Raw genomic sequence first — 72,089 nt, forward strand, 5'->3', positions numbered from 1 at the left:
AATTTTTCGGATTTTTATTGTTCATAATTTACAATAATGACATTTAAATGTGATTTTATGAGTTAAAATGTCATTTTTGGTCGAAAATTAGCTATACTTCGAATTTTAAGTTGGTTTTTGGATATGTTGTTACATATATTATTTTGAGATAACCTGTAAATTTTCATAATTTTTGCACTTGTTATGCTCGAAAAATGAATTTTTCATTATTAAATTCGGATTTAAGAGAAAAATAGGTTAATATGAGTTAAATTTCGAATCTGGTCATAGAAAATTTATATGTTGTCACATGCAATTTTACAAGATGTGTGTAAAATAATTGGCTATAAAGAAGTCTTTTAGCATGATTTATGAATTTTTGAAGAAAAATGACATAAATAGTGACATTATTAATGAAAATTAATAAAACATAATCTATGACTTAGGAAAAACGTCTAATGTTGCATTTTATTATATTTTTCAGATCTAAAATTGAAAAGTTAATGAAAATAATTTTTCCATGTTTTTATGATTATTTTATTAAATATCGATAAACCGCAACATTGTTTTTCCGGAAAATTTTCGAAATTTTTAACCTAAGATTTTGAACATTATGAGTGTCATGGATTTTTCCAGAATGTTCATGAATTTAAATTTCAAATTTTGAATTTATTTGAAATTTTTCGATTTATTTGAAGTTTAATGGCTTATTTTTGTAATTTTGGTCCATTTATGAACAATTTTGTAAATAAAAGTTAATTATGGTCAAATTATTAGTGAAGACTATATTTTGAGTCCTAAGAGGTTAGGGTAATTAACTTATGCATAAATATGAGTTTATGTATTTTTGTGATTATAAAATGTTGAAATCACGCAAATCCGTAAAAACCGAGTAATATATGATATTGGCTATTTAAAGGCGATTTAGCATAAAAATTGAGCATGTTCATACATATTATAATGCTGCATTTTCCTTATGATTGTCATATTTTTAATTTATGTAATTTTGAATTATGTAATTTTACTTAGTATGGCCTTAGATTTTAAATTGGTATTTCCCGAAATGTATGGGAATATCGATTCGGTTGTAATTTTTTATTGTGATCTCGTATCACCATTTTGTAATATTTAATAGATTTATTTTATTTTAGTTACAAATGTATAATAGGAAATTATGTAATTTATTATGTAATTTTATTCATTCCGGAGTTCCTAAAGACGGATTTCTTCAAGAATGACGATACATAAAGACGGTGTTACCTCGAGATGCGTGCCACAACCGAAGTTCAAGGGACCTATGGAGTTGGTTTCCGAATTTGTAATAGTTAAAGAGTTTTTCTATTTTAGGAAAGGCCATACTAGGATTTTATCTTTATGCTTGCATTTTATTTTATGTCACATGCATCGCTAAATCGCCATAACTAAAACATGCATCTTCTTTTATCGAGTTTATCGACCGTGTCAATTAGAATTATCGTAGTTCACCGCTTTAGTTCACTTAAAACGTGATAGATAATAAATTGACATGACCTCTCGCTAAAACAATCAATTGAGATATAGCCTTACCAAATAGTAGAAACCATGAAAACCTATTTCGCGAGGGAGTGCACTCGGCCCTACCGGGGTACAAACCTTGTTACGTAGGGGAAGTGGGTGATGAATGTTAATCCACCGAATTCATGTTGATAAGGGATGTATCGGCCCTACCGTGCCCGAGTTGATGTGGATTTGGATCATGGACACATTTATTCGAAATTTGGATTGAACTCAACAAAAGTTTTTCGATAAGGGATGAATCGGCCCTACCGTGCCCTTGTCGGATGTGTTTTGGGCTATAGATAATTATTAGAGTAATTTTATCGACCAAGAGTTCTAAAAGTAGAATCGATTAAAGTGTTAATCCACCGAGTTATATTGATAAGGGATGAATCGGCCCTACCGTGCCCAAGTTAATATGAATTTGGATCTTGGAATCATTTATCATAGTTGGGTAGAGGTCACTATGTAAATGCTATACTTGTTTACAAGTATTAATAAAACGATAAATGTTTTGTTTTCCACTATTCCGTTATCATATTGTTCTATTTCTTTACCACAATTCATATACGATATCATTTCGTTTTTGATTCAAATCTCCATTAAAATATCGTAACTAAAGACAAATATGAGTTTGCTTCTAAAACCTCAAATGAACCATTGCTAAGGATCTCTTGTAAAGAGTATAGATTAAAGTTATTCATTATCAAACAGGTTTTTGATTCTTGACTAACACATCTACTTGCAATGGATTGTTATTCATGTACTTAAATGCATTAAGTACATCGAAGCGATAAAGTTGTTTTGGTAATTAGTTTTGTCAAGAATTCGTAATTGACCAAAATAACGCAACCACTTCAATGAAAGTTTTTAAGACTAAAACGAACAAATGAAGAGTAATCTTCATGAATTCAATTTTGCTTCTCAAGCAAAGACTCATTGAAATGAGTGGGAGCATTCTCTTAAACCGTTAAGATGAGGACGAGGTTCAAGAAGTAAAGACTATAATGGAATTGATACTAGGTAATGTTAAAGGTAAAGTTGTTGAGAATGACGATACTAAACCTATCAATTCCGACCGATAAAGTTTCCATTGTCTTAAAATGTTGGACACGAGAAAGGAAACTACCCCAAATTATTGAAGAATCAACAAAGTTAGTTGTGGGACATCTAATGGGACCTTCTTCTTTAAAAATGTTTATTTGATTAAACATAAATTTTGCTAGTATTACTTCGTCAATATTAGAAACCGGTGGTGGTTTTCATCATTATGTTTGATACATAGGATGATTAGAATATGACGACTAGCAACAATGAAGTCGAGAGATAGAGTAATTGTGTACTCAATCTAGTTTTTGGATTTAAAGTGGTACTTAACTGTGACTATTAAGTGCATAAACTCTAAATAAGAATATAAACTTGTTAAGAGACAAAAGAGGTTTCACTTTTGTGACCCTTTACACCACGATTTGATATATGGCTAGCCCATTATCAAGGTAATAATATTCTAAACCAAACTAGAACGATATATCATGAAGATGATACAAGACTCAAATTGGTAACCCAAGATTAAACCTTAAAATTTTGGAATAATGAACGCAAAGAGTTATCGAGTACTCTTGAAACCATTAGATTGTTAATGGTATACGCGTATCTTGTATTCAAAGCAAGATGTCTCGTGCCTTTTTGGTTGAAAAGGAAATCGAGGTTGTATATCATCGATCCAAAATAGGTTGATCATTTTCTTTTACCAACGATTTAAGTTGACGCAAGAATGTTCACTTAATAAGGTAAAAGGAGAAATCTTTGAAGAATTTCAAAGAGTGCAAGGAATCACGATTTAGTCGTGATGGGATTATCAAAGTGAAGACTTTGATATAAGCCAAAGGAAATGTGATATAGTATCACAAGTTAATCTCTCTTAGCACGCATTATGGAATAATGTGTGATTAGATAAGAAATCAAACGCTATTCGATATGGTTTTGATTTCAATCAAGTTACTTTGAGTTACTTGATCCTTTTGGGGATTTTATCATTTTGTCTAAATTATTTTTCCACTAAATCAAAACATATGAGATATGAAATGGTAAGGGTACCATGCTTGTAAGTTCTCACAAGAAACAAATGCTCATTTTTTCCCTTTCAATTTTCACGAGTACGACGGGTTTGCGGCTCATGAAGCTGTCTTTCTAAAATACAAGTTTATTTTAGAAGACAGAGTGGGAGAAATTATTCAAAGAGCCACAAAGATGTTATGTCGCAAGAAACTGGTCTTTCTTGGCTACGTGAGATGTTTTGTGTAAAACGTTGTCGCAAGAAACTGGTCTTTCTTGGCTACATGAGACGTTTTGTGTAAGACATTGTTTCTTCAAAACCTAGGAGGTTAAAATTCGTCACTTGTTAAAAATGATGAATTCATGCTACTTTTAAGAAAGTAAAGAGCTTATAACTTACAAAAGAAATTGTTTGATTCAAGTTGATTACTTCTAGAAAGTAATAAACATATGACTTACATAAGAGTGTTTTAACGTCACAACTCATTACAAGGCTTAGAGCCATGAAAATCCGAAACGAAAGGGCTTGATTAGTTGCAAAGGGTTTTGCACTAATAAAGAGAGATTTCAAGGTTTGATTGGTTGCAAAGGGTTTTGCACAAATTGAAATGCTTAAGCCTATTTGGATCTTCTTAGGGATTGTGTTTCATTATTATGAAATACATAGCGAGTGAATCTAAAACCCACTTCTTCAATTAGAAGGAATGTATTCAATACATGTCTTGAGTTTTGAAGATTCTTGCTAACCTAAGATGATGTGAAACTTAAGAGAGGGTCTTAAGTAGGACATCAATGAGTTGGAATCAACATTTTTGGATCATGTGATAAAACATTTCTCGATAAGTCGAGAAGTTGTGTTTATACATGAAGTTTAGTGGGAGTTACGGAAATTTTAATTAGTCCGATATATGGATGACATATTGATCATTGAGAATGATTTAAGACTTTTGGAGTAATATAATACATCTTGAATGTCCGGATTTATGAAGATAAATCCACATGATATTAGCGTCAGTAAGAAGTCTTATGTTGATAAGATTCATGACTAGTTCAATTCAATTGAACATATTTGATTGATTCCATTTGCTTCCGCTGCCGGATCAATTAAATGAGTAATGATGTATAACACTTCATATACTTTGAGTATGATGAATTGTTTTCAAAATCGAATTTAAGTAATCTTTGCCAAGTACGCCATAAAGATTACCCTTAAGTGCATGCAGAAGCATTTAAGGAAGTAAAGCAAAGTGTTTATGATGCAATTTTGTGTAAGTGTGTTACACAAGTGACAATTGACAATTGAGGTTGCACATGGTTTCCGACAAAACCATAATCAAAACACATTAGGATGGTTAAGATACCATTGTGGCTATGATAATTAAGAAGTAGATTTTCTAGAATCGTTCTAGGCAATAAAGAACAATGAGAAATATTTATAACGGAAATTGAGTACACTTGTAATCATGAGATGTACAAGAGGATGAGTCCCGCACACTGTGAAAACAGTGGGAGCTATTCTTAAGCTAGAGGACCTATGTCTTGATTGGATCTCGACACGTACTCAGAAAGTTTTGTGATGCAAATGTATACATTACAGAGGAAAACGAGTATGTAGTAAGGTTGAGTAAGGTACAAGAGATTGATAAAACCTACTAACCAAAGCCTTCTCAAAGGCTAAACATGATGAGTCATATCATTTCAATTGAATTGAAATGAACAACTACGTACAAGATCAAATTAGATTATAGAACATGAAATAGTAATCAGGCATTGACTATTCATGTGTGATAATCGCATTTGTCGTTCGAGTTTTATTTTTAAAACTCTTTTATTATACTTTGTTACATCCAAACGGGTTGTAGTGACAATTGAACCCCGTTAAAGTGAACACGGATTAGCATTGTATTCGCCCATAGTCACTTGTATGAGGTGACGTCTCGAAGTGACTAGAGTGTGATGCGATTGATGGCAAGTTCAAGTGCCATAAGAGTCATGTGAGATGACTAGTCGATCACATAGGCAGGATGTTAGGAACACCTTGTCGGGCCTTATGACCGCTTATAGAGTTCTGGCAAATTTATATAGCCTGGTCGTGGCGAGAGCTGCTATAGTATTCAAATGAGTCGATTCTTTTGACTAAAGACTATTCGCCTAAGATGGCATCGTTTCAGATTAACTTTGATTTGTGTTACTACGACCTTCGTAAATGGGGTCAAATGGGCATATTTTGGGTTATGATGGCTGTGGCTAGTCGAAGGGAATGAGTGCGATAGGAATTGTCCATCCCCTTGTCAGGGTTATAACAATATCTCGGGGCCACTCGAGGAGTAATGAATCGGAAATGCGTGGCCACGCTCGGAAGGTATCCGAGTGGATAAATCCGGTCAATCGATTATTCTCCGGATCGAGGAAACCACTCTCGATATGATCACTTGCAAATACGACCTGAAAGACACCTTGCATTGAGTGGGAGATTGTAATAGGACAAGAGAATTGGTAACGCACACTTGTCGAGGACAAGTGGGAGATTGTTGGGAAATGTGTCCTCAACAATAGTGCGATTACATGATTTAAATATCATTATTAAATCTCATTTTAAAGAATACAATTGGGAAGTAATATTGTTACTGTCAACTGGTCAACATATATCGGTAATGATTGGCTGACTAGAGTTTGACATTACTGTCGTGTGACGGTGGTGATCAGTTGACCCCCTAGGTCATACCTAAAGGGCAATACTCTTAATTGATTATTTAATTAATCGTAAAATGTTGCGAGTTAATTAAATTACTTGAAAATTGACGGACGATTTTGGAAGTAAAATTTACGTATCAAATTGAAATGTGATTAAATGAGATACGGTCTGAGTAATTAAATTGTATAATTACTCGGATAAAATAAATTGTTTAATGTAACAATTAAAATGAATGAATTATTATAAATTCAATCAGTTGAAATTTATAAATGGTAAAATATTTTGGCACAAGTAATTATGAAATTACTAAGTCGATTTTTGTATATGACGTATTTTTGATAATACGTTGATTTTTAATATGTTAAAAATACATAACAAATATATGTGACATGTGACATGTAACATATAGACAATTGACAAAAATAATATGGAATCCATATTATTTAAAAGGGCCGAAATATTAGAGGAGTCTTAGGGAAAATTGTGTTTATATTTTAAATAGAAAACACAATGATGAAAAAGCTAAACTAGCCATGCATGCCTACTCACCTTGTGAAGACAACTATGGGCATGCATTGGCTCCCCTAAAAGGCCCCTCCCCACCGGTTTTTGCTAGGAGCTTTTAGAGAGTTTTTCCTCTCTAAAAATTATTTATTCATTCACATTTTTATTTTCTAGTGTTAGAAAGATAATTACCTCTCTACATTTTATGATAAATTAGAGAGATTATTTACTCAAAATCTCCCTTCTCCTACCCGGTTTTAGGAGTGATAACCAAACAATTTTTGGTTCAATTTTTCTACAAAATTAATATTATACTAGATCTTGTAATATTGATTTAATTAAGAGAAGCCTTGGGTATAAAGCTTAGGGAGAGATCTTATACTTAGATCTTTGTTCTTCCATAAGGATAAGCTCAAGAACAAGAGAGAAAGGTGATCTCTCTTGTGCCCAATATAACCGAAATCTATCAATGTAAGGATGTGATTTCTCTTCTATTTATATTTTGTTTGCATGCATAAAATCCGTATTTAATTTTATGACAAATTAATTTTGACATATATGAGTATGTTAGTATGTATATGAATCTACATTTCCTTCAGCTACAACTTCCTGTTTGGAACTATTCCAGCTGACCGCAGCCCCATTAAGAGTAAGAACGAATCTAGACTGAGATTTCTAATCATATTGATCCGTTTGGAAGCTAGCATCTGTGTAACCGATTGCGCATAGCTTAGTATCGCCTCCATAAGTCAATACCATATCCTTAGTCCTCCGTAGGTACTTAAGGATGTTTTTAACAGCTATCCAGTGTGTTTCACCTGGATTCTTTTGGTAACGACTCGTCATACTCAATGCATATGCCACGTCTGGACGTGTGCATATCATGGCATACATGATAGATCCTATTGCAAATGCATAAGGAACACGACTCATGCGCTCAATCCCTTCAGGCATCGTGGGTGACTGAGACTTGCTCAATTGCATCCCAGACGTCATTGGAAGGTTCCCCTTCTTGGAGTTGGTCATGCTGAACCTTTCAAGAATCTTATCCAAATAAGACTCTTGACTAAGTGATAACGTCCGTCGTGATCTATCTCGGTAGATACGGATTCCCAATATACGTTGTGCCTCACCCAGATCTTTCATCTGGAAATGGTTCTTCAACCATCCTTTAACCGAAGATAAGAGAGGAATTTCATTCCCAATCAAGAGTATGTCATCAACATACAATATCAGGAAAACAATCTTGCTCCCACTCGACTTGATATATAAGCATGGTTCCTCGACCGATCGAGTGAAACCATACTTTTTTATCACATGGTCGAAACGATGATTCCAACTCCGAGAAGCTTGCTTAAGTACATAAATGGAACGCTTAAGCTTGCATACTTTCTTAGGATGTTCAGGATCTATGAAACCTTCGGGTTGCACCATGTACAACTCTTCCTCCAAATAACCGTTTAAGAAGGTGGTTTTCACATCCATTTGCCAAATTTCATAGTCATTAAATGCGGCAATCGCTAAGATTATCCGAATGGAACGTAACATGACTACAGGTGCAAAAATCTCATCATAATGCAATCCGTGCACTTGAGTGAAACCTTTTGCCACTAGTCGTGCCTTATAGGTATCTGGTTGCGCGTCTACAGAATGTTTTATTTTGTAAAGCCATTTGCCACTAGTCGTCCATCTCGGATTGCATGGCTTCAAGCCATAGCTTTGAGTCGGAACAGGTCATTGCACCTTTATAGGTAGCGGGTTCATTACTCTCCAGGAGCAAAACGTCTCTCTCCTCGACTATGCCAATGTATCTGTCCGGAGTATTAGAGACTCTACCCGACCTCCTAGGTTCCTCAGGAATATTAACCGTATCATCAGTTGGAGGAACTACTTCCTCCATCTGTTCCTCGGTTGTTGGTTTTGGAATCTCCGACAACTAAAGGTTCTATTACTTGTCTTGTTCTCGAGGAATTCTTTCTCTAAGAACGTCGCACTAGCCGCAACAAAAACACGATGTTCGGTAGGCGAATAGAAGTAATGACCAAACGTTCCTTTTGGATAACCAATAGAGTATATCTTGACCGATCGCGGGCCGAGCTTATCCTCCTGTCTCCACTTGACATAAGCCTCGCAGCCCTAAACCCGAATAAAGGACAAGTTAGGGACCGTTCCCTTCCACATTTCATATGGAGTCTTATCGACAGCTTTAGTCGGACTTCGGTTAAGTATAAGAGCAGCTGACAAAAGAGCAAAACCCCATAATGAATCAGGTACTACCGTGTGACTCATCATGGACTGAACCATATCAAGTAAGGTTCGATTTCTCCGTTCGGACACAACATTTAATTGAGGTGTTCCAGATGGAGTTAACTGCAAAACGATTCCACAGTCTTTAAGGTGTTGATCAAACTCATTTGAAAGATATTCGCCACCCCGATCTGAATGGAGTGCTTTAACCTTTCTACCCAGTTGGTTCTCAACCCTGTTCTGGTATTCCTTGAATTTCTCAAAGGACTCACTTTTATGCTTCATTAAGTAGACATATCCGTATCTACTCAAATCGTCCGTGAAAGTGATAAAATATCTATAGCCATCTCTAGCGGTAATTGACATAGGTCCACAAACATCAGTATGTATGAGTCCTAATAGGTCACTAGCGCGCATTCCAACACCTTTGAAGGAAATTCGAGTCATTTTGCCAATGAGACATGATTCACACGTGCCATATGTAGAAAATCGAATGCGGGAATAGTCCCATTATCGACGAGTTTCTTTACACGTTTCTCATTTATGTGTCCCATTCGACAATGCCAGAGATAGGTTTGATCTTTGTCAACAACCTTTAATTTCTTATTATTCACGTGTAATACTTCCGTGGTTTGATCTAAAATGTAAATTCCATTCATGGAAACTGCTTTGCCATAAATCATTTCATTTAAATAGAAAATACAGCTATTATCCTTTATTAAACATGAAAACCGTCCTTATCAAGTACGGAAACTGAAATAATGTTCTTAGACAAACTGGGTACATAGTAACAGTTATTTAAAAATAACTCAAAACCACTAGGGAGTTGGATTACATATGTTCCCTTCGAGACAGCAGCAACTCTAGCTCCATTCCCGACTCGCAGGTCCACATCACCTTTTCCGAGAGGTGTGATGTTTCTTAGGCCCTGCAAATGATTACACGGATGAGAACCACAACCAGTAACAAGTACCCAAGTTCCGAAACTTGCATGGTTAATCTCAATCATATGAATATAAGATGACATACCAACAGGAACGACGCGGCCTCCTTTTATGTCCACACGGTACACTGGACAGTTCCTCCTCTATTGTCCAGTCTTGTGACAATAGTGGCACTCAATGTCACTGCCCTTTCTCTTTGCCTTACCCTGTGAGCCACTAGTCTCACCAAGCCCACTCTTACCGTTTCATGGCTTCTTGAATTTTGGCTTACCTACAGTTAGGTCGCCTGGAGCTTTGCCCTTACCTTTACCCTTGTTGGAAATCGTGAGAACATCCTGCTTCATGCTCCCACTCAATTTCATATCCTTCTCGGTCTGTATGAGAAGTGAGTGTAGCTCATGAGGACTTTTCTTTAAGTCATTCATGTAGTAGTTTGCCCTGAAAAGGGCAAAACCATCATGAAGAGAATGAAGCATTCGGTCAATGACAATGCTCTCACTAATTTTGCAATCAAGTGCCTCCAATTTCTCGGCATTCTCAATCATGTTAAGAATGTGTGGGCTAACCGGTTGGCCCTTTTGGAGTCTCGCATCAAAGAAGCGACAGGTATGCTCATAAGTAACGATTCTCGGTGCTTTTGAGAATTCGTTAGTGAGCGTGGTGAAAATCTTGTTTGCACCCTGGGCAATGAAGCGTCTCTGCAAATTGGTTTCCATTGCAAAGATGAGTACGTTCTTTATCGCACCCGCTTCCATGACGAAATCACTATAAGCAAGTGACTCGTTAACTCCCGCATTGGGGCATGGGTTTACCGGTATTGGCTCGATTAAGTACTTGAGCTTACCGTCGAAATGGCGACATTCCGTAGTCTTTGCCTCCCCAGATCCGCAAAGTTGGACCCATCATTCTTGATCGTGTGAACGATTCATGTTGTCCATAAAAATCTTCACCAGACTCGCGTCCAAGTGTGGCACTCGGCATTGGGATTTCGTTATTTCCAGCCATTTGTTGTAACAGTATTATCAAAATAAACGTATTCTACATTGCGAAAAGAAGAATAAAAATAATAAGCATATGCATCGTTTTGATTTTAAGTCTTAATGCAAAACTGTTATAAGCGAAGACTCAAGCATTTATACAATTGACCTCCCTCAAGAATTATATAAATGATCCCAAGACTCAATTTTCTTTAAATTGATAAGCCAACCTTTTGGCTAATTCTCTTTGTTAGAATTCTTGGTCGATAAATTTACAGAAATTCTATCTTTAGTCCATCATAATCACGAGAAACTCTTCGGACTATAATGTTGAGATAAACTAAGTAAACACAAACTACTTACCCAACGTAGAAGGGGTCATATTATGCCCACCGACGAAGAAGGGATTCATAGTTGTTTGCCCTTATCAAGACTAATCTCAATTTCCGTTTTAGAGGAAGATCCCATCAACTTTATTTTAATTCATTTTAAGTGAACTAATATCTAGCATGCGTGAATGAATAAACTAAAGTGATGGCTTAAACTGAGTGACATATGTATGTCTGTGAAAACTAACATACAATCTATATGAGTCAATTTTCATGCATTTTAGTAGTAGGTGGTTTGGTTTAGGCAGAATATGATGCATAAACTATCATGTGAATGAAAAGCAATAGGAATGAAAACGTAAAAACAATAATAAAGTCCTAGTGTGGCTTATCTATCAAAATGAACATAAATACAACTTTGGAATCCATCCTAGGACCCGAGAATCTTGTCTTGATGTTCCATCTTGATCCATGTAGCGGGAGTGAGCTCCAATCTCAATCTTTAGTTTTCTCAAAAATTACAATTTAAAATTACATAGTAAACCTATTTACATTCTAATTTCAAAACCGTAATAAATAAAGAAAACCAAACGGAGATACGAGATCTCAAATTACATTAAAAATTATGTTTCCATCATTACGAAAACATAATTTGACTAAGGCCACACTAGGTATTACAAATTAAAACCGTTTGTAAAAAAATACGTAAATAAAACCATTCAACGATTCATTCAACTAAAATAAAATGCATCAACTAAAAAGTTAAACATACAAGACATAATTCCTTAATTATGTAAATTAATTTCCCAAACCACCTATTTAAAAGATCAAATTATGTGATAATTCCTCAATTACTCACATTAATTTCAATCTTAATTCACATTAAACTTGTAATATGAATTTAATCCAACATTATTTTAAACTTCTTTAAAATAATTAGGTACCTTAAAATTTTGAATTGTTTCAAAACATACAATCATACATTATAAAAGTAATGTATAATTATAATTATTGGCCAAAGACAACAATAAAAGAAAAAAAATAGAAATTTTTTTTTCTTTAAAATGCAAACGGCATAACAGCAAAAAAAAAAAAAAAAAAACGAAAACGGGTTTTATATTTTTCTTTTGCTGCTCACGGCTAAACAGCCCAAAACCGGAAAAAAACTTCTCTTCTCGGCTTTTCAGCAAAAACCGAAAGGAAAAAAAACACGAATTTTTGTTTTTTTATTAATGCTGCCCACGGTGAACAGTAACAGAAACAGGAAAAAAAAAATTTTCTTTCTTTTCTCGGCTGAAAAAAACGAAAACAGCCCTAAATGTTTCTTTTCAATTCGGCATTATGCCCTAAAACAAAAACTTAAGATGAACAAAATCGTTTATAGTTGCTATTAGAACAAGATTAGTATATGAATTAATGAAACATGATTAACCGTATATGCCAAAAACTATATAGCAAAAACGAATTTTATATCATCAACATGACAATTCCTTTTACATTTTAACTTAATCTTCATTAAATCAAACATCTACCAATTCTTCATATAATTATTTTAACTGATTAAAACAACAATATGAAAAATCAAAATGGAAATAAATCAACAAAAAAAACAAGAACATCACTCAGCTGAAAAAAAACTTTCTCGGCAAAAAAAAAAAATTTCAGCCGTTTTTTTTTTGCTTTCTTTTCGATTCAACAATTTTGTTTAAATTCATTTATGAAAATCATCAAAATAAAATCGTGGCCTTGGCTCTGATACCACTTGTGGGAATTATCTGTATGCTTCCCTTATAATTAAGGATTATAACGAATTTATTATGATGAATACGAGTCATAAAATAAATTGCATAAACAAAATAGTAGAAAATTAAGAAATAACCTTCGGTCCTAGCTAATAAGGCCTATGAACAATATCGCAATGATATTCTCCTATCAGTTGCACCCAAGATGATATGAGATATGCCTTTGTTCTTTGCTAGAATAGATCCACCAAATTAACTGATTAATTTTAGGTTTTGTGTTTTTCTTTGATGAGCGGAGGCTAGGTCAAAAATTAGGTTAGAAAAATGCTCCCCTTAATCACCCTTTAAACCGTGTATGTCAAGTGATTAGGGTAGATTTTTCTTTTTAATTTTTCGGCCCATATATCCGAAAATAAGAGGATATTTCTTCTTATTTTCGGTTTTAGCAACAACCACAAAACAGGATAAAATCCTCTTATTTTTGGTTATTCTAAAATTATATATAATGTGTACATTTTATTAATTGTCATATATGTTGTCCCATTTTAATAAGTCCATACATAACTGATTGTAGTCGATTTATTAAATCCGGCCTGACAACATATATTATAACAATCTCGTGTAAAATATACTTTAACTATAAATATCGCATATTTATAATTAGCTAATTAAATATAACCGATTACATTTAATTACGAATTAACATATTAATTCGTCCAAGCTAACATTATATACATTAATTAAATATAACATATTATATTCAATTTACGAATTGACAGTTAATTCGTCTCAGCTAATATTATTTAACCGGCATTAAATAATCGTCTCATCAACACATTGACTAACTATTTAGTCATATAAGGCATCAATGTGATTACATTTCCATAACCACATCTCTCAAACACATCCTTTAGGTGTGACCTTTAGGGACCAGTTGATCACCGCCATCAGTATGATAATAACGTCAAACTTTCTAGCAAGTCAACCCTTATTAGGTAATCGTTAATCAACTGATAAAATACGAAGTATACCCTTGTGAACCTTTAAGAGATTTACAAATGTTATCACACTAATTTGTGGAGGACACAAGCTCCAACAAGGACATCTTGCCTCCCTTGAAACAGGCTAAGGTCCCCAACATCCCCTTTGGGCTGGGATATGAACCTACCGATGAAGATATCCAGGAGATGAACCTCCTAGTCCGAAAACGCAAGAAGCACGGAGTTATCCTCCGTCCCTTTCATCTGACCCTCAATGGATACTTTGTCCCCAAGGGAGAGTCCGAGCTCTGCCATGGCTTTCCGGAGCCAATCTATGACTCTGTGGCCAGGGCTAGGTACCCGGGTGTGGAAGTCTTCCAGGACTGCTACTTTATCCTCGACAACACCGAAGCTGCATCAACCGAGTCTAAGTCGTCGTCATGCCTCGATGGACAAGCTGTCACTCTCCTCTTTGGGGAAGATAACATCAAACACCTCGACTATGAGGACATTATCAACATCGCCCTGAAGGATAATCAATTTGACCCAACCGCCTTGATATCCGCACTGACACGGAGAAAGCTACACAGGGCTGGAGGAAAACCGTCAAGTGGACCGATCGCCAAGGCCGCATTCTCAAAATCACAACTGGGGAAGGCCCTATGTTCAAGGAGGGAAGCGAAGAAGAACCAGAATCTGAGTCTGAGTCGGAGTCAGAGTCTGTCATAGCTACTAACACTCCCGATGTCCCAGTCAAGGTCCCCTTCCTGCTGTTCTATCACAAAGTCGTGGCTGATTCAGAGGCTGATTCTACTAGTGTTACCCCCACTCCCATGAAAGGTGACAACCTGGAGCCTGTTCCAGGGGCCACCTCCTCTGCTGTGTCGCCTCTGACCGACCACGAGATGTCTGTTCTCTCCGAGCTTTTCTCTCGTGTCAACTTAATGAACGCTAAGTTTGCTTATGACTCGTGTCAATTTAACTGCAATGCAATTCCGAATTGTTGGAAATCTATATCTCTATACTCAACATATTCATATATGTTATAATTTTAATTTAGTCATAAAATTAAAGGGTGATCTTATGCATGCAAACAAAATATAATTAATGAAGAAATCATCATCTTACATTGATATTTTCGGATCTTAAGGGCACAAGAGAGTTCTCCTACTCTCTTGTTCTTGAGCTCTCCTTATATGGATGAACAAAGGACTCAAGTATAGAATCCCTCCCAAGGAATAATACCCAAGATATACTCTTAATAAAATTAATATTATTAATACTAGAATAACATTAATTTAAATAAAATGACCCAAAAATATTTTTGTCCTCTTTGGATTTCGGTCAAGAGGAGGAAGAAGAAGGAAGAAATATTTTTATCTCTCTAAAAATATTTTTGTGATGTTAGAATGAATAATAATTCACACACTTTGCATGTAGTGAATATTAGACTAAAAGAGCAAAAGACCCTTGGCTCTTCTTCAAGGAAAACCGGGTAGGAGGGTGGGAAGAAGGCCAATGCATGAGCTTGGTGCTCTTGACAAGAGGCACTAGGTTTGCATGCCTAGTTATAGGAAAAATAATCATGTTTTCCACTAACTTAATTAACATAATATATATTGTTAATACCACCCAATATTTCGGTCCATTAGAAGATAAAATGGATTCCATTTTATCTTTGTCAATTTTTCAATTGGTCACATGTCACATGTAAAATTGTTATGTATTTTTAACATATTAAAAATCAACGCATTAATAAAAATACGTCATATACAAAATCGACTTAGTAATTCACAATTACTTGTACCAAAATAATTTACCAATTATAAATCACAACATCTTGTATTTATAATAATTTATTCATTCAATTTCAATTGTTTCCATAAACAATAATTTCATCCAAGTAATAAAACAATTCGATCACTTAGACCGTATCTTATTTAATCAGATTATAATGAGATACGTAAATTTTACTTCCAAAATCGTCCGTCAATATTTTAAGTAATTTAATTAACTCGTAACGTTATACGATTAATTAAATGATCAATTAAGAGTATTATCCTATAGGTATGACCTAGGGGATCAACTGATCACCACCGTCGCACGACAGTAATGTCAAACTCTAGTAAGCCAATCATTACCGATATGTGTGGACCAGTTGACAGTAAAAATACTTCCCAATTGTATTCTTTAAAATGAGACTTAAACATGTGATCATCATGATCAACAGTTGTGATCGCATTATTGTCAGAGGACACATATTCCAACACGAATGACGACGAGGAATTTGACTTGAGTGACTACCCACCTCACCTAGCCAAAGAACTTGACAAACGGGAAACCAGAACCCCCATCATTGAGGAGACCGAACCTATTAACGTAGGGACCGACAATACACCTCAAGAACATAGGATAGGGACAACCCTGGACCCCTCGTAAAGACAACAGTTCATTGACCTCCTCCACGAATACAAGGACGTATTCGTCTGGTCGTACAGAGATATGCCTGGGATTGACAGGGAAATTGTAGAGCACCGGATACCCATTAAACCCGGAGCAAAACCCGTGAAGCAGAAGCTACGCCGGATGCGTCCTGAATGGGCTCTAAAAATCAAGGAAGAAGTGGATAAACAGTTCAAGGCTGGTTTCATCAAAGTGTCTGAATACTCTGATTGAGTGGCCAACATTGTGCCTGTACCATAGAAAGACGGAAGAATTCGGGTTTGCGTCGACTTCAGGGATCTGAACAAGGCGAGTCTAAAGGACGACTTACCTTTGCTACATGTGGACATTCTGGTGGACAACACCGCCGAACATGCCCTCCTATCATTCATGGACGGGTATGTCGGGTACAACTAGATTAAAATGGCTGTGGAAGACATGCACAAGACAGCATTCACTACACAGTGGGGTACATATTGCTACACAGTCATGCCCTTCGGTCTTATCAACGCCGGGGCTACTTATCAAAGAACCGCTACCACTCTCCTACATGATATGATGTACAAGGAGGTAGAGGTGTATGTCGATGACATGATCGTTAAATCAAACGAACGGGATAGCCACATCAACGCCTCCTGTCCTCATGCCACCTCAACCGGGGATTACTTTATCCCTATACCTGACTGTTACCAACACAGCCATGGGAGCAATGTTAGAACAAACAGTCGGCAACGAAGAACGAGCCATCTACTACATCGGCAAAAAGTTCATTGAGTACGAGACTAGGTATACCCAAGTGGAGAAGACATGCCTTGCCTTAGTATGGTCAAAAAAGAAGCTGCGGCATTACATGCTCAGCTACACGGTCCACATCTACTCCAAGATGGACCCGGTCAAATACATCTTCGAAAAACCCGTACTAAACGAAAGGCTGTCTAGGTGGACGCTCATGCTGTCTGAATTTGATCTCAAGTTTGTACCCCTCAAGGTTATCAAGGGAAGAGCAGTTGCCGATTTCCTAGCTCAAAATCCCGTCAACGAGGATCCAACGACTGACACATGGTCACTTCCTGGCGAAGACATTTGTGCTGATTCCAACGCATGGGACCTATACTTCGACGGTGCATCTAATCTAAGAGGCTTTGGTGTGGGAATCCTTCTAATATCACCGGAGGGAGAACATGTTCCGATCTCGGTCAAGCTAGACTTTGCCGTCACCAACAATGCCGCTGAATATGAGCATGCCTGATCGGCCTACAAGCAGCCATCACGCTTGGCATCAAGAGACTGAGGGTCCACGGCGATTCCTCGCTCATCATCAAGCAGGTGTCCGGATCTTGGAAAATCCGATTTGACAGCTTAGCTCCCTACCGGGCGAAGATCAATCAAGAGGCCGAGTTCTTCGACCAAGTCGATTACTTCCATCTGCCACGAGAGGAAAATCAATTTACTGATGCCCTGGCGAAACTTGTCGCACTCGTCAACATACCTGACGACATGACATCGATGCCCCTATGCGTCGAGAGAAGGAGCGAGCCAGCTCACATTTGTGCCATTAACAAGGACGAGGAAATCCATGATGAACCTTGGTACCAGGCCATCCTCAACTACAAAACCAAAAATGACTTCCCTCCCAACTCTGATCAAAGAGGACAAAGAGCCATCCGTTTACTTGCATCACAATTCGTGATAAACCAAGATCAACTATACAATAGAACACCCCAAGGAATTATCCTCCTTTGCGTTGACCATCACAAAGCCAAAAAATCATGGGAGAGGTCCACTATGGAGAATGTGGCCCCCACATGAGCGCAATGATGCTTCCTTGAAAAATCACACAGCTAGGGTTAATGGGTAATTAGGGGAAACCAACATGGGGAATGATTCATGCTTAAATTAATATGCTTTCATGATTTATTTGCTTTCTTGTTTTGATCTCAACTCATGCACATGTTATGTTTGATGAAATGCGAGCCTATGAATCCTTGCATTTTTTTACCCATCACCTATCTTTTCAATGAGACTTGTAAGACATAAACCAACTCGAGTCTCATTAGACCATGCATGTTGTTGAGTAGGGAAGATTAAGTCGACTTGTAGGTGTTGTACAATCTAATCGATTCGGCTCCAGGACCCAAACTTTCCTATGATTGTAAGATATAACCCAACTCAATCCATCACAACAATAATTGCTTGCTTATAATTTGAGAACATGTTTGTATGATCAATTCCCATGATTCCCCTATGACCCCATGACATCCTAGTGCTTTTTATCAATTGTTTACAACCCTTTTAATTCATCTTGCTTGTTTATTTTCATTGCTATTTAGTTTAGTGACCTTCTACATCAACCCAAATTGTGACACTCCTAAGACACCACTAGTTGCAATAGAAATCTCATCTCGATTCCCGTCCCTTGGGATCCGACCTTTACTTGCCTCTTTACTAATTGTGGAGTTGTTTGTGAAGTTATAAATTGTGTTTTGGTCTAGGTGCTTCCAATGACAATTATTCCGAAAAATAGAATATAGCTCCGAAAATAGTCCGACCAAAAATGGCGCCGTTGCCGGGGACGGTGTTAACTTGATTTAGATTTTCTTATATTGTTATTAGTTGTGTCTTTCTTTGCCTTGGGGAAGTAAAACTCCTCAAGGTTTGTTCTAATTGTTTTCGAGTTGTTTTATATTTTGCATGTCTAGAAGGTCACAAGGTGATTTGTTACCTTTTGATCGTGAAATTGAAAGAACTTTGACAACCAATAGAAGACTTGCTAGGAGAAATTTGAGAGGTATTGGTGAGGTTGTAGATATTCAACCAACTATTGAGTTCATCAACCCTTTTTCAAGAGAGGGTGAGGAGAACCCAACAAAAAATACAACACAAAATCAACCCACGATGCCTAAGTTTTCATCACATTCCGTACCCACCGAAGAGAACCTACCCAATGGTACTCCCACACCACAACATCTAACCGGAAATTTTATTGCCAAATCCGCATTTATCCAATTAGTCGAAAGAAGCCAATTTGGGGGGATGCCTAGTGAAGACCCTCATTCTTATATGGAAACCTTTTGCGACTATTGTGATGCGATTTCTCAAACCGGTGTAACTCAAGACCAAATTCGATGGGTCTTATTTCCTTTTTCTCTAATTGGTACCGCGAAACAATGGTTGAAAGGCCTTGATAAGGCCACTCTCGGAATTGATTCTTGGAAGAAGTTGGCTCTAGCTTTCTACAAAAAGTTCTATCCACCGGAAAAGACTAACATGCTAAGAGCTCAAATTACGGGTTTTAAGCAAAGGGATGAAGAATCTTTGTATGAAGCTTGGGAGCGGTTCAAGGGAATTTGTCGCTCATGTCCTCACCATGGACTTAGTGAGTGGTTCTTGGTACAACAATTTTGGAACGGTCTATATGAATATTCAAGGAACATTCTCAACATGGGATCAAATGGAATGTTCACCGAAGTTGATGACAATCAAACTTGGAACAAGATTGAGGAAATGGCGGTCCATAACTCACAATATAGTAGACCTCGCAAGGCTACTAGAGGTGGAATGCATGAAGTGGACTCCATTACTCAATTGGGTGCTCAACTTAGTGCTCACATTGACACAATCAACTTGAAGTTTGAAAAAGCTATGGCTAGACTTGAAGAAGCCTCAAAATCACCAAAGCATCATGTTAATGCCATGACGGCATCTTCATCAATCCCAAGTGGGGTATGTGAGAATTGTGGAACTTTGGGACACGACAAAAGTGAATGTAGGGGAACAAATGAACAAGTGAATGCTTTCCAAGCATACAAGAGTGGTACCCTTTATTCCAACTATTACAATGAAAACACCAAATTCCATCCAAATCTCTCATACAAAAGCCAAAATGTTCAAAACCCTCAAACAACATACACCCCACCTCCCATGAGAAACCAAAATCAAATACCCTTTTACAACCAAAACCAAGGTTACCAAAATCAAACTCCATACAATCAACAAAATGACCAAGGTTTCGATGTTCAAAAAGCGGTCCTCCAAATGCAAAAGAATCAACAAGAATTTTTCACTCAAATGCAAAAAGATAGTCAAGCAAAGGAAATCACCATCAACAACATCCTAGCTCACACAAAAATGTTGGAAACCCAATTGACTCAACTAGCATCTTCAAGCTCACAAAGACAAAAGGGGCAATTACCACCTCAAAGTAATCCCCCAAGACATGAAACGGTTAGTGCCATTCACTTGAGAAGTGGTACAAGGTATGAAGCACCGAAGAAGCAAGTTGAGGATGAAGTTGTGGAAGGTAGTGAAATTGTGCAAAACTCCAAGGATGGAGAACCATCTAAAGAAGAAATTTCAAAGAAAAATGAAGACAAGGTCAAGGAGAAGGAGCCCATTGTGATTAGACTTCCTTTTCCGAGTCGTCAAGCCAAGCCCAAATTTGATGACCAACTTGGAAAATTTATGGAAATTGTGAAGAATTTGGAAGTCTCGATTCCTTTGACGGAATTAATCCATCACGTGGCGGCCTATGCGAAATACATGAAAGACATCCTCACAAAGAAGAAGTCAATCCGGAAACTTGAGACTAACGCCTTCACTAAGGTGAGTAGTGCAATACTTCAAGGGAGTTCACCTCCAAAACTCAAGGATCCGGGAAGCTTCTCAATACCGTGTACCATTGGCGACACCACGATTAACAAAGCCTTATGTGATCTAGGGGCTAGTGTGAGTGTTATGCCTTTTGGATTATGTAATGCCCCCGCCACTTTCCAAAGATGCATGATGAGTGTCTTCTCCGATTACTTAGAGACCATAATGGAAGTTTCTATGGATGATTTTAGTGTTTATGGGAGGGACTTTGACTCATGTTTGCATAATCTTTCTCTTGTATTGCAAAAGTGTGAAGATGTTAGCCTTGTTTTAAATTGGGAAAAGTGTCACTTCATGGTCAATGAAGGAATTGTCTTGGGTCATTTGATTTCGGAAAAGGGCATCGAGGTCGATAAAGCTAAAGTTGAGGTGATAGAGAAACTCCCACCTCCCGTGAATGTTAGAGGGGTGAGAAGTTTTCTCGGTCACGCGGGTTTTTATCGTCGTTTCATAAAAGATTTTTCGAAAATAGCAAAACCCCTCACTCAACTTTTGCTTAAAGATGCCCAATTCCAATTTACTGACGAGTGTGTTGAAGCTTTTAATAGAATCAAAGAAGCATTAATCTTGGCACCAATCATTCAACCCCCGAATTGGGAGTTACCTTTCGAGATTATGTGTGACGCTAGCAACTACGCCGTTAGAGCGGTTCTTGGCCAACAGGTAGGGAGAGCTCTTCATGCCATCTATTACATAAGCAAGACCCTCGACCCCTCCCAAGTGAATTATGATACAACCGAAAAGGAGCTTCTTGCCATTGTATATGCTTTGGATAAATTCCGTTCCTACTTGCTTGGATCCAAGGTGATTGTATTTTCGGATCACCGTGCTCTTCGACATCTCTTGATAAAGAAGGAGGCAAAACCAAGATTGTTGAGATGGATTTTGCTTTTTCAAGAATTTGACTTGGAAATAAGAGACAAGAAAGGAGCCGAGAATGTAGTGGCGGATCACTTGTCAAGGATCCGGTTTCATGATGAAAATGGAGAAACACCGATCAATGACTCATTTCCCGACGATATTTTGATGGCTATTCAAACACAACTTGAAAGGCACATCACCCCATGGTTTGCCGATTATGCCAATTATATTGTTGGAAAAGTGCTCCCTCCAAACTTGAACCACAACCAAAGGAAGAGATTCCTATTCGAAGTGAAGAGGTACTTTTGGGATGACCCAAACCTCTACAAGGAGTGTAGTGATGGGCTCTACCGGAGATGCATCCCTCAATGGGAAATCCAAGGAATCTTGGAAGGATGTCATTCATCACCCTACGGTGGGCACCATGGAGCAAGGAGAACCATTGCAAAAATTCTCCAATCGGGCTTCTATTGGCCTACAATGTTCCAAGATACAAGAGAATTCATCATTCATTGCGATGCTTGTCAAAGAACGGGGAATATATCTTGGAGGAACGAAATGCCACAAAGGGGCATTCTAGAGGTAGAGATCTTCGATGTTTGGGGAATTGACTACCAAGGGCCCTTTGTGACATCCAATGGGAATATGTACATCCTTGTGGTCGTCGATTATGTCTCAAAGTGGGTGGAGGCAATTGCCACCCCAAATGATGATGCAAAAACGGTCACCAAGCTTTTCAAGAAGATAATTTTCCCAAGATTTGGAGTTCCTAGAGCAATCATTAGTGATGGAGGAACGCATTTCCATGAAAAGAAGCTTGCATCCCTTTTGACCAAATATGGTGTTCAACATCGAACCGGCTTGGGATATCATCCTCAAACAAGCGGTCAAGTGGAAATTTCAAATAGAGAGATCAAGCAAATCCTTGAAAAAGTTGTGAACAAGACTCGGAAAGATTGGAGCACAAAGCTTGATGATGCTCTTTGGGCTTATAGGACGGCCTATAAGACTCCCATAGGAGCCTCCCCCTACAAGCTTGTATATGGAAAAGCATGTCATTTGCCAATCGAATTGGAGTACAAAGCTTATTGGGCAATCCGAGCACTTAATCTTGATCTTAAATTGAGCGGTCAAAGGAGGATGATTCAAATCCAAGAGTTGGAAGAATTCCGACTACAATCCTATGAGAATGCAAAGATTTACAAAGAAAGAACAAAATTTCTTCATGACAAAAGAATTAGACAAAAGGCCTTGCACAAGGGAGACAAAGTCCTTCTATTCAATTCCCGCTACCGACTCTTTCCAGGAAAGTTGAACTCTAGATGGATGGGTCCCTATGTGATAACCGAAGTTCGGAAATATGGATATTTCGAACTCAAGGCGGATGATGGAAGCAAGTTCAAGGTAAATGGTCAAAGGTTGAAGCCCTACTATGAAGGAGCGTTTGTTGGAGAGGTCGAGGCTACCTACCTCGGGCCTCCTCCCCCTTTAAAGGACCATCTAAGGGAGAGTTTGGTGGAGTCCTCCCTAAACCACCACTTGTAAATATACTAACCCTCTAACTTGTATTTGTTTATTGCATTAATAAATAACTCTTTTCATGAGCGTATGTAAGGGAGGGTTACTAATGATTTTTGAATGAAGGAAGGAACAAATGCTCAAGTGTGGGGACGCATCTAAAAAAGGAGAAGAAGTCAAAACTCGCAGCCCGAATCCGTGCGGATTCCCTGGAATCCGGCCGTCTTGCTGGAATCCGGGCGTTTAGTGGAGAAACCGTCCGTCCAGCTACGCTGAGAAATTGAAGATTTCTGGACTGAGGTCGAATCCGAGCGTCCTATGAAGAATCCGCCCGTCTTAAGGAATCCGGCCGTATTTGAAGAAAGACGCCCGTCTTTCTACCTGTGCATTTCAAGGAAAATCTCTGTACTGGAATCCGCCCGTCTTCTCAAAAAGACGCCCGTCCTACCTTAAAAGAATCCGAGCGTCTTATGCTCGGGACGCCCGTCTTGTGGCGTCAAAATTTTGGGAATTTTCTCTGTGGCAGAATCCGAGCGGATTGTCAAGAATCCGCCCGTCCCGTGGAGCAAGAATCCGAGCGTCTTCACCTCGAATCCGCTCGTCTTCTCACGGTGTCTTGACCCGACTTCTTCCTAATTAAAATACCCCCCACCACACATACATTGACACATCACTATTCCTTCCACTTACCCTATAAAACCCACCTCCTTATGACTCCCATACATATCCAAATCACTCTCTTTACCCTCAAAATCAAATATCCCCAATTTTCTAGGGTTTCCAACACTCAAGCAACAAGGAACATCCTTAGCAATCTTCAAATCAAAAGAACCCAACAAAAGAAGCAAGAATGGCACCAAGGAGATCCACTTTTAGGAGTGCAAGAAGACCAAGGATGGTGGGAAGTTCCTCTACCTCACATCTCAACACCATTAGAAGGGAACATGTAGAGATTGTAGATCTCACAAGGCTCGATGATTTCTCGAATGTGGAATTCCTTGATGATGTGCAGAGATTAGTCTTCCACCGACTCCTAAGTAAGAATATTCTTTCCACTAAATTTCTTTGTCATGCTACCTTAAGAAAGCTTGGGATTTTTCACCAAGTAGAAGCCCTCTTTGAGGTTTTTGGTCTTTCAACTCTCTTTCGCATGTATGAACCAACCTATCGGTCCCTTGTGCTAGAATTCTTAAGCTTTTTGAAGATTACAACCGTGAACAAAGTGATATGCATAGAGTTTAGGTTGGAAAATGTTTCTAGGATGATGACCCTTGTAGAGTTCGCCAATGTGTTCGGACTTGATGTTTCGCCTACCCGAACATCAAAGCCCAAAAAGTATAATGTTGCACCATTGTGGAGGGCCATGACGGGCCGGGATTTCATTCTCACCAAAGAATGTCTTGCTTTTCACATCCAAAACCCGATCTTGAGGCTTACATATCGATTTCTTTCGGGTACTCTCTTCGCCCGCCGAGATCCGGCCATCGTCAACCAATTGGACCTTGTGTTTATGGAATCTTACCTCAACATTCAAGGGAGAGATGGGTATCACTTCAATGCACCTCTAGTTTTGCTAGAGAAATGGGCAAGGTTTAGAAATGGGGATGATGATGGAATGAAGCACATAGTGAATGGTGGACTCATAACTAGACTTGCAAAGCACTTCAACCCAACGTTCAATGAGAACAATAAGTACACTCCACTTACGGGGAGCACGAGAATTAATGAAGATCTCCTTGTCATCCAACACCATTGGATAACCCTTGAGGGGGTCGATAATAGGATAAAGTGGTTGACAAAAGGGAGCGATCCGATCTATCTCCCAATAACCGATCTACCACGGATCTCCCCAAGAAGAGGAAGCTTGTCCCCAATGCCCTCCTACCTCATCCCAAGTCAAACAAGGCGAACTCCACCACCACAAAATCCACCACCACATCAACAAGAACAACAAACCCAAAATGAGAAGATAAAAGTGCCTCCCTGCCCCTTTCCCTACCAACCATATAACCATCCAAATCCCTTCATCCTCCCCCGTGACGACTTTGTCACGGGAATTTTGCAAGATTTACACTACCGTCAATATGAGGCCTCTGTGGACACTTACTATGCTCTTTACCCCCAATACCATGAGATGGCTCAAAAAGGACGGATTAGTGAGGAAGGAGCTTTCCCCTCATGGGCTCAAATGGAATTGCTCTTTCCCAACTCGGAGAAGGCTAATGAAGGGGCGAACGGTAGACAAGAAGAGGAGAGTGGCAATTCTTGTGGAGGTGACACGGTGAAGCTTGAGAGTGAGGAAGACGAATTCATGGATCCAAGTTTAAGTGATGCTTCAAAGGATATTTGGGATAGCGATATAGAGGGAGATGATGCCGATGTCTAGGAGACCACTTCATCACTAGGTGGAGCAAAGAAAGAGCACCCACCTAAGTTCAAGTGAAGTTTTCTCATCTCTCCTCTTTATCTTTATTTTCCATGAAAAGAAGTTTGTGTCTTGTACCTTTGTATTTTATTTCATTTTGATCATTGATTGGAAGTAGTCCTAGCCCCACTAGAGGACTCACACCTCGGTACCATTGAGGTGTTCTCATTCTATTGTTCCCGTTTTAAAAAAATCCAAAATGACAAACTAGTTTCATGCATAGCATAGTGTGTGTATGATCTATACCCATCCTTGGACATTAGCAATAGTCTCTCATTCGGTTTGGGGAAGTTAATGCATACGCAACGGGAGGTAATCTAAATTATCCTCTCCGTCATAACAAAAACCATGCATCATGTAGTGTAGCTTAGTGTAGATTGCATTTAGTATAGAAATCATGCATCATCTTTGCATAATTTCCATCATTTTGGCCAATGAGGACAATGCCCATATTAGTGTGGGGATGGGAATCCTAACATTTAACTCTTATTCAAAAATCCAAAAAAATTGAAAAATTTCAAAAATCATAAAAATTTGAAAATTGAAAACCCAAAAACATGTTTATTTCCTTTTGTAGTCTTGTATATATTGTCTTGTATATATATTGTGTTTGTTCTATCCTTGTTCACATTGATTGACTACGCCACATCCGAGATATGAGGATATTGAAGACCGCATGGTATGATCTTTCCAATCTCCTTTTTCCTCTTTATGTTAATGACTATGTGGCTTTATTTTGATTGATGCGGTATAACAATGTGAACTTAGGACTTGCATTTAGTTTATATGGCATATTAGTTGGTAGAATCATATGCATTAGGATGTATATATGTTAGTTGCATCATGGCATGTAGTTTGCATGTTAGAAAAATTTTGTGAAACCGTCTACTTGGGAAGCTTGACAAGTGTATATAGGCCCTAGTAGATGGCTTTTGTTCTTAAGACTTTGCTTGTTAGAATACTTCTAAAACACCCTAGGATGTGTCATGCTAGTATCCTTTGACCCATGGATTAAGGCCTAGTCAAGAGTACCTTGTGGTGTGATAACTCCTTGGCTACCGTTTATTCCAAGGTGACCCTTGAAAACATGCAACCATCATTCATCCATGTTCTACCATATTTTTGTCAACAAAAGGGAATGGGCACAAAAAGAAATCAATTTGAGTTCAATGAAATGAAAAGTGAAAGAAAGTTTGCAAAAATGCATCAAATGAAAAGAGGAGCAAAAATAGAACTCCTAAGCTTCAAATACAAGGCACCCTCGTTACTAATTAGGGTGACTTTGAAAATGTTCAAAAGAAAATGCAAAAAGTTGAAAAATTGTCAAGTGTTGAAAAGCCAAAAATCAAAAGAAATGGCAAAAAGAAAGTGTTCTCAAATGTTATATGCCACAAGAAATTGGGGGGAAAACAAAAACCAAAGCAAACTCCCAAATGAAACTCAAATTTTATTGATCCCTTTATCCATCTTATCCATTTTTGTGCATGGTAGAGAGGGGACGACCCTTCTTCTTGTCTAGGTAAGAGGGGGAATTCCGCGATCCTCCAGTGTTTCTAACACCATAGGGAGTTTACTCTTGACAAAAGCATTTAACGATTGAGGACAAAAGTACCCTAGCTTGACACAATTTGGAGGTGATTTATTGGTATCCTTCTAGGCTTAGTAGTTTGAAGAAATTGTATCTATGAAGGAGTGTGTACCCTTGAATTGCTTCCCTTGTAGATAATTTCCGCCTCTTAGATGAGGAAAGTGGCTATTCTTTTTGTAGATGCATCCATTATGTGTTTTTGTGTGCTTAAAGTTTGGATGTGTCGCCATTTTGGCAAGACTCACCTTGCCTTGCAAGAAGGCATCCTACCTCATGGTTGTCTTGTTGTGAGTTGAAGGGGCGGAGTGAGACCCGCTAATTGTCTCATATCGGCTATATTATTAGGATAGGTTAGTGTTGGTCCTAGTATTTGTCACCTCTTTACTCGGGACGAGCAAAGGTTCGGTTTGGGGATATTTGATGTGACCATAATTGGCGCATATTTAGCCCCCGAATTAGCCTTGTTTCCATGCTTTTTAGTGCTTATTTGGGTCATTTCTTATCTTTAGTTCTTTGTTTTGCATATTCTTTGAGATTTTGATCCCTTGGTAGGAAAGGAGTAAGAATCTTGCTTTTTTATGGCAAAACGAGACTAAATTGATCGAATTCAATGACCAAGCATCAAGGAGAGACAAGATTAGAAGGCCTTTGTACATATCATAGTAGAAGAGCAATGTCGAGAAAGGATCCTTGAGTCCCCAAGGAAATCCCCAAGGAATTTATGAAGAAAAGAAGAAGAATTGTTGCTGACTGACAATCCGAGCGGATTGTCACCAATCCGTCCGTCCCGCAGCAGCACAATCCGAGCGGCTTTGCCACAATCCGCTCGGATTCCCCCTCCACAATCCGCCCGGATTCCCATGAATCCGCTCGGATTCCAACGCCAGAATCCGCCCGTCCCGACCCCATTCCGCCCGGATTCTAGCACAGCACGGATTGTCTTCTCCAAGCTACGAAGAAAGAAGCCCTTCTCTCAGAAAATACCGGCTCCTCCTTGCTCAACTTAAAAAGTGTAATTACTAGTTTAGCCCTTAGTTAACCCTAATGCATCCTCCCTAATTTCCACTATAAATACCCCATTAGTCTAATTAGAGGAGCGTGTTCTTCTTATCAATAATTAGGGTAGTTAATATCAATCAAATCTCTCTTTAATATTGTAATTAAGTATTAATCAAGTATTAATCAAGTTTTAATCTAAGTTTTAGTTCTTTAATCTCTCTTTTGTTCATCATTTATTTTGGGTAATTGAAGATTATTTTGGGTTATTGTTGGGAAATTGACAACCTCTCAATCAAGCATTCAAGTACTTCTTTTATCTTTGCTTTATTATTGGAATCATTAGTAGGTATAATCTCTTAATCCCTTTTTAATTATTGTTAATTACTTTCATTTATTCATCATGTTTCATATTGTTGGTATGATTGACAACCTTGCTAGCATGATCAACATGATAATGAGTGAGTAGTCCTTTAGCTAGGGTTAATGGGTGATTAGGGGAAACCAACATGGGGAATGATTCATGCTTAAATTAATATGCTTTCATGTTTTATTTGCTTGCTTGTTTTGATCTCAACTCATGCACATGTTATATTTGATGAAATGCTAAGCCTATGAATCCTTGCATTTACTATCATCTTCTATTTTTTCAATGAGACTTGTAAGACATAACCCAACTCGAGTCTCATTAGACCATGCATGTTGTTGAGTAGGGAAGATTAAGTCGACATGTAGGTGTTGTACAATCCAATCGATTCGGCTCCGGGACCCAAACTTTCCTAGGATTGTAAGATATAACCCAACTCAATCCATCACAACAATAATTGCTTGCTTATAATTTGAGAACATGTTTGTATGATCATATCCCATGATTCCCCTATGATCCCATGACACCCTAGTGCCTTTAATCAATTGTTTACACCCCTTTAATTCATCTTGCTTGATTTATTTTCATCGCTATTTTAGTTTAGTAACCTTCTACATCAACCCAATTTGTGACACCCCTTAGACACCTCTAGTTACAATAGAAATCTCATTTCAACTCCCGTCCCTTGGGATCCGACCTTTACTTGCCTCTTTACTAATTGTAGAGTTGTTTGTGGAGTTATAAATTGTGTTTTGATTCGACCGTGACCAACGACCACATCTTAATTTGTGAACACTTAGCGGGATCGCATCAATGATTGACAACCTTGCTAGCATGATCAACATGATAATGAGTGAGTAGTCACCTAGCTAGGGTTAATGGGTAATTAGGGGAAACCAACATGGGGAATGATTAATGCTTAAATTAATATGCTTTCATGATTTATTTGCTTGCTTGTTTTGATCTCAACTCATGCACATGTTATGTTTGATGAAATGCGAGCCTATGAATCCTTGCATTTTTTTACCCATCACCTATCTTTTCAATGAGACTTGTAAGACATAAACCAACTCGAGTCTCATTAGACCATGCATGTTGTTGAGTAGGGAAGATTAAGTCGACTTGTAGGTGTTGTACAATCTAATCGATTCGGCTCCGGGACCCAAACTTTCCTAGGATTGTAAGATAAAACCCAACTCAATCCATCACAACAATAATTGCTTGCTTATAATTTGAGAACATGTTTGTATGATCAATTCCCATGATTCCCCTATGACCCCATGACACCCTAGTGCTTTTTATCAATTGTTTACAACCCTTTTAATTCATCTTGCTTGTTTATTTTCATTGCTTTTTAGTTTAGTGACCTTCTACATCAACCCAAATTGTGACACCCCTAAGACACCACTAGTTGCAATAGAAATCACATCTCAATTCCCGTCCCTTGGGATCCGACCTTTACTTGCCTCTTTACTAATTGTAGAGTTGTTTGTGAAGTTATAAATTGTGTTTTGGTCTAGGTGCTTCCAACGACAATTATTTCGAAAAATAGAATATAGCTCCGAAAATAGTCCGACCACCATGGAAGCCGATTACCGTAACTACGTCAAACATTGCTACAATTGCCAAATCTTCGCCAACATACAACATATACCACCACCCTTTTTATACACCATGACTTCACCCTGGCCTTTCTCAACCTGGGGCATCGACATCATCGGGAAAGTTAACCCGGTGGGCACCAAGGGACATTGTTTTGTCCTCGTCGCCATCGACTACTTCACCAAATGGGTAGAAGTGCAGTCCGTCACAAATCAAAATTCTGAGATGATAAGAAGTTTACCCATCATACAAGGATTCCAAATATCAAGTTTCGTCACAAATGGGTAATCCTAAGGCTATTTCGAAGCGATTTATGGTTTAGCTGTGAGTCCTTCTCAATTTCACTCAAATGCTCAAAACTCAATGAAAATTCGAAACAAATACATGGTTATGATTCTTATACTACCAATTAGCCATTTACAAGGTCAATTTTGAAAAACAAAATCATTTGGGGGAAAAGCCCCAAATTTTCGACATAATTAGGGTTGAAAACCTTAATTTGTCGGTCCAATTTGATCAATTATAGAAGATTAATGCAAAAATAATACACATACCTCGATTAGTCATGGCAAATGCAAGCCTTTGATCGAATTTTGACAAGAAATGGTTGGAATTTGAGAGAGTAATTAGAGAATTTGTGTTATGAAATAATGAAACAAAACCCCTGTTTCATCGGGTTTTTACCCAGGAATGCCACGTTCAGGAAAGGACGCAGCAGGTACTGTGCCTCTTCCAAGAGACGCAGCTCTTGCTGCGCCTCTTCCTCAGTTTCCTTCCATATGAATTTTCGAAGATTCGTTATAAGTTCGTTATTTTGTGGGCCCATCTTTGGTGCGCCTCTTCCTTGATGCCACATATCATATATTAGGTCCGTTTGACATTTATTCTTTGCCCGGACCCGTATTTCCAAGCCAACAGCAAACTGTCACCATATTTTTTACCAAGACCTTGCTTGTCACAACGAGCGAATATTCTCTGATAGGTGTTTCGACACACCTTTACTATGTTCCCCCAGCGAGAGTTCACGACAGACAATCGTCCCTCTTGAGACATGGAGATCAACATCGCCCCCAAGCTCTTCCGAAGTTTGTTTGAAGCCGACCAAGCAGATTTCTTCCAGCAGTTCCTGACTACGTCCTGCTGCCTCCTCCCAATATCGCGTTTTGTTTCCCCTAGAGTTTCAAGAAATTCAGGTATGGTTTCTTCTTATGGCTGGCGAGCCTCCTTACGTAGTCTAATGGAATTTAAATTACCCTCCCCGATAGTCGACAGACTCTAAAATGTTCCCGACGACAGGTCCTTGGCTCAGAGCCCTTGAGCCGCCTTGCGTCGCCATAATCGTCAGGTTGTAATCTTCGATTGACTTGATGGCTATACTTTGACTTTCGCCTTGTCCAAGCCTCAGTCAAAGTGGGGGCTATATAGATATCTCATTTCTGCACCTTCTGCAAATCACCCGGTGATGATTGAGCCGCATGTTTGGTATACGGAATGATTTGTGACAGTTCGTAAGTTTATCGTCAAGTGATCGCTCAAATACTTGTGTCTACCTCTTAATTGTCATCTACGTGCCAATACGGTCGTTTTGGCAGTAATTAGAGTACATTTGGAGTCCGGGTCAAAAAACCGTCTTCATTTTCTAATAACCGAGTCAGAATATTCTGGAATGTTCCGGATATTTCTATTCCATATTTTCCAGTCTTTTGATCTTTGGTAAAATATCTCCCGTAATATTCACACAAAATATTAAGGAAATAAGGTTAATCCCCTACTCCATAATAGAAACTCGGAAATCTTTCTTCCGCAGGAGGAAACCACTGAGGAAAGGACGCAGCAAGTGCTGCGCCTCTTCCAAGGGACGCAGTGCCTGTTGCGCCTCTTCCTCAGCCCTTTTCTGCGTATTTTTCATATCTTTTCGAGATTCACTTCCAAAGTTTTTCCTAAAACCCTAATGCCTTCGTGTGATTAGTATAAATAGAGACCTTCGGTCTCACATATTTCTCACGCGAGTGTCCGCCCTTCTCTTCTCCCTTTGCATTCTAGACCACGTTCTTACTTTTTGGCATCTACGTGCTTGAACTTTCGACCACGTAAGCTCGGATCTTTCTGAGTACCAGCCTTGTTTTGCATGACCGACCAATTTGACCAACTCCACATCAATCAACTTTAATCAATCTTGTTCGTTTTCCTCCTAGAGGGCACTTTCGTCGTACATTCGAGTCGAGCATCACTAAACGTTAATTTAGTTCATCTCGTTTCGTCAAACATGTAAGTCTGAGGGTGTAAATCCTTCTTTTGTTTATTGCTCTTTATTATAATAATTAATATTGTAAGATTTATGTCGAAAATATTCTTAAAACCGATTTGTTTAAAAACCCTTTTTACGGATTATCAGAGGACAACCGTCGAGAAAGGACGCAGCAACTGCTGCGCCTCTTCGAAGGGACGCAGTACCTGCTGCGCCTCTTCGAAGGGACGCAGTGCCTGTTGCACCTTTTCGAAGTGACGCAGTACCTGCTGCGCCTCTTCGTGAGGCTGCCGTAGTTCCTGCTTCCTTTCTTCTTCCTTCGTCTTTTGATAATTCGATTGTTTCGCTTTGTTATCAATTGTTCATTGTTTCATTAACATAATAATTTTAATGTGATAATTTTAACCTGTAATTTATTCCTAATTCTTCATAATTAATTCTTCTTTCCAATCCCGACATAAATCCCTTATAATTCATATTTGCGGGCTTTCGTCATTAAAATCAATTCGGTTTTTAGAGATTCGATTTACCCATATTGAATCTCTGGAATTCATCTCTGAGAGATAAACATTAGTATACTTTTATCTGTTATTTACCGTCACCGTGATTAATTAATCATTAATAACCTGTTTAGTCTAATTAATTTGATTAGTTTGTTAATTTGTAAATAATCTTATAAATCTTGTAAATATTCATTCTAATCAGTTTCATTCATGTTTTATCGTTTTTATGACCTCATTCACATGTAAAGAATATGTTAATCACTTTCATCCGAGTCAAATACCATTAATCGAGCATTAAATTCACCAATGAACATTAACGAGATGCGGTTCCAGCTTCACAACCAGAACTCAACCCAGGAACAGTCGCAGCGACTGCCGCGCCTCTTCCAAGGGACGGAGCTATGCTGCGCCAGTTCCCGGTTGATTTCTGTCTCTGAATTCCCGTTTCTGCTTTGACCTAGTTTATTAATTACGTATTTCAGTCTTGACCGCCAAACAAGTGGCCAAGTTCATCCAAAACAACATCATCTGCAGATATGGGGTACCCCATGAAATCATCAGCGATCAAGGCTCTCACTTCCGGGCGGAAACTCAGGCCTTGCTGGACAAATACAAGATCAAACGACATCGATCATCCCCCTACCGTCCCCAAACCAACGGAGCGGTGGAGGCAGCTAACAAAACTCTTGTCACCATTGTCAAGAAAATGCAAGACAACTACCGCGATTGGCCGAGCAAACTCCCATTCGCACTCTGGGGATACCGAACCTCCATTCGAACACCGACAGGCGCCACACCTTTCTACCTAGCATACGGTATGGAGGCAGTTCAACCGGTAGAGTTAGAGGTCCCTTCTCTACGCATCCTAATGGAGAGTCAAGTCCCTGAGGCGGAATGGACCCGCCGAAGGTACGAACAACTCACTCTTCTAAACGAACGGCGGCTCAACGCCTTGCACAACGTCCAGCTATACCAACGACGTATACAACGGGCATTCAACAAGAAGGTCAAACCCAGGAACATTAAGGAAGGCGACTTGGTCCTCAAGTCGGTTCGAGCACCGCTACCCGTCGATCCGAGGGGAAAATTCAACCCCAACTGGGCCGGGGCATACCTGGTCAAGAAAATACTTTCGGGGGGCGCAGTGAGACTGAGTGACCTAGATAGGGAGGATTTTACAAACTCGACCAACCTAGACCAACTCAAGAAATACTACCCTTGAACCGTAACAACCAATGATCCAAGCCTAGTTTTACAACTAGCGTCCACCTTAACCCTTTTCAACTCAAGTTCCTCAGACGCGTTCTGATTTGAAATTGCATGTTTTATCGAGTCTAAGTTACGGCACCTTGCCCATTTCGAATGTCCTTTGATATGTCAAAGGCAACGTCCATTTACACTAAAACAAACAAAAACCCCTGAACTACGAGCATGGTTTGATTTCACCTCTTCAGGTGGATACGTAGGCAGTACCTCTTATACATGAGGGATAAAACCACAAACCCCAATCAAAATTTACAAAACATTTCGAACTGCGATCATGGTTTGATTTCACCTCTTTAGGTTGATATGTAGGCAGTCCTTTCTTACACAAGAAGGATACAATCATCCCCATAATCAAAAAACATCACCCACATCAACTTTCAAAAAAAAGAAAAGGGAAAACCATTCCCTTTCCCACAAAAATACAAAAAGTAGCCTTTCTCCCTTCCTACAAAAATCCCACTTTCCCAAGTGCAAACGTTTAGGACGATTCAAATCGAATTGCCTTTACAAAATGGATGGAAGAAACAAGCGTTCGAAATTTTTGACACGAGCAATCCTCTAATTTAATTAATAATGGGAGGGATTACAGATTCAACAACAAATAACGCTCAACGAGTCTACAACTTGTCAAAGCTAATGTGTCGACTAAAACACCTCACATAATAAAACTAGCCCAAAACACACAAAACATAGCTAGTACAACATAATAAAAAAAACTCACAACAATAATACTACATAATAATAAAGTGGGTAATGAAGGTCTTCACTCTTCCATTCTACCCTTGCCTTTTCCCTAGGGGTACATCTTCCCCTTTTTCTTCTTGTTGGCCCGCCTAGCATGGGTTTCCTCCTCGGAACGGATCCTCAACGGATCTAAGATGGCGACGGCCTCCGGTCTAACACAAGACCCCATGTTCGACCCGAAACGAGCCAATGCAAGGCCCACCATGTTCTTGGGACACGAGCTTCTCCTCTTTGGTGGTCTCATCACATCGGGACTAGCTCCATCAGCATACTCCTCAAAGAAGGCACGGTTGGCCTTGCAAACCTCTCGATACTTCAAGTCGACAAACTAATCCTTACGAAATTTGGACCTCTCTTCCAAGGACGGAGCACGTAACCACTTGGTATAAGCGGGAGTCACCCATGTCGTGGCAACGGGGGTCCGGTACCTCCCAAAGCGGCCGAGTGGCTCACCATCTTTCGAAGACCTCCACAAGGTCGGAGTTCCGGAAAACATTCTCTTGAACAAGGGTATCTTGAGCGGCCATCTTTTGTTGATGCCCCATTTGCCTCATGAGCTTTTCGGGATAAATGAAGGAAGCAACCTTCAAACCCACCACCATCAAAGAACGAGGACTAGCACCCGAAGCGGGCAACCCCGTGAAGGACCTCAAGTGCCACCATGGCACCACCCAACGGATGTGAGGACCACCCTCCTCCAGCATTCTTGCGGCCCAATAAGCCTCGGTAGAAGCAAAACTATCCGAGTACAACTTCTTCCTCATGGTAAGGTGACGGAAGGAATAAGAAGAAGAATCAACCGGAGGCTCTACATACCTTAGCCTCTCCAATAGCCACACTTGGAGGATCCTTGGGGATCCAAATGAAGGAACTTCTCCACAAGAGTCTTCCTTGTCCAAAGCTTGGATGATCTCTCCAAGCACCAACCATGATGGATCTCTACCATGCTCCATTTGCTCAACCACATGTACAAGGGTCATGCTACCATAGCATTTTGGCCCCTCCTTCTTCAAAGCATCAACAAAGAGGTATACATGGACAAGGCAAAAGGCAAGAGCCCTTCTCCTAGCCACCTCCGAAACATTGGCATCTAATCGGTTGGAAAAGATGTTGATAAGAGCCAACATGTCCACACCATGTGGAGCAAGAAGGAAGTTGACTTGACTTGTCGACAAACCCAACATGGAACGGAATTTCTCCTTGTAGCACAACCGAGTCGGAGGAAGCACCGGAACACAACCCGGCCACCCACCAATGGCTCCAACTTCTTCGGCAAGAGGACAAATTTCACCTTTCGGGAAAACGAAAACGTGGTATTTCGAATCCCAAAACCGAGAAGATGCTTTGAGGAATGAGGATTGCACCTTGACTTGATGAAGCACCAAAAATTGACCAACTCCCATGAAAGTGAGTTGATACTTTTCGGGAGGAGACAAATCCCGGCAGCATTGTCGCATCGCATTCTCAAGGGCATCCATGAAATATTTTTGTGGAAGAAGAAGAAAAGGTTTTGTAGAGATGTTTTTGTGTTTCGGATCATGAAGCAATGGAGCGCAAACATCACTAGGATCGCTTGGAACCAAGGTTCCTCTTTGATTTCCTCTTCGTTGGTGATTTGGTGCACATAGGCTGGCTCTGACCGTCGTTCGATGCATAAAGGAATTTCTACCATGCTATCCGGCATATTAATGAAAGATGTAAGTTTTGCAAGAGCATCTGCAAATTGATTCTCCTTTCGAGGTAGGTGTAGGTAGGTTAATTGATCAAAGAATTGGGCAACTTGGTCTATTCTGGCTTGGTAAGGTGCTAAGCTTTCACTTCGTACTTTCCAAGATCCCGTAATTTGGTTGATGATCAAAGATGAATCCCCATGCACTCGAAGATTCTTGATGCCTAAACCTACTGCTGCTTGTAATCCAATGAGACAATCCTCGTATTTTGCAGCGTTATTTGTCACCTCGAAGTCGAGTTTGACTGATATTGGTGTATGCTCGCCTTCAGGAGGAATGAGCAACACTCCTATTCCAAATCCTCTTAAGTTCGATGCTCCATCAAAATAAAGGTCCCAGGAGTCTATATCGGTTTGGAGTATATCCTCATCCGGAAACGACCAGGTGTCTATCGTTTGTGTATCATTAATGTGATTTTCTGTGAAAAATTCGGCCACGGCGCGCCCTTTTATAACTTTCAGAGGTACATACTTGAGATCGAACTCTGAGATCATCAAAGTCCATCTTGCTAAGCGTCCATTGAGAACGGGTTTCTCGAAGAGGTATTTGGCAGGATCCATTTTGGAGTATATTTTGACGGAGTAGCTAAGCATGTAATGGCGTAGCTTCTTCGTTGCCCACACAAGAGGGAGGCATATCTTCTCGAGTGATGTGTATTTGCACTCATACTCCAAGAACTTCTTACTAAGGTAGTAGATAACTCTTTCTTCTTTTCCTACGGTTTGAGCTAGCATGGCGCCCATGGCCGTTTCAGTTACCGTGAGATATAAACCAAAAGGTTGATCTCGTTGAGGTGGCATGAGCACTGGTGGTTTGGCTAGTATTTCCTTGATTCGGTCGAAAGCCTTCTGACAGTCATCATCCCACATGGTGTGATCTGTTTTCTTTAACTTCTTGAAGACAGGTTCGCAGATCCTGGTGAGTTTCGATATGAATCGACTTATGTATTGCACCTTGCCTAGGAATCCTCTAACTTCTTTCTCCGTTTGAGGTTGCGGCATTACGATTAGAGCTTTGATCTTAGAAGAGTCTATTTCTATTCCTCGTTGGCTAACAACGTATCCCAGGAGTTTACCAGATGTTACCCCGAATGCACATTTCTGAGGATTGAGCCTTATGTTGTACTTCCGTAGCCTTGAGAAGAATTTGTGAAGGTTTGCAATGTGCCCCTCTCTATCCTTGGACTTGACAATGATGTCATCTACGTATACCTTAACTTCTTTATGCATCATATCATTTAAAAGCGTAGTTGCAGTGCATTGGTATGTAGCTCCGCCGTTAATTAACTCAAACGGCATAACCGTGTAGCAATAGGTTCCCCATTGAGTGACGAAGGCGGCCTTATGCATATCTTCTATGGCCATCTTGATCTGGTTATATCCTACGTATCCATCCATGATGGATGGTAACGCGTGATCTGCTGTATTGTCCACCAATATGTCGATATGTGGTAGAGGAAAGTCATCCTTAGGACTCGCATTATTTAAATCTCTAAAATCAACACAAACACGGATTCTCCCATCCTTTTTGGGTACGGGTACTATGTTAGCTACCCAGTCTGAGTACTCGGAAACTTTGATGAACCCGGCTTTGAACTGTTTATCGACTTCTTATTTGATCTTGAGAGCTCATTCTGTCCTCATTCGACGACGCTTCTGTTTCACGGGTTTGAAACCCGGTTTGATTGGGATTCTATGCTCTGCGATATCCCTGTCGATCCATGGCATGTCTTTGTAGGACGAAGCAAAAACATCTTTAAACTCGTGTAGGAGGTCTATGAAAATGGCCCTTTTGGTAGAGCTCAAGGTCGTCCTTATCCTAAGTTCTTGGGGTTCTAGTTCGGTTCCTACGTTGATGGGTTCAGTGTTTTCTATTACTGGTCCTCCTTCACCTTCTTGTAGTATTTCTTTGGCTATGTAGGGAGGTATTTCGATTGAGTTTGGGTCTAGGTCATCCTCAGTATCATCGTAAACAGAATTGCACTCAAGATAACACGAAGAGCAAGCAGAACCTGATTTATTAATATTAAAGTTTGAGAAAAGCTCAAACAAAGAAGCCATCTGATCGGTAGTCAGTGGCGGTAAAAGGACAGCCGTTGGGACATTTCCCAAACTACTGTTACTATTTGATGCTAAGCTAGGAGAAACAAGGGGAGTGGAAATGACGACAGGAGGAGACTCTTTAGGAACTTCTCTAGACTCTGACTCTGACTCCGACTCTGACTCTGACTCGAATTCAGCATCTTCTGGTTCTCCTTTGAACATCTCTCCTTCTCCGGTGGTGAGCTTGAAGAGTCTTCCTTGATTATTTGTCCACTTGATCGAGTTTCTCCATCCTTTCTGGTGATTGGTGTTGGTTTCTGTGATTAACGCGGTAGGGTTGAAGTGATCGTCTTGAAGTATCATGGTAATGATCTCATCCTGCGCGGCTCTAACAAATCGATCTTCTCCGAATAGTAGACTAACAGCTTGTTTGTCTAAGCAAGGTGTTTGACGAGTCTTGACGGTAGGAACCGTTTCTGGGGGAATGAAGTAGCAATCGTGAAAGATCTCGATTCCGGCTAGCTTCCTTTCGAGATAGTGCCAAGGTTCGGGAAATCCGTGAAAGATATCTTGACTTCGTTCCCTAACAAAGTATCCATTTAGGGTAGGGAGGTAGGGTCGCATTTGGATTCCCACATTCTTATGGTTTTGAACTTGAGCGAGCATCTCGAGAACTTCTTATTTAGTGGGTTTGTATCCTAGTCCAAGTGGTATTCTTTGTGAGTTGCCTTCTTTGTAGGGTGCGAAGGTGTTCCTTCGGATAGGATTCAAAGGCATTCTCGGAAAGTATCCTTGGGATTTGAGCATGTGGTTGACCACCAAATTAGAGTAGGGATTGAAGTATAAGGGTGCCAACTCACTTTCTATGACATTTATGCTATGGAAGCCCCCAAGTTTATATACAGGATCTGCAAGGACTTGATTACTTGACTTCTTTTCGATTATTGCCTGGATGGGTGACGAAGTGATCGTCAGCACTTTACCATTTAGTAGGATTTTGATTTTCTTGTGGAGGGTGGATGTTACCGCTTTGGAAGCGTGAATCCAAGGTCTTCCCAGAAGTATGTTGAAGGATGCTTTAATGTCCACTATTTGGAAGTTGAGTTTTCGTTCAATCGGCCCTGTGGCTATGGTTAGGTTAACAAGTCCTACTACCTTTCGTCGAGTACCATTATATGCACGAACACCTTGGTTGGTAGGGGTCCAATCCGACTCTTTCATGCCCAATTTGTATGCCGTTTTCAAGGGTATGACATTGACTGCGGAGCCATCATCTACCAAAATCATTGGCACATTATTCTTTAGGCAAATGACAGTGATATAAAGAGCCAAGTTATGACTAGCACCAAAGGGTGGCAAATCTTCATCCGAGAACGTAATAGGATTACTTAGCTTTGGTGATTCTTGGAAGACCAAGTTGACTACGTCATCGGGTGTAGAGTTGTGTGCCACATTTAGTTTGGCCAAGGCTTGCGGCAAAGCTTGGCGATGTGGGAATGAGCTTGCCACTAGTTGCCAGACTGAAAGATCAGCCTTTGTCTTCTGTAGTTGATTTAGCAAATGGTCAGTAGATTCATCTTCATTATCATTTGGTGTGACCACATTCGTTGGACCATTCGCTATGGGACCACTTTGAGAAGTGTTTTGGTATGGGCGTCCCGAACGAGTAAGGTGGTCTACATCTTGATCTTCACAATTTTGGACTATTTGCTCACTGATTTTGACTAGGTAGTGTTCAGTGAGATACTCGTCTTCATCATCATCGGCCTATATTCCATTGACAGTAGCAAGTTCCCTCATTCTTATGATTTCGGCGTCCAATTGGATAATTTGGTCGACTAGCTCATCAACCATGGCTACTACTTCTTGCATCGTAGGGTTTTAAGAGAAGACAAGTGGTGCACATTCTTTAGGTGTTGCGTTGGGATCACGTAGGGTTGCCACTGCACCCTCTAGTTCCATGACTTGCCTATTCACACTTTTCGCCCATGCAATGAAATCGGTGATGGTTGGGGAAATGGTAGAGTAGTTCCCTTCATTCTCTATTGCATGAATTTCATCTTTGACAGGAGAAATGAGGCGTGAACAATCTATGGTAGATTCTTCACTTGTAATCACTAGAATTCCAAAGGATTCTGAGTGTTGTTGGGCTTACCTCCAGGCGGTATTGGTAGGCAACCGACTTCAATCATGTCTTGAAGTACATTTTTCAGTTTGTAGCGTTTCTCTGTATCATGTCCCTTACCTCTATGGTATTCGCAGTACGAATTCTCATCCCAGAACTTGGATTTCTTTTCTGGTTCGGGTGTAGGGCCTATGGGTTGAAGTTTACCCAGTTTCATCAACCTTTTTAGAGCATTGGAATATGTATCCCCAATATTTGTGAATTTCCTTGGTGGGGTACTATTCTTAGATGGCTCGAGAAGGTTAACTTCATCAGTTTTGCTAGTAGAGCCGTAAGAACGACTTGTTGAGCCTTGATATCCCCGGCCTACCGTTTTGGACAAGAGCCCTTTACGGATGTCATCTTCGATCCTGGTTCCTAGTACGGTTAAGTCTTTGAAGGTCTTAATATTTTGGTACCTCAAGTGACTTGCATAGATGGGCTTTAGGTTGTCCACAAACTTCTCCACGAGGGTAGCTTTATCTGGACGTTCAACAAGTTGAGTACTAGTCTTCCTCCACCTACTTAGGAAGTCGGTGAAACCTTCTATGTCATTTTGGGTAAGAACCTCTAAAGTGCGCATGTTGACTTGGATTTCAGCATTATCCGCATACTGTTTGGCAAACTCAATTGCGGCATCGTCCCAGGTAGCAATTTTCTTGTGCTCTAGAGAATAGAACCATTGTTTTGGGATGGTGTCAAGAGATGAAGGAAAGATCCTTAAGAACATCTCGGGTTTAATGCCTTTGATAGACATGTAATCCTTGAAAGCACGGATATGGTTCAAAGGGTTTTCATGCCCCTTGAATTTAGGGATATCCGTCATGTTGAAGTTGGTTGGCAACTTGGAACTCATGGCTTCATATTTGCGATTATTTTCCCTATAAATGTCATCCCCTTTGAGATACATCACTTGTTCCTCCAAGTATTGGAGTCGTTTCTCAGCTGTAGTCATACCTATGGGAGGGTTTTCGTCCCCGAAGTTATTCACAAATTCATCAGACACTTCACTTTCTCGAGGAGGCCTCCTCGTTTCCACGGCATATATTCGGCCCTCGATTATGTCAAGGCGATCATACACTTGGTCTTGAGTGACTTGGAGACGAGCTAGTGCGGCTAGGATTTGATCATTACCATCCTGGAGTTGGTTGTAGTTCACGTCGCTTGTTTCAGGCATCTTGGAAACTGGATAAGAGATCAACGACGAATCAAAACACGATCGACCATTCTAGCACACTTACTCGAAAAAATAAATGTTTTGACTCGTGAAGTGGTAGTGTGCCACTTGTGTCAAGTGAGTTTTGAGGAAATGACAAAGTTTGAAAATGTTGGTCCTAGTCAACTTTAGTGTAGTTGTAGGAGTGGACTCGAAGTGAGGTTTTGAAATGGGTTTTGAGGCCCGAATTTTGAATCGACAATTGGACAGAGTTTCGACTGATTTTGCGCTAATATTAGGCCTATGTTTCGAAAAAATTTACATTTTAAAAGGGATTTTGATTTTATAAAAATTGTCATGGTTTTGTTTAGAAATGGTGATCACATATGGTACAAACATTATACAAGCATTATGGTTATCAATACCCGTGAAAGGGACAAACACCATTTTATATTGGTTGAAGTTATAAGTGGCATCAATAGAAACAACATCACCAAAAAGGGCATAATTTTTAAGTGATATTGGATCTGCCCAGAAAAGCTTAGTTATTCTGCTTTGATCATCCACATCAAAGTCAAAATAGAAAGATGGAGACAAAGCCTTTTTTTGCATGAAGTTCTCTATTAACATCTGGGCATCATATTCTTTGATGTATTTCTTAACATCCCTTGAAAAAATTTTGAAATCCTGTAAAGAAGCACCCGCATTTTTGTATCCCTTCACATACTGTTTGAACATCCTAAATGTTTGCACCGGACCATGGTTTACATGGGCATTATCCATTATCATTTTTTTGTAAACCAAGTTTAAATCCCTACATGGTTTCAGATGTATCATAGTTGTTCGCGTATTCATAGCATGTGAGTGAAGCTCAATAAAATCATAAATCTCATATTCACCCGTCTGAATTCTTCTAAAACAAACTTTAGCCTGACAACCAATTCGCGTAAGGGTCCTCTTCCTTTTTGTACCCTTGTGATTACTTTTGCCTTGTTTATTACACACACACACCACTTGTGTGTAATAATCCCATCAAGCAATTTTGTTGAGTCTAACCTTATAAGAAACCCACAAACACCTTGGCATATTGTTATTAGTTGTGTCTTTCTTTGCCTTGGGGAAGTAAAACTCCTCAAGGTTTGTTCTAATTGTTTTCGAGTTGTTTGATATTTTGCATGTCTAGAAGGTCACAAGGTGATTTGTTACCTTTTGATCGTGAAATTGAAAGAACTTTGACAACCAATAGAAGACTTGCTAGGAGAAATTTGAGAGGTATTGGTGAGGTTTTAGATATTCAGCCAACTATTGAGTTTATCAACCCTTTTGCAAGAGAGGGTGAGGAGAACCCAACACAAAATACAACACAAAATCAACCCACAATGCCTAAGTTTTCATCACATTCCGTACCCACCGAGGAGAACCTACCCAATGGTACTCCCACACCACAACATCTAACCAGAAATTTTATTGCCAAATCCGCATTTATCCAATTAGTCGAAAGAAGCCAATTTGGGGGGATGCCTAGTGAAGACCCTCATTCTCATATGGAAACCTTTTGCGACTATTGTGATGCGATTTCTCAAACCGGTGTAACTCAAGACCAAATTCGATGGGTCTTATTTCCTTTTTCTCTAATTGGTACCGCGAAACAATGGTTGAAAGGCCTTGATAAGGCTACTCTCGGAATTGATTCTTCGAAGAAATTGGCTCTAGCTTTCTACAAAAAGTTCTATCCACCGGAAAAGACTAACATGCTAAGAGCTCAAATTACGGGTTTTAAGCAAAGGGATGATGAATCTTTGTATGAAGCTTGGGGGCGGTTCAAGGGAATTTGTCGCTCATGTCCTCACCATGGACTTAGTGAGTGGTTCTTGGTACAACAATTTTGGAACGGTCTATATGAATATTCAAGGAACATTCTCAACATGGGATCAAATGGAATGTTCACCGAAGTTGATGACAATCAAACTTGGAACAAGATTGAGGAAATGGCGGTCCATAACTCACAATATAGTAGACCTCGCAAGGCTACTAGAGGAGGAAAGCATGAAGTGGACTCCATTACTCCATTGGGTGCTCAACTTAGTGCTCACATTGACACAATCAACTTGAAGTTTGAAAAAGCTATGGCTAGACTTGAAGAAGCCTCAAAATCACCAAAGCATCATGTTAATGCCATTACGGCATCTTCATCAATCCCATGTGGGGTATGTGAGAATTGTGGAACTTTGGGACACGACAAAAGTGAATGTAGGGGAACAAATGAACAAGTGAATGCTTTCCAAGCATACAAGAGTGGTACCCCTTATTCCAACTATTACAATGAAAACACCAAATTCCATCCAAATCTCTCATACAAAAGCCAAAATGTTCAAAACCCTCAAACAACATACACCCCACCTCCCATGAGAAACCAAAATCAAATATCCTTTTACAACCAAAACCAAGGTTACCAAAATCAAACTCCATACAATCAACAAAATGACCAAGGTTTCGATGTTCAAAAAGCGGTCCTCCAAATGCAAAAGAATCAACAAGAATTTTTCACTCAAATGCAAAAAGATAGTCAAGCAAAGGAAATCACCATCAACAACATCCTAGCTCACACCAAAATATTGGAAACCCAATTGACTCAACTAGCATCTTCAAGCTCACAAAGACAAAAGGAGCAATTACCACCTCAAAGTAATCCCCCAAGACATAAAACGGTTAGTGCCATTCACTTGAGAAGTGGTACAAGGTATGAAGCACCGAAGAAGCAAGTTGAGGATGAAGTTGTGGAAGCTAGTGAAATTGTGCAAAACTCCAAGGATAGAGAACCATCAAAAGAAGAAATTTCAAAGAAAATGAAGACAAGGTCAAGGAGAAGGAGCCCATTGTGATTAGACTTCCTTTTCCGAGTCGTCAAGCCAAGCCCAAATTTGATGACCAACTTGGAAAATTTATGGAAATTGTGAAGAATTTGGAAGTCTCGATTCCTTTAACGGAATTAATCAATCACGTGCCGGCCTATGCGAAATACATGAAAGACATTCTCACAAAGAAGAAGTCAATCCGCAAACTTGAGACTATCGCCTTCACTAAGGTGAGTAGTGCAATAGTTCAAGGGAGTTCACCTCCAAAACTCAAGGATCCTGGAAGCTTCTCAATACCGTGTACCATTGGCGACACCACGATCAACAAAGCCTTATGTGATCTAGGGGCTAGTGTGAGTGTTATGCCGTACTCGGTGAGTAAAAGGTCTGGGATGGGAGAGCTTAAATGCACCAATATCACACTCCAAATGGCCGATAGATCGACGAAGACACCATTAGGGATATGGGAAGATGTTCCCGTACGAGTTGGATAAATTTTCATCCCGGTGAACTTTGTCATTGTTGACATGGAAGAAGACTACAACATTCCAATCATCCTAGGAAGACCTTTCTTATACACCGCGGGTGCGGTGATTGATGTGAAACATGGAGAGCTCACTCTAGAAGTGGGAGATGAGAGCATAACTTTTAATCTTGACAAGACTATGAGAGCTCTACGTTTGCATGAACCATGTTTCAGGATTGATCATTATAGCCGGAAGGATGATAGGAAGAAGTCGAAACTCCAATGGAAGAAGAAAATTGAAGATGCTCCATTCAAAGAGCAAGTGAATTGTAACAAAGAGAGCTTGCAAAGCTCATCAAAGTCAAGCAAAGAAGAAGAGGATGGCTTTATTGGCCAAGACAAGAAATTGGGAGAGTTGTCTCTATCAACTTAAGAGATCTTTAGTGATCAAGTGGACGAAGTTTGTGGTCTTTGGGACGACGAGTTTGAAGGGATTTTTAATCCCTACATTGGCAATGCTATCGATCAAGACCGACAACAAGGGCAAAGGTCTATTGAAGATCTTTATCACGATAATGAACAAGCTTTTGATTATTTCTTCAAGGTGTTGAGCAATATCAACAACACCTTGGACATGCCCCCATGACAATCTCTCTAAGGAAGAGAGTTTGGTGGAGTCCTCCCTAAACCACCATTTGTAAATATTTCTAACTCCCTAACTCGCATTTCAATTCTTGTATTGCATATTTATTATTTTTGGATTTTTATACTTTGATCAAGATAATTGTCATGTTTGAGAGAAGTAAGGGAGGGACTAATAATTTCAATCAATGTGTAGTGCTTTAGCTTAGTGTGGGGATAGCAATTGCCTAGGCTATTCATGCCTTAGTAGTGTCCCCACAATGAAGAACACAAGATTTTGAAGAATGGAAGAATGACAAGGGATAAGCAAAGTACACTCATGAAACTGAATCCGGGTAAAAGGGGTAGAATCGGAGCGGATTCAAGAGATTCCACCCGTCTTCAGGCAATCCGGGCATATTGGGTAGAAGACGCCCGTCCTTCATGAGCTGAAGTTTTGAAATTTCTGTCTGTCAGCAAATCCGGGCGTCCTGCAAGAGAATCCGCCCGTCTTCAGAAAGACGCCCGTCCTGAAAGGAAAGACGCCCGTCTTTTTGGCTAAGAACACAAGAAAAATCCCTGTAAAGGAATCCGCCCATCTTCAGTGAAAGACGCCCGTCCCGCGTTTGCAAATCCGAGCGTCTTCACTGAAAGACGCACGTCTTTAGGCGAGAATTTCCCAACCCAGAACAGGCAGAATCCGGCCGTCCCGATGGAAAGCCGCCCGTCTTCCCCCTGTAATTCAAATTTTTCGCGTTTATTATAAACCCCCTCCCACATTCATTTCTTCATTTCCTCATTCAAAACACTACTCATAAACCCCATAACTCCAAAACCCTCATCCTCTCCATCACAAAAACAATATTCCTCAACAACATTCACCAAAATCAAATCAAAACATCCTTTTGACAACAAATCAATCACTCCTCTTTCAATAAAAATCAAAACCAAGCACAAAATCTTCAACCTTTGAGTCGATTTTTGAATTCATAAAGGCAAAGCCTTTCATCTTTAAATCGATTTGGGTACACTAGAAATTGAAGATTTTTCACTCTTCTCTTGGTTTAATCATCAATGGCAAGGACAAAGGGAGCAACAAAAGCAACAAAGGCAAAGACACTCTCATCAAGGCAAAAGAGTCTTCAAGCAAAGAAAGCATTGGCTATAGTGGTAGCTAGCCCGAACTTGGAAGTGCAACAACAACAACCTCCCATGGAAGTAACAACATCTACTACTCTGGAAATTGATCAACTTTCGAACTATCCGGAGGTAATTTTCATTTCCAAATCCCATAGGGACACTTTTGCCAAGTATGCTAGAAAAGCATTTTTATCCACCAAGTTTATTTGTGAAGATGCCTTAGATAATTTGGGTGTCCTTGAGCAAACTAGAGCCTTCTTTAAAGCCATGGGGTTGGAAAAATTGTTTGAATCAAAAGAATTGACATACCCCTCCCTTACCTTAGAATTTTTGAGTTCTTTAAAAGTTAAGAAGGTTGAGACTATGGAAAACATCGAGTTCCGCCTAGCTAATGTTAGTAGGCGCATCTCCTTTAAGGAAATGGGTGAAGCTTTGGGTCTTGATGATTCACCGAGTTATTTCAAGAATGTTGGCAAGTATGACCCCGCTCCTCTTTGGGAGGCGATTTCCGGAAGTAAATTTAAGAGCTTTCATGCTAGTCGTGCTCTTTTAGTCCACCATCTGGGCATTAGAGTGTGGCACAAGGTCATAGGAAACACCATCATTGCAAGAAAAGACACCAACCATTTCACCAAACTCGATTTTGTTCTTCTTGAGTCGGCTTTGAACATTGGAAGGGAACACACCAAGCCTTTCAACTCTCTAAGGCTTTTGGTGGATAGATGGCTAAACATTGATTGTGGGAAGCAAGGCACTACCGTTATTGTGAATGGCGGTCTAGTCACTATTCTAGCTAAATACTTTGATCCTAACTTCAATAAGGATAACAAGTATGAGGCGAAGAAGGGTGGTCATCTCATTGATATTGATACTATGATAAACAAATACAAGTGGGTCTCTCATCACCCTCTTGACACCAAGTATGGATGGCTCACAAATGAGGCTAGATCTTTTACTTTTCCTTCGAAGATGTGTCGTTTGAGTGTCCACCGGACCAATTATCTCCTTCCCTTTTCAAAAGAGGCCGAGTATATTATCCGACAACAAAAGGATGAAATTGAAATGCCCTCCTCTTATATTGTCACACCACCCTATCCTTTCAAGTACCAAGAGTTCAAACCCGAAGGAGTCGAAGCAAGCAAGGATTATGTGACTCTTCTTATGCAAGAGATGCACAAGCAAGCCTTCAAGGACCGGGAAGATGCTTACTTAGCCCAATATCCACCCCTCCTACACTTAGCTAGGCAAGGACTACTTGATCCTTCATGTCCTTTGCCTAGTTGGGCGGATACAGAAGTCTTCTTTCCAAGTGCATCTAGGGGTGAGCTTCCGGGTGACAATGAGGTTGTTGATGATGAAGATGTTGATGATAAAATTGATGAAGAAGCTAGTGAAGAAGGAGAAGAGGATGATGAGCAAGGTGAAGAAGAAAGTGAAGAGGGAAGTGGCGATGAGTCCACTTCTAATGAGGAAAGTGATGATAGTGATGATATGATGGAAGATTAGCAAGCTTTGGAGGCTCCTACCCTCTCGAGGTTTGTTCTACTTCTTTCTTTGTTTTAATTATTAATCTTGATCATTGTTGGAGTAGTCCTAGCACCATAGAGGACTCACACCTCGGCCCCATTGAGGTGTTCTCATTTTATTGCTCCCACTTTTTGAAAATCCAAAATGACAAATTAGTTTCATGCATTGCATAGTGTGTGCATGAACTACACCCATCCTTAGGACATTAGCAATAATGCCTAACTCGGTTTGGGGAAGTCAATGCATACACAACGGGAGGTAATCTAAATTATCCTCTCCGTCATAAACAAAAAAAACCATGCATCATGTAGTGTAGATTAGTGTAGCTTGCATTTAGTGTAGAAATCATGCATCATGTTTGCATAATTTCCCATCATTTTGGCCATTGAGGACAATGCCCATATTAGTGTGGGGATGGGGAATTCTAACTTAACTTCTTATTTAAAAATCCAAAAAAATTGAAAAATTTCGAAAAACCATAAAAACTTGAAAATTTGAAAAGCCAAAAACATGTTCATTTCCTTTTTAGTGTAGTCTTGTATATATTGTATTTGTTCTATCCTTGTTCACATTGATCGATTACGCCACATCTGAGACATGAGGATATTGAAGACCGCATGGTATGATCTTTCTAATCTCCTTTTTTCTCTTTATGTTAATGACTATGTGGCTTTATTTTGATTGATGCGGTATAACAATGTGAACTTAGGACTTGCATTTAGTTTATATGTCATATTAGTTGGTAGAATCACTTGCATTAGGATGTATATAATAGTTGCATCATGGCATATAGTTGCATTTAGATGAAAAGTTTTGAAAAGTGCCTAATTAGGAACTTTGACAAGAGCAACTAAGCCATTACAAATATTTTTTGAACCTAAGACTTCGCCTACTAGAATGGTTGTAAAACACCCTAGATTGTGTCATACTAGTGTCTTTTGACCCATGACCCAAAGCCTAGTCAAGGGTTTGTATGTGAGTCACCTATCCAACCCCGTGATGCGATGTGGACTTGGTTAACTTGTCTAGGTGACCTTGATTGACCTTGTGGTAAGGCAACCCAAAAATACTTTCTATCAATAAGTTTGAAGTGCTCATTTCGAAGATTTTGTTTTGTGGAAATAATTTATTGCTAAGGAAACCTCAAATGTTATGAAATGTTGAAATGTTGATAATTTTAGTTATTTTGATGGAGGCGTACCACTTCGATGTGCTTTGGAGAGGGATCCATTGAATTGGGCCCCCACACGGTTGTGAATTCAACCGCCCAGAGACAGAGTGACTATCACCCCGAAAAGCTATTGTCTAGAGGTTAACCGGTTGCCTAATAAGCGATTGGCGAAAGCAAAGGACACTAGCCCGGAAGGGACAAACCCCATCTCTAATTTTTGAAATGTGAAAGTTGAATGAGGTCAATTTTTGAATACTAGTCATATCCACCTTTGTTTACAACGATTTGAGCATTTCATTCCCAAAAAGCCTTTTTGTCAAGCCACTTTGTCGAGCTTGGGACGATCCATGACCTTTACTTTTGTAGAGAACTCGAGACTTGTCATCTCATATACTACTAGCATCATAGGGATCATCCTTCCATACCATCCGATCGCTCTTGACGAAAGCATTTGGAAATTGAGGACGAAAGTAGTCTAGTTTAACACCATTTGGAGGTGATTTAGTGCCATCCTCTTAGCCATAGTAATTTGTTGAACTAGTATTTTTGAAGGATTATATGCTCTTAAATTTGTTCCTCTTTAGTTGACTCCGCCACTTGATGAGGAAGTGGCTATTCTTTTTGTAGATGCATCCATTATTTAATTTTGTGTGCTTAATATTTGGATGTGTCGCCATTTTGGCAAGACCCACCTTGCCTTGCAAGAAGGCATCCTACCTCATGGTTGTCTTGTTGTGAGTTGAAGGGGCGGAGTGAGACCCGCTAATTATCTCATATCGGCTATGTTATTAGGTTAGTTTAAATAATGGTCCTAGTCTTTGTCACCTCTTTACTCGGGACGAGCAAAGGTTCGGTTTGGACATATTTGATGTGACCATAATTAGAGCATATTTAGCCCCCGAATTAGCCTTGTTCCCATGATTTTTAGTGCATATTTGGGTCATTTATTGTCTTTAGTTCTTTGTTTTGCATATTCTTTGAGGTTTTGTGTCCTTGGTAGGAAAGGAGTGCAAACCTTGCATTTTCATGGCAAAATGAGACTAAATTGATTGAATTCAATGACCAAGCATCAAGGAGAGACAATATTAGAAGGCCTTTGTACATATTATAGTAGATGAGCAATGTTGAGGAAAGATCCTTGCATCCCCAAGGAAATCCCCAAGGATTTTATGAAGAGAAAGGGAAGAAAAGAAGAAGAAACAATGCTGAGCAACAATCCGTGCGGATTGTCCTGAATCCGCCCGTCCCCAGCACCACAATCCGTCCGTCTTCCTTCAAAGACGCCCGGGCAGCAGCTACCAGAAGACGTGCGTCTTCTCCCAAAGACGCCCGGGCAGAGACCCCTGAATCCGCACGTCCCGTGCCTAAGACGCACGGATTCCAGTCCAGCGCAAAATCCGTTTCTTCAAGTTTCAAGAAAGATGCCCTTCCTTCGAAAAATACCGGCGTTTCCTTGCTCAAATCTAAAAAGTGTAATTACTAATTTAGCCTTAGTTAACCCTAATGCATCCACCTAATTTCCACTATAAATACCCCATTAGTCTAATTAGAAGAGCAGGTTCTTCTTAGCAATCTTTAGTGTAGTTAATATCAATCAAATCTCTCTTTAGTTTTGTAATCAACAATTAATCAACTTTTAATACAAGTTTTATTTCCTTAATCTCTCTATTGTTCATCCTTTATTTTGGGTAATTGAATATTATTTGGGTTATTATTGGGAGATTGACAACCTCTCAATCAAGCATCAAGTACTTCTTTTATTCTTGCTTTATTATTGGAATCATTAGTAGGTATAATTCTCTTAATCCCTTTTTAATTATTGTTAATTACTTTCATTTATTCATCATGTTTAACTTTGTTGGTATGATTGACAACATTGCTAGCATGATCAACATGATAATGAGTGAGTAGTCACCTAGCTAGGGTTAATGGGTAATTAGGGGAAACCAACATGGGGAATGATTCATGCTTAAATTAATATGCTTTCATGATTTATTTGCTTGCTTGTTTTGATCTCAACTCATGCACATGTTATGTTTGATGAAATGCGAGCCTATGAATCCTTGCATTTTTTTACCCATCACCTATCTTTTCAATGAGACTTGTAAGACATAAACCAACTCGAGTCTCATTAGACCATGCATGTTGTTGAGTAGGGAAGATTAAGTCGACTTGTAGGTATTGTACAATCTAATCGATTCGGCTCCAGGACCCAAACTTTCCTAGGATTGTAAGATATAACCCAACTCAATCCATCACAATAATAATTGCTTGCTTATAATTTGAGAACATGTTTGTATGATCAATTCCCATGATTCCCCTATGACCCCATGACACCCTAGTGTTTTTTATCAATTGTTTACAACCCTTTTAATTCATCTTGCTTGTTTATTTTCATTGCTATTTAGTTTAGTGACCTTCTACATCAACCCAAATTGTGACACCCCTAAGACACCACTAGTTGCAATAGAAATCTCATCTCAATTGCCGTCCCTTGGGATCCGACCTTTACTTGCCTCTTTACTAATTGTAGAGTTGTTTGTGAAGTTATAAATTGTGTTTTGGTCTAGGTGCTTCCAACGACAATTATTCCGAAAAATAGAATATAGCTCCGAAAATAGTCCGACCACTTACCCGAAAGATCATGCGGCTAGGTTACTACTGGACCACCATGGAAGCCGATTACCGTAGCTACGTCAAACATTGCCACAATTGCCAAATCTTCGCCAACATACAACATATACCACCATCCTTTTTATACACCATGACGTCACCCTGGCCTTTCTCAACCTGGGGCATCGACATCATCGGGAAAGTTAACCCGGTGGGCACCAAGGGACATTGTTTTGTCCTCGTCGCCATCGACTACTTCACCAAATGGGTAGAAGCGCAGTCCATCACAAATCAAAATTCTGAGATGATAGGAAGTTTACCCATCATACAAGGATTCCAAATATCAAGTTTCGTCACAAATGGGTAATCCTAAGGCTATTTCGAAGCGATTTATGGTTTAGCTGTGAGTCCGTCTCAATTTCACTCAAATGCTCAAAACTCAATGAAAATTCGAAAAAAATACATGGTTATGATCCTTATACTACCAATTAGCCATTTACAAGGTCAATTTTGAAAAACAAAATCATTTGGGGGAAAAGCCCCAAATTTTCGACATAATTAGGGTTGAAAAACTTAATTTGTCGGTCCAATTTGATCAATTATAGAAGATTAATGCAAAAATAATACACATACCTCGATTAGTCATGGCAAATGCAAGCCTTTGATCGAATTTTGACAAGAAATGGTTGGAATTTGAGAGAGTAATTAGAGAATTTGTGTTTTGAAATAATGAAACAAAACCCCTGTTTTATCGGGTTTTTACCCAGGAATGCCACGTTCAGGAAAGGACGCAGCAGGTACTGTGCCTCTTCTAAGAGACGCAGCTCTTGCTGCGCCTTTTCCTCAGTTTCCCTCCATATGAATTTTCGAAGATTCGTTATAAGTTCGTTATTTTGCGGGCCCATCTTTGGTGCGCCTCTTCCTTGATGCCACAAATCATATATTTGGACCGTTTGACATTTATTCTTTGCCCGGACCCGTATTTCCAAGCCAAGAGCAAACTGTTGCCATATTTTTTACCAAGACCTTGCTTGTCACAACGAGCGAATATTCTCTGACAGGTGTTTCGACACACCTTTACTATGTTCCCCCAGCGAGAGTTCACGACAGACAATCGTCCCTCTCGAGACATGGAGATCAGTTCCCGATTATGTTCCCCCAGTGAGAGTTCATGGACAGGAAATCGTCCCTCTCGAGACATGGAGATCAACATCGACCCCAAGCTCTTCCGAAGTTTGTTTGAAGCCGACCCAAGCAGATTTCTTCCAGCAGTTCCTGACTACGTCCTGCTGCCTCCTCCCAATATCGCGTTTTGTTTCCCCTGGAGTTTCAAGAAATTCAGGTATGGTTTCTTCTTATGGCTGGCGAGCCTCCTTACGTAGTCTAATGGACTTTAAATTACCCTCCCCGATAGTCGACAGACTCTAAAATGTTCCCGACGACAGGTCCTTGGCTCAGAGCCCTTGAGCCGCCTTACGTCGCCATAATCGTCAGGTTGTAATCTTCGATTGACCTGATGGCTATACTTTGACTTTCCTTGTCCAAGCCTCAGTCAAAGTTGGGGCTCTGTAGATATCTCATTTCAGCACCTTCTGCAAACCACCCGGTGATGATTGGGCCGCATGTTTGGTATACGGAATGATTTGTGACAGTTCGTAAGTTTATCGTCAAGTGATCGCTCAAATACTTGTGTCTACCTCTTAATTGTCATCTACGTGCCAATACGGTCGTTTTGGCAGTAATTAGAGTACATTTGGAGTCCGGGTCAAAACAACCGTCTTCATTTTCTAATAACCGAGTCAGAATATTCTGGAATGTTCCGGATATTTCTATTCCATATTTTCCAATCTTTTGATCTTTGGTAAAATATCTCCCATAATATTCACACAAAATATTAAGGAAATGAGATTAATCCGCTATTCCATAATAGAAACGCGGAAATCTTTCTTCCGCAGGAGGAAACCACTGAGGAAAGGACGCAGCAAGTGCTGCGCCTCTTCAAAGGGACGCAGTGCCTGCTGCGCCTCTTCCTCAGCCCTTTTCTGCGTATTTTTCATATCTTTTCGAGATTCACTTCCAAAGTTTCTCCAAAAACCCTAATGCCTTCGTGTGATTAGTATAAATAGAGACCTTCGGTCTCACATATTTCTCACGCGAGTGTCCGCCCCTCTCTTCTCCCTTTGCATTCTAAACCACATTCTTACTTTTTGGCATCTACGTGCTTGAACTTTCGACCACGTAAGCTCGGATCTTTCTGAGTACCAGCCTCGTTTTGCATGACCGACCAATTTGACCAACTCCACATCAATCAACTTTAATCAATCTTGTTCGTTTTCCTCCTAGAGGGCACTTTCGTCGTACATTCGAGTCGAGCATCACTAAACGTTAATTTAGTTCATCTCGTTTCGTCAAACATGTAAGTCTGAGGGTGTAAATCCTTCTTTTGTTTATTGTTCTTTATTATAGTAATTAATATTGTAAGATGTATGTCTAAAATATTCTTAAAACCGATTTGTAAAACTTTGTTTAAAAACCCTTTTTACGGATTATCAGAGGACAACCGTCGAGAAAGGACGCAGCAACTGCCGCGCCTCTTCGAAGGGACGCAGTACCTGCTGCGCCTCTTCGAAGTGACGCAGTGCCTATTGCACCTCTTCGAAGTGACGCAGTACTTGCTGCGCCTCTTCGTGAGGCTGCCGTAGTTCCTGCTTCCTTTCTTCTTCCTTCGTCTTTTGATAATTCGATTGTTTCGCTTTGTTATCAATTGTTCATTGTTTCATTAACATAACAATTTTAATGTGATAATTTTAACCTGTAATTTATTCATAATTCTTCATAATTAATTCTTCTATCCAATCCCGACTTAAATCCCTTATAATTCATATTTGTAGGCTTTCGTCATTAAAATCAATTCGGTTTTTAGAGATTCGATTTACCCATATTGAATCTTTGGAATTCATCTCTGAGAGATAAACATTAGTATACTTTTATCTGTTATTTACCGTCACCGTGATTAATTCATCATTAATAACCTATTTAGTATAATTAATTTGATTAGTTTGTTAATTTGTAAATAATCTTATAAATCTTGTAAATATTCATTCTAATTAGTTTCATTCATGTTTTATCGTTTTTATGACCTCATTCACATGTAAAGAATATGTTAATCACTTTCATCCGAGTCAAATACCATTAATCGAGCATTAAATTCACCAATGAACATTAACGAAATGCGGTTCCGGCTTCACAACCAGAACTCAACCTAGGAACAGTCGCAGCGACTGCCGCGCCTCTTCCAAGGGACGCAGCTCTGCTGCGCCAGTTCCCGGTTGATTTCTGTCTCTGAATTCCCGTTTCTGGTTTGACCTAGTTTATTAATTACGTATTTCAGTCTTGACCGCCAAACAAGTGGCAAAGTTCATCCAAAACAACATCATCTGCAGATATGGGGTACCCCATGAAATCATCAGCGATCAAGGCTCTCACTTCCGGGCGGAAACTCAGGCCTTGCTGGACAAATACAAGATCAAACGACATCGATCATCCCCCTACCGTCCCCAAACCAACAGAGCGGTGGAGGCAGCTAACAAAACTCTTGTCACCATTGTCAAGAAAATGCCAGACAACTACCGCGATTGGCCGAGCAAACTCCCATTCGCACTCTGGGGATACCGAACCTCTAATCGAACACCGACAGGCGCCACACCCTTCTACCTAGCATACGGTATGGAGGCAGTTCAACCGGTGGAGTTAGAGGTCCCTTCTCTACGCATCCTACTGGAGAGTCAAGTCCCTGTGGCGGAATGGACCCGCCGAAGGTACGAACAACTCACTCTTCTAAACGAACGGCGGCTCAATGCCTTGCACAACGTCCAGCTATACCAACGACGTATACAACGGGCATTCAACAAGAAGGTTAAACCTACGAACATTAAGGAGGACGACTTGGTCCTCAAGTCGGTTCGAGCACCGCTATCCGTCGATCCGAGGGGAAAATTCAAACCCAACTAGGCCGGGCCATACCTGGTCAAGAAAATACTTTCGGGGGGCGCAGTGAGACTGAGTGACCTAGATAGGGAGGATTTTACAAACTCAACCAACCTAGACCAACTCAAGAAATACTACCCTTGAACCGTAACAACCAATCATCCAAGCCTAGTTTTACAACTAGCGTCCACCTTAACCCTTTTTCAACTCAAGTTCCTTAGGCGCGTTCTGATTTGAAATTGCATGTTTTATCGAGTCTAAGTTGCGGCACCTTGCCCATTTCGAATGTCCTTTGATATGTCAAAGGCAACGTCCATTAGCACTAAAACAAACAAAAACCCCTGAACTACGAGCATGGTTTGATTTCACCTCTTCAGGTGGATACGTAGGCAGTCCCTCTTATACATGAGGGATAAAACCACAAACCCCAATCAAAATTTACAAAACATTTCGAACTACGATCATGGTTTGATTTCACTTCTTCAGGTGGATACGTAAGCAGTCCTTTCTTACACAAGAAGGATACAACCATCCCCATAATCAAAAAACATCACCCACATCAACTTTCAAAAAAAAGAAAAGGGAAAACCATTCCCTTTCCCACAAAAATACAAAAAGTAGCCTTTCTCCCTTCTTACAAAAATCCCACTTTACCAAGTGCAAACGTTTAGGACGATTCAAATCGAATTGCCTTTACAAAATGGATGGAAGAAACAAGCGTTCGAAATTTTTGACACGAGCAATCCTCTAATTTAATTAATAATGGGAGGGATTACAGATTCAACAACAAATAAAGCTCAACGAGTCTACAACTTGTCAAAGCTAAGGTGTCGACTAAAACACCTCACATAATAAAACTAGCACAAAACACACAAAACATAGCTAGTACAACATAATAAAAAAACTCACAACAATAATACAACATAATTATAAAGTGGGTAATAAAAGTCTTCACTCTTCCATTCTACCCTTGCCTTTTCCCTAGGGGTACATCTTCCCCTTGTTCTTCTTGTTGGCCCGCCTAGCATAGGTTTCCTCCTCGGAACGGATCCTCAACGAATCTAAGATGGCGACGGCCTCTGGTCTAACACAAGACCCCATGTTCGACCCGAAACGAGCCAATGCAAGGCCAACCATGTTCTTGGGACCCGAGCTTCTCCTTTTTGGTGGTCTCATCACATCGGGACTAGCTCCATCAGCATACTCCTCAAAGAAGGCACGGTTGGCCTTGCCAACCTCTCGATACTTCAAGTCGACAACCTCGTCCTTACAAAATTTAGACCTCTCTTCCAAGGACGGAGCACGTGACCACTTGACATAAGCGGGAGTCACCCATGTCGTGGCAATGGGGTCCGGTACCTCCCAAAGCGGCCGAGTGGCTCACCATCTTTCGAAGACCTCCACAAGCTCGGAGTTCCGGAAAACATTCTCTTGAATAAGGGTATCTTGAGCGGCCATATTTTGTTGATGCCCCATTTGCCTCATGAGCCTTTCGGGATAAATGAAGGAAGCAACCTTCAAACCCACCACCATCAAAGAATGAGGACTAGCACCCGAAGCGGGCAACCCCGTGAAGGACCTCAAGTGCCACCATGGCACCACCCAACGGATGTGAGGACCACCCTCCTCCAGCATTCTTGCGGCCCAATAAGCCTCGGTAGAAGCAAAACTATCCGAGTACAACTTCTTCCTCATGGTAAGCTGACGGAAGGAATAAGAAGAAGAATCAACCGGAGGCTCTACATACCTTAACCTCTCCAATAGCCACACTTGGAGGATCCTTGGGGATCCAAATGAAGGAACTTCTCCACAAGAGTCTTCCTTGTGCAAAGCTTGGATGATCTCCCCAAGCACCAACCATGATGGATCTCTACCATGCTCCATTTGTTCAACCACATGTACAAGGGTCATGCTACCATAGCATTTCGGCCCCTCCTTCTTCAAAGCATCAACAAAGAGGTATACATGGACAAGGCAAAAGGCAAGAGCCCTTCTCCTTGCCACCTCCGAAACATTGGCATCTAATCGGTTGGAAAAGATGTTGATAAGAGCCAACATGTCCACACCATGTGGAGCAAGAAGGAAGTTGACTTGACTTGTCGACAAACCCAACATGGAACGGAATTTCTCCTTGTAGCACAACCGAGTCGGAGGAAGCACTGGAACACAACCCGGCCACCCACCAATGGCTCCAACTTCTTCGGCAAGAGGACAAATTTCACCTTTCGGGAAAACAAAAACGTGGTATTTCGAATCCCAAAACCGAGAACATGCTTTGAGGAATGAGGATTGCACCTTGACTTGATGAAGCACCAACAATTGACCAACTCCCATGAAAGTGAGTTGATACTTTTCGTGAGGAGACAAATCCCGGCACCATTGTCGCATCGCATTCTCAAGAGCATCCATGAAATATTTTTGTGGAAGAAGAAGAAGAGGTTTTGTAGAGATGTTTTTGTGTTTCGGATGATGAAACAATGGAGCGCAAACATCACTAGGATCGCTTGGAACCAAGGTTCCTCTGTGATTTCCTCTTCGTTGGTGATTTGGTACACATAGGCTGGCTCTGACCGTCGTTCGATGAATAAAGGCATTTCTACCATGCTATCCGGCATATTAATCAAAGATGTAAGTTTTGAAAGAGCATCTACAAATTGATTCTCCTTTCGAGGTAGGTGTAGGTAGGTTACTTGATCAAAGAATTGGGCAACTTGGTCTATTCTGGCTTGGTAAGGTGCTAAGCTTTCACTTCGGACTTTCCAAGATCCCGTAATTTGGTTGATGATCAAAGATGAATCCCCATGCACTCGAAGATTCTTGATGCCTAAACCTACTGCTGCTTGTAATCCAATGAGACAATCCTCGTATTTTGCAGTGTTATTTGTCACCTCGAAGTCGAGTTTGACTGATATTGGTGTATGCTCGCCTTCAGAAGGAATGAGCAACACTCCTATTCCAAATCCTCTTAAGTTCGATGCTCCATCAAAATAAAGGTCCCAGGAGTCTATATCGGTTTGGAGTATATCCTCATCCGGAAACGACCAGGTGTCTATCGTTTGTGTTTCATTAATGTGATTTTCTGTGAAAAATCCGGCCACGGCGCGCCCTTTTATTACTTTCAGAGGTACATACTTGAGATCGAACTCTGAGATCATCAAAGTCCATCTTGCTAAGCGTCCATTGAGAATGGGTTTCTCGAAGAGGTATTTGACAGGATCCATTTTGGAGTATATTTTGACGGAGTAGCTACGCATGTAATGGCGTAGCTTCTTCGTTGCCCACACAAGAGCGAGGCATGTCTTCTCGAGTGATGTGTATTTGCACTCGTACTCTAAGAACTTCTTACTAAGGTATTAGATAGCTCTTTCTTCTTTTCCTACGGTTTGAGCTAGCATGGCGCCCATGGCCGTTTCAGTTACCGTGAGATATAAACCAAAAGGTTGATCTCGTTGAGGTGGCGTGAGCACTGGTGGTTTGGCTAGTATTTCCTTGATTCGGTCGAAAGCCTTCTGACAGTCATCATCCCATATGGTGTGATCTGTTTTCTTTAACTTCTTGAAGACAGGTTCGCAGATCCTGGTGAGTTTCGATATGAATCGACTTATGTATTGCACCTTGCCTAGGAATCCTCTAACTTCTTTCTCCGTTTGAGGTTGCGGCATTTCGATTAGAGCTTTGATCTTAGAAGAGTCTATTTCTATTCCTCGTTGGCTAACAACGTATCCCAGGAGTTTACCAGATGTTACCCCGAATGCACATTTCGGAGGATTGAGCCTTATGTTGTACTTCCGTAGCCTTGAGAAGAATTTGCGAAGGTTCGCAATGTGCCCCTCTCTATCCTTGGACTTGACAATCATGTCATCTACGTATACCTCAACTTCTTTATGCATCATATCATTTAAGAGCATAGTTGCAGTGCATTGGTATGTAGCTCCGGCGTTAATTAACCCAAACGGCATAACCGTGTAGCAATAGGATCCCCATTGAGTGACGAAGGCGGTCTTATGCATATCTTCTACGGCCATCTTGATCTGGTTATATCCTACGTATCCATCCATGAAGGATAGTAACGCGTGATCTGCTGTATTGTCCACCAATATGTCGATATGTGGTAGAGGAAAGTCATCCTTAGAAATCGCTTTATTTAAATCTCTAAAATCAACACAAACACGGATTCTCCCATCTTTTTTGGGTACGAGTACTATGTTAGCTACCTAGTCTGAGTACTCGGAAACTTTGATGAACCCGGCTTTGAACTGTTTATTGACTTCTTCTTTGATCTTGAGAGCTCATTCTGTCCTCATTCGACGACGCTTCTGTTTCACGGGTTTGAAACCCGGTTTGATTAGAATTCTATGCTCTGCGATATCCCTGTCGATCCATGGCATGTCTTTGTAGGACCAAGCAAAAACGTCTTTGAACTCGTGTAGGAGGTCTATGAAAATGGCCCTTTCGGTAGAGCTCAAGGTCGTCCCTATCCTAAGTTCTTGGGGTTCTAGTTCGGTTCCTACGTTGATGGGTTCAGTGTTTTCTATTACTGGTCCCCCTTCCCCTTCTTGTAGTATTTCTTTGGCTATGTAGGGAGGTATTTCGATTGAGTCTGGGTCTGGGTCATCCTCAGTATCATCGTAAACAGAATTGCACTCAAGATAACACGAAGAACAAGCAGAACCTGATTATTCATATTAAAGTTTGAGAAAAGTTGAAACAAAGAAGCCATCTGATCTGTAGTCAGTGGCGGTAAAGGGACAGCCGTTGGGACATTTCCCAAACTACTGTTACTATTTGATGCTAAGCTAGGAGAAACAAGGGGAGTGGAAATGACGACAGAAGGAGACTCTCTAGGAACTTCTCTAGACTCCAATTCTGAATCCGACTCTGACTCTGACTCTGACTCGAATTCATCGTCTTCTGGTTCTCCTTTGAACATCTCTCCTTCTCCGGTGGTGAGCTTGAAGAGTCTTCCTTGATTATTTGTCCACTTGATCGACTTTCTCCATCCTTTCTGGTGATTGGTGTTGGTTTCTGTGATTAACGCGGTAGGGTTGAAGTGATCGTCTTGAAGTATCATGGTAATGATCTCATCCTGCGCGGCTCTAACAAATCGATCTTCTCCGAATAGTAGACTAACAGCTTGTTTGTCTAAGCAAGGTGTTTGATGAGTCTTGACGGTAGGAACCGTTTCTGGAGGAATGAAGTAGCAATCGTGAAAGATCTCGATTCCGGCTAGCTTCCTTTCGAGATAACGCCAAGGTTCGGGAAATCCGTGAAAGATATCTTAACATCGTTCCCTAACGAAGTATCCATTTAGGGTAGGGAGGTAGGGTCGCATTTGGATTCCCACATTCTTATGGGTTTGAACTTGAGCGAGCATCTCGAGAACTTCTTATTTAGTGGGTTTGTATCCTAGTCCAAGTGGTATTCTTTGTGAGTTGCCTTCTTTGTAGGGTGCGAATGTGTTCCTTCGGATAGGATTCAAAGGCATTCTCGGGAAGTATCCCTGGGATTTGAGCATGTGGTTGACCACTAAATTAGAGTAGGGATTGAAGTATAAGGGTGCCAACTCACTTTCTATGACATTTATGCTATGGAAGCCCCCAAGTTTATATACTGGATCTGCATGGACTTGATTACTTGACTTCTTTTCGATTATTGCCTTGATGGGTGACGAAGTGATCGTCAGCACTTTACCATTTAGTAGGATTTTCATTTTCTGGTGGAGGGTGGATGTTACCGCTTTGGAAGCGTGAATCCAAGGTCTTCCCAGAAGTATGTTGAAGGATGCTTCAATGTCCACTATTTGGAAGTTGACTTTTCGTTCAATCGGCCTTGTGGCTATGGTTAGGTTAACAAGTCCTACTACCTTTCGTCGTGTACCATTATATGCGCGAACACCTTGGTTGGTAGGGGTCCAATCCGACTCTTTCATGGCCAATTTGTATGCCATTTTCAAGGGTATGACATTGACTGCGGAGCCATCATCTACCAAAATCATTGGCACATTATTCTTTAGGCAAATGACATTGATATAAAGAGCCAAGTTATGACTAGCACCAAAGGGTGGCAAATCTTCATCCGAGAACGTAATAGGATTACTTAGCTTTGGTGATTCTTGGAAGACCAAGTTGACTACGTCATCGGGTGTGGAGTTGTGTGCCACATTTAGTTTGGCCAAGGCTTGCAGCAAAGTTTGGCGATGTGGGAATGAGCTTGCCACTAGTTTCCAGACTGAAAGATAAGCCTTTGTCTTCTGTAGTTGCTTTAGCAAATGGTCAGTAGAGTCATCTTCATAATCATTTGGTGTGACCACATTCGTTGGACCATTCGCTATGGGACCACTTTGAGAAGTGTTTTGGTATGGGCGTCCCGAACGAGTAAGGTGGTCTACATCTTGATCTTCACAATTTTGGACTATTTGCTCACTGATTTTGACTAGGTAGTGTTCAGTGAGATACTCGTCTTCATCATCATCGGCCCATATTCCATTGACAGTAGCAAGTTCCCTCATTCTTATGATTTCGGCCTCCAATTGGATAATTTGGTCGACTAGCTCATCAACCACGGCTACTACTTCTTGCATCGTAGCGTTTTGAGAGAAGACTAGTGGTTCACGTTCTTTAGGTGTTGCGTTGGGATCACGTAGGGTTGCCACTGCACCCTCTAGTTCCATGACTTGCCTATTCACACTTTTCGCCCATGCAATGAAATCGGTGATGGTTGGGGAAATGGTAGAGTAGTTCCCTTCATTCTCTATTGCATGAATTTCATCTTTGACTGGAGAAATGAGGTGTGAACAATCTATGGTAGATTCTTCACTTGTAATCACTAGAATTCCAAAGGATTCTGAGTGTTGTTGGGCTTACCTCCAGGCGGTATTGGTAGGCAACCGTCTTCAATCATGTCTTGAAGTACATTTTTCAGTTTGTAGCATTTCTCTGTATCATGTCCCTTACCTCTATGGTATTCGCAGTACGAATTCTCATCCCAGAACTTGGATTTCTTTTCTGGTTCGGGTGTAGGGCCTATCGGTTGAAGTTTACCCAATTTCATCAACCTTTTTAGAGCATTGGAATATGTGTCCCCAATATTTGTGAATTTCCTTGGTGGGGTACTCTTCTTAGATGGCTCGAGAAGGTTAACTTCATCAGTTTTGCTAGTAGAGCCGTAAGAACGACTTGTTGAGCCTTGATATCCCCGGCCTACCGTTTTGGACAAGAGCCCTTTATGGATGTCATCTTCGATCCTGGTTCCTAGTACGGTTAAGGCTTTGAAGGTCTTAATGTTTTGGTACCTCAAGTGACTTGCATAGATGGGCTTTAGGTTGTCCACGAACTTCTCCACGAGGGTAGCTTCATCTGGACGTTCAACAAGTTGAGTACTAGTCTTTCTCCACCTACTTAGGAAGTCGGTGAAACCTTCTATGTCATTTTGGGTAAGAACCTCTAAAGTGCGCATGTTGACTTGGATTTCAGCATTATCCGCATACTGTTTGGCAAACTCAATTGCGGCATCGTCCCAGGTAGCAATTTTCTTGTGCTCTAGAGAATAGAACCATTGTTTTTGGATGGTGTCAAGAGATGAAGGAAAGATCCTTAAGAACATCTCGGGTTTAATGCCTTTGATAGACATGTAATCCTTGAAAGCACGGATATGGTTTAAAGGGTTTTCATGCCCCTTGAATTTAGGGATATCCGTCATGTTGAAGTTGGTTGGCAACTTGGAACTCACGGCTTCATATTTGCGATTATTTTCCCTATAAATGTCATCCTCTTTGAGATACATCACTTGTTCCTCCAAGTATTGGAGTCGTTTCTCAGCTGTAGTCATACCTATGGCAGGGTTTTCGTCCCCGAAGTTATTCACAAATTCATCAGACACTTCACTTTCTCGAGGAGGCATCCTCGTTTCCACGGCATATATTCGGCCCTCGATTGTGTCAAGGCGATCATACACTTGGTCTTGAGTGACTTGGAGACGAGCTAGTGCGGCTAGGATTTGATCATTACCATCCTGGAGTTGGTTGTAGTTCACGTCGCTTGTTTCAGGCATCTTGGAAACTGGATAAGAGATCAACGACGAATCAAAACACGATCGACCATTCTAGCACACTTACTCGAAAAAAGAAATGTTTTGACTCGTGAAGTGGTAGTGTGCCACTTGTGTCAAGTGAGTTTTGAGGAAATGACAAAGTTTGAAAATGTTGGTCCTAGTCAACTTTAGTGTAGTTGTAGGAGTGGACTCGAAGTGAGGTTTTGAAATGGGTTTTGAGGCCCGAATTTTGAATCGACAATTGGACAGAGTTTCGACTGATTTTGCGCTAATATTAGGCCTATGTTTCGAAAAATTTTACATTTTAAAAGGGATTTTGATTTTATAAAAATTGTCATGGTTTTGTTTAGAAATGGTGATCACATATGGTAAAAACATTATACAAGCATTATAACGGGATGCTGACTGCATTTAGAAGGGTTTTGGTTTTAAAGGGTGGGTTGCCATACCGAACAATCAAACCCGAGGTCTGTGGAGAGGCTTGTACCAAACAAGAGTAAGGCCGATTCCTAGTCCATTTCCTCAAGTAGTGAAAGTCCTTGATACAAACAAGAGTAAGTACCATGGTATGGATGACGTCAATCGCTATCCATCCTTAGGCCCAAATAAGAATTAGGACCATTTAGACGGGACGATTGGTCGAATGGGTTGGGTTGGGCCTAGGAAAGTCGAATAAGCGATCTAGGAAGACCGAGTTATGAAAACCGACAACTGTCTTGTACAAACTATTCCCTAACCTTGTTCAAGTTTCACCCTTTTGGCTACACGTAAGTGTATTATCCCCAGCGGAGTCGCCAAACTGTGGACGCGGGGCCACGGGGGCAAAAAGAGAAGCAAGCCTTTCCTCTTTGTTTATTTTGCATTTGTGGAGTCGCCACCAATTTATTGTGGAAAATTGGAAACCGTTCGAATACCTCGTGTCATGTCAAGACACAAAGTAATGACATGAACACGAAGCACTCGTTACCCTTAGAATTCTATGTCTAGAATGATTCTCGTGGATGCCAATGAACACGGATGTTCACAGAGATCTGGAGTAAGGGGTGAGGGTACGTATTAGGAAGCTCTTTTGATCGAACACCTAATCCCGCCCGCCTCAATAGCGGCCTCTACTAATGATTAGGGAAATTGTCTATATTCGATATATTGACGGTTATATGCATGCAATGCAACACCCAATAAATTAATCCTAGCATGTGAGAATTAATACTAAGTCGGTTAACACGTAATTTAACATACAATTAATGTCGAGGTAGAAATTTAGGTTAATTGCATGTGAAAGCATACAAGCAATACAATAAAAGAAATACAATAAAAATACAATAAAGGAAAACTACAATAATTACATCGGATTTAATGATTTATGTCGAAAATACATTTAAAACTGATGGTTTTAGAAAAGAAAGATCAAATAAAAAAAAGCGAACAAATTATTAGGTGATAATACGATTAATAGTTAATTAAATACGTAATTAATAAACTAGGTCAAAGCAGAAACGGGAATTCAGAGACAAAAATCAACCGGGAACAGGCGTAGCAGAGCTGCGTCCCTTGGAAGAGGCGCAGCAGTCGCTGCGTCTGTTCCTGGGTTGAGTTCTGGCTGTGAAGCCGGAACCGCATCTCGTTAATGTTCATTGGTGAGTTTAATGCTCGATTAATGGTATTTGACCCGGATGAAAGTGATTAACATATTATTTACATGTGAATGAGGTCATAAAAACGATAAAACATGAGTGACACTGATTAGAACGAATATTTACAAGATTTATAAGATTATTTACAAATTAACAAACTAATCAAATTAATTCGACTAAACAGGTTATTAATGATGAATTAATGACGGTGACGGTAAATAAGAGATACAAGTATACCAATGATGAATTCCAGAGATTCAATATGGGTAAATCGAATCTCTAAAAACCGAATTGATTTTAATGACGAAAACCCGCAAATATGAATTATAAGGGATTTAAGTCGGGATTTGAAAGTTGAATTAATTATGAAGAATTATGAATAAATTACAGGTTAAAATTATCACATTCAAATTGTTATGTTAATGAAACAATGAACAATTGATAACAAAGTGAAACAATCGAATTATCAAAAGACGAAGGAAGAAGAAAGGAAGCAGGAACTGCGGCAGCCTCACGAAGAGGCGCAACAGGTACTACGTCCCTTCGAAGAGGCGCAGCAGTTGCTGCGTCCTTTCTCGACGGTTGTCCTCTGATAATCCGTAAAAAGGGTTTTTAAACAAGGTTTTACAAATCGGTTTTAAGAATATTTTCGACATAAATCTGACAATATTAATTACGATAATAAAGAACAATAAACAAAAGAAGGATTTACACCCTCAGACTTACATGTTTGACGACACGAGATGAACTAAATTAACGTTTAGTGATGCTCGACTCGAATGTACGACGAAAGTGCCCTCTAGGAGGAAAACAAACAAGATTGATTAAAGTTGATTGATGTGGAGTTTGTCAAATTAGTCGGTCATGCAAAATGAGGCTGGTACTCAGAAAGATCCGAGCTTACGTGGTCGAAAGTTCAAGCACGTAGACGCCAAAAAGTAAGAACGTGGTCTAGAATGCAAAGGGAGAAGAGAAGGGCGGACACTCGCGTGAGAAATATGTGAGACCGAAGGTCTCTATTTATACTAATCACACAGAGGCATTAGGGTTTTCAGAGAAACTTTGGAAGTGAATCTCGAAAAGATATGAAAAATACGCAGAAAAGGACTGAGGAAGACGCACAGCAGGCACTGGGTCCCTTGGAAGAGGCGCAGCACTTGTTGCGTCCTTTCATCAGTGGTTTCCTCTTGCGGAAGAAAGATTTCCGCGTTTCTATTATGGAATAGCGGATTAATCTCGTTTCCTTAATATTTTGTGTGAATATTACGGGAGATATTTTACCAAAGATCAAAAGATTGGAAAATATGGAATAGAAATATCCGGAACATTCCAGAATATTTTGACTCGGTTATTAGAAAATGAAGACGGTTGTTTTGACCCGGACTCCAAATGTAGTCTAATTACTGCCAAAATGACCGTATCGGCACGTAGATGACAATTAAGAGGTAGACACAAGTGTTTGAGCGATCACATAACGATAAACTTACGAACTGTCACAAATCGTTCCGTATACCAAACATGCGGCCCAATCATCACCGGGTGGTTTGCGGAAGGTTCAGAAATGTGGTATCTATAAGAAGGACTATATTTTGGACTCTCTCAATATAGGAAAAATGATAAGAAAGTTGTGGAGGAATATAATACTTATGTGGAGGATATTGTATGGTCGCCATCGTTTATTTCAATTCAGTCTAAAAGTCACAATCTAATATATTCATACATATATTTGTTGATTGTTTGTTTTTCACATATAGTCAATGTTGCAAATCAGATACCCAGCAGCAATGGTTACAAGCGGGTCAAGGCCATCAGCTTGTTTCCTACTGAAATCAAGGATGTACCTCAGCAAGCAAACACGTTAGTTTGTTCTATATTTTTGTTTTATTTTGCATAATGTTATTATTTTAATATCATTTTCAACATCATACGTTGTTTGAATAGTTTTGATTGCGGAGCATATGTGATGAAGTTTCTGGAAGGTGCAATGTTCAATACAGATTTATAGACTGACAAGAAACACTACAAAGTGAGTTTAATGGACTTGATAATTCATATATTTTTATCTTAAATTTCCTGCCATTTTATCTTAAATTTCTGCCATTTTTTTTTTGTTTTGCAGGACTTGATTGCTTATCGATGAGAAATTATGTTGCGGCTGATAAAATGGGAGAAAAACACTTCTCAGGTACTCCTTTCTCTATTTTTATTTGTTTGATTTGTCATCTTAGGAGTTACTAGATACACATGCTTGGGCAGCTATATATATACACGTATCTGGACAGCTTGATACACATATTTTAATTGCTAGATACACTCCTTCAGGTTGCTACATACACTTTTTGGACTACTAGATACAGTCCTACAGTTGGCTACATAGCCTTTTTTGAACCGCTAGATACACTCATTCAGTTGGCTACAAACACTTTAGTCAATCACTAGATACACCTTACACTTCCATAAGTTGCTTTAAAAAAATTCAAGCTCATGTCATTCTTTTTTAAATCTCCAGGCGATTTTTCATAATGGTTGATGATGAAGATTATTGGATTAGGTTTTTTTAATCAAGCCTCACTTCAAAGGGATTCGGCATTAGTTTCACATTTTCATTTTTCTTGCAATAGTGGTTTGTACTTTGAAGAGGTTGATTCGGCATAATACTTGTTGTTAATTTAGTTGGTAACGTTTCAATCCAAGGGAAATATTTGTTAAGTTGGCTACTCTTCAGGAGGGTGTTATTCCTATTTTTGATGCTCGGATTTCAATGGTATAGTTAAGGAAATAAGTTTGAATATCTCTAGGCCGGTAGATACACTTGCTTGGACTGCTAGCTACACTTTTTTGAACTGCTAGATACACTCCTTCAGTTGTTTTAGAAAATGACGTTGGATACAAATGTCACCTTTGTAGGAGAATTCAGAATTGTTTGTCCATTTTTTCATCTAAGAATATGAAAAACTTAAGACCATAGAAACAAGACAAGATTTAGCAGTTGGCTAAATTTCTAAAAAGAGACGACGTGTTTGAGCAGCTAGATACACTTTTTGATTTTGCTAGACACACACCTTCAGCTAGCTAGATACACTTTCGTCACTTTTATTACTAGCGAGATCCGCTTTAGTCAGCTACTAGATACACATCTTTGAGCGGCTAGATACACTTTTTTGGATTGCTAGTTACACTCCACGAGTCCATAATCAGTAAAAAAAACAAAAAAAAAAACAGCAGCCTAAAAAAACAAATAAGCGATTTGCGTGGAGTAATTTGAGGCTCAAGAGTTCATTGAAATGATGTTGAATCCTACCTTTTGGTTTTCTCTATTTTTCGGAATCCTATTTTTTTGAACTGCTAGATTCAATTTTTCAGTTGGCTACATATATTTTTTTCGACTGCTTGTTACACTCTTTAAGTTAGCTACATACACTTTCTTGGACTCCTAATTACACTCCTTCCGTTAGCTACATATACTCTAGTCAGTCCACCTCTATACTCCACGAGTTCCGTTAGCTACTCCTTTCTTGGACTCCTAATTACACTCCTTCTGTTAGCTACATATACTTTAGTCAGTCCACCTCTAACACCCTCTATACTCCACGAGTCCATAGTCAGTATAAAAACAATAAAAAAACAGCAGCCTAAAAACATAAATAAAATAAAAAAAGTTGGAAGTTTATACAAAACCAATCTTACATGAACCAAATAAACCAAAAACCTACTGAAATCAGTTTCAAGTGAGTAGCATAACATTACAAAGCATAACAGACTTTTTTGAGTGACATCTACAAATCCCACTGAAATCAGTTTCAAGGGAGTCGACTCGAGCAATTTCTACTATCATGGTTACTCATTTCACCGCAAGCACGACATTTCCTCAGAAGCTTTGCATTTTCCAAGACTGCCTTTTCCTTGTTTGATGTTATCCTCTTTCCCGATCCCTTATTCTTGCACTTCTCTGGTGGTAGAACAGTAACTTCAGTTGGAATTTTTGACCCCAGAAGCATCTCAATCTCAGCTTTCTTATCTTTTGACTTGCCCGACTTAACTGAAATAATCAACTTTTCGTTGAAACTCCAGAGCAATTGAAATAGCGCATCAGAATGATCCTCATTATCCTCAAAAAGTGAGACTGTATTAAATACCTCCGACCATAATTCACTTATATTGTTCTGGCGGCTTTCGATTGAAACACAATCAGCTAGGACAGATTTTTCAACAACATTAGAAAGAGGGTGGGAGGTTGCAGATTTGCTCCATCCAAGTGCTAAATACTCTTTAGGTATATGATCAAATCCCCTGTCTTTCAACACCCATAAAATGTGCCTATAGAGTATCCCGATTCTTTCAAACATCTTACAAGAACAAGAAAACTTATTATCACTTAAATCAACTTTGTATTCCTTGCCTTTTTCACGATCAATTATTGAAATATGATCATTCTCACCAGTTGCGTTTGGTGATGGTAAATGGCCACAAGTATAACATGCTGCTTGGACTTCTACTTGGAAAATATTAAACATAACGATTGTGTAAAATTCAGAAGCTTGCTTTTCTAAAAGGAGATGGGTTGTCAATTTTGGATAACAGTTCTTATCATCAGCCATTACCTTAGAATATTTCCATCTCTGAGCATCCATTGCTGTTTGGAAACGCATCCAAAACTCGAAGAGTATGACATGTGGGTTGGTGAAGTTTCCAAAGAAGCTATTTTCAGACTCTGACCTTGATGTTGTGCGCAAAATCCCGCCCAAATATGTGTCTCTAATGTAAGTATGAATCCAAAGAGCACGGTGCTTAAACATTTTATTCAACCACTTGTTATCACAAAGCTCATATGAGGAAATTATCGAATTCCATTTCGATTCAAAATCTTCTGGAGTGATTTCTACATCCCAAACAACTGAGTTTATTTCCTTCAAAAAAGTTGTGTCTTGGGAAATTGATGGACCAACCTTATCAGGCAACTTCTTCATTATATGCCACATACATAGTCGGTGGCGTGTTTTGTCACCAAACACACCTTTAACTGCTTTTTTGATGCCTTGCATTGATCAGTTATTATAGTAATAGGATAGCGATCACCCATAGCCGTTACAAAATTTTGAAACAACCACGAAAATGATTCTGCATTTTCGTTTCGTATCAAACCCGCTGCAAAAGTAAAGCAACCTTTATGGTTATCAATACCCGTGAAAGGGACAAACACCATTTTATATTGGTTGAAGTTATAAGTGGCATCAATAGAAACAACATCACCAAAAATGGCATAATTTTTAAGTGATATTGGATCTGCCCAGAAAAGCTTAGTTATTCTGCTTTGATCATCCACATCAAAGTCAAAATAGAAAGATGGAGACATAGCCTTTTTTTGCATGAAGTTCTCTATTAACATCTGGGCATCATATTCTTTGATGTATTTCTTAACATCCCTTGAAAAAATTTTGAAATCCTGTAAAGAAGCACCCGCATTTTTGTATCCCTTCACATACTGTTTGAACATCCTAAATGTTTGCACCGGACCATGGTTTACATGGGCATTATCCATTATCATTTTTTTGTAAACCAAGTTTAAATCCCTACATGGTTTCAGATGTATCATAGTTGTTCGCGTATTCATAGCATGTGAGTGAAGCTCAATAAAATCATAAATCTCATATTCACCCGTCTGAATTCTTCTAAAACAAACTTTAGCCTGACAACCAATTCATGTAAGGGTCCTCTTCCATTTTGTACCCTTGTGAT

At 39.9% G+C, this 72,089-nt stretch overlaps 1 protein-coding gene and 2 non-coding genes across 3 annotated transcripts; all 3 read right to left on the reverse strand.

Moving 5' to 3' along the window:
* Positions 1–19,697: 19,697 nt before the first annotated feature.
* On the reverse strand, positions 19,698–19,804 carry LOC141625599 (small nucleolar RNA R71). The gene has a single exon (XR_012535374.1). It is a non-coding gene; the product is annotated as a small nucleolar RNA R71 (small nucleolar RNA).
* Positions 19,805–44,041: 24,237 nt separating this feature from the next.
* LOC141618212 (small nucleolar RNA R71) lies at positions 44,042–44,148 on the reverse strand. Its single transcript, XR_012531331.1, has one exon. It is a non-coding gene; the product is annotated as a small nucleolar RNA R71 (small nucleolar RNA).
* A 26,005-nt stretch (positions 44,149–70,153) lies between these two features.
* LOC141585800 (protein FAR1-RELATED SEQUENCE 5-like) lies at positions 70,154–71,320 on the reverse strand. Its single transcript, XM_074406846.1, has one exon. The coding sequence runs from the start codon at positions 71,318–71,320 to the stop codon at positions 70,154–70,156; it is 1,167 nt and encodes a 388-aa protein (XP_074262947.1).
* Positions 71,321–72,089: the final 769 nt, after the last annotated feature.

This window comes from Silene latifolia, chromosome 1 (genome assembly GCF_048544455.1).
Source record: "Silene latifolia isolate original U9 population chromosome 1, ASM4854445v1, whole genome shotgun sequence".
Lineage (NCBI taxonomy): Eukaryota > Viridiplantae > Streptophyta > Magnoliopsida > Caryophyllales > Caryophyllaceae > Silene > Silene latifolia.

Bases quoted from the DNA above. Each gene is read 5' to 3' on its own strand.
- LOC141585800 (XM_074406846.1), bottom strand. From the start codon at position 71,320: ATGAAGAAGTTGCCTGATAAGGTTGGTCCATCAATTTCCCAAGACACA.